This window comes from Misgurnus anguillicaudatus, chromosome 17, assembly GCF_027580225.2.
Source record: "Misgurnus anguillicaudatus chromosome 17, ASM2758022v2, whole genome shotgun sequence".
NCBI lineage: Eukaryota > Metazoa > Chordata > Actinopteri > Cypriniformes > Cobitidae > Misgurnus > Misgurnus anguillicaudatus.
This window is the reverse complement of record NC_073353.2, coordinates 14,185,133-14,257,221: the sequence shown is the minus strand read 5'-3', so window position 1 is coordinate 14,257,221 and position 72,089 is coordinate 14,185,133. Positions and strand designations below refer to the sequence as shown.

General features: G+C 37.3%; 2 protein-coding genes and 1 long non-coding RNA gene across 5 annotated transcripts; 1 reads left to right on the top strand and 2 right to left on the bottom strand.

Moving 5' to 3' along the window:
• Positions 1 to 17,462: 17,462 nt before the first annotated feature.
• cfap65 (cilia and flagella associated protein 65) lies at positions 17,463 to 43,998 on the bottom strand. Of its 3 annotated transcripts, none has more exons than XM_073855001.1 (33): positions 43,934 to 43,998; positions 43,025 to 43,104; positions 40,592 to 40,761; positions 40,377 to 40,479; positions 39,675 to 39,841; positions 38,788 to 38,987; positions 37,333 to 37,457; positions 37,029 to 37,251; positions 36,607 to 36,875; positions 36,314 to 36,511; positions 34,580 to 34,963; positions 34,360 to 34,497; positions 34,030 to 34,269; positions 33,087 to 33,311; positions 31,501 to 31,647; positions 30,843 to 31,008; positions 30,561 to 30,689; positions 28,970 to 29,183; positions 28,693 to 28,821; positions 26,419 to 26,595; positions 25,934 to 26,000; positions 25,709 to 25,819; positions 25,434 to 25,625; positions 25,180 to 25,329; positions 24,962 to 25,096; positions 23,903 to 24,019; positions 23,676 to 23,813; positions 23,535 to 23,579; positions 22,341 to 22,561; positions 22,037 to 22,162; positions 21,630 to 21,929; positions 17,877 to 18,011; positions 17,463 to 17,746 (listed from the first exon to the last, which is right to left on the bottom strand). In XM_073855001.1, the coding sequence occupies exons 2-33, from the start codon at positions 43,097 to 43,099 to the stop codon at positions 17,686 to 17,688; spliced, it is 5,277 nt and encodes a 1,758-aa protein (XP_073711102.1). In that variant the 5' UTR covers positions 43,100 to 43,104; positions 43,934 to 43,998; the 3' UTR covers positions 17,463 to 17,685. The 3 variants fall into 3 exon arrangements, with proteins under 3 accessions (XP_073711102.1, XP_055071936.2, XP_073711101.1); XM_055215961.2 differs by having other exon boundaries at positions 43,852 to 43,996; XM_073855000.1 differs by having other exon boundaries at positions 43,827 to 43,980.
• Positions 43,974 to 46,401, top strand: LOC129452229 (uncharacterized). Its single transcript, XR_008647022.2, has 3 exons — positions 43,974 to 44,085; positions 45,693 to 45,866; positions 46,267 to 46,401. It is a non-coding gene; the product is annotated as an uncharacterized lncRNA (long non-coding RNA).
• Positions 45,853 to 48,389, bottom strand: mnx2a (motor neuron and pancreas homeobox 2a). Its single transcript, XM_055215962.2, has 3 exons — positions 47,632 to 48,389; positions 46,708 to 46,868; positions 45,853 to 46,578 (listed from the first exon to the last, which is right to left on the bottom strand). The coding sequence occupies exons 1-3, from the start codon at positions 48,044 to 48,046 to the stop codon at positions 46,222 to 46,224; spliced, it is 933 nt and encodes a 310-aa protein (XP_055071937.2). The 5' UTR covers positions 48,047 to 48,389; the 3' UTR covers positions 45,853 to 46,221.
• Positions 48,390 to 72,089: the final 23,700 nt, after the last annotated feature.

The following is a 72,089-nucleotide window of genomic DNA, read 5'->3' as shown; positions in this document are numbered from 1 at the left end:
TGCTACAAGCACACTCTGAAAGTGGCGGTGGAGGGTAGAGCACACAGCCCCGCCCCTCCCCCTGCCTGCAGAAGAGTGTCTGAAACCAGGCACTGTTGCACTTTTCAACCACATGAGGGAGCTGTAAGTCATTTTTACATGGAAACTACATAGTGTTGCTTTAAAAGAAAACTGAGTGTAAGTGTTCATAATGTGTGTTTTTAGAAAGGTAGATAATAAGTCGGCTCTTCCTCTTCCCTGTTACGTGGCAGCCTGAATATATGCATGGTGTTATTGTAAAGCCTGCTTGTATTTCAAGGTCACAGAGTCAGTTTAGGTGTGAGCCAGTTTTCCATGGGAACACACATACACGCACAATCAAATGAATCCCAAGGCTAACAGCACAAATATCCACACGTACATTCTCACAGGTTTTTTTCCTGTATAAAGCAGGGAAGACTTATGGATATAAACCTGACAGACAGTATCATGCTGAATCCTATTGCATACTGCGTACTATTACTTATGTAAACAATGAATCAACACAACTTATCTAATAAATATTTTTATATTATAAAACTAACAAGAATAAAGGGTACATTTTGTTAAATTTTACATCAAATCAGCCTATAAAATTAGATTTATTCTATTTCCCATTTGCCTTCTTTCAGCATTCAATGGGATGATAATAAATAATATGGTTGCATTGTCTGACCTTTTGCCAGCTTGTTTACAATTTTGTTGTTGATTTGTCTCATTAAGTGACTTTGACATGTTATGTCATGAAAAGACATGCTGTTTTGATTCTCTTGTTAATGTGATGTCACACTGATAAAAGCCCCACCCACTGCCACTGACTAACAGTCCTGCATTACAATAGTTTGCGCCCTCAGCGAGTTGTATGCTTCCTGCCATATCTCAATTAAGAGGCTGTTTACACCTGGTATTAAGATGCGTTTTCATCATTCGGATCACAAGTGGATGATGCTAAAGACAGATGATTTCATCCACTTTCGACCACTTTCAGAGGTAGTCGAAAACATATTTGACCGGATTGCTTTTGTGGTGTATGTGTTCGAGCAGCCACAAAAGACTGCTTACTCTCCTGCATTTAGGGGTGTGGTCCTGGTCAAGACAATCTTCTGAACTCTAAACTGAATGTCAGAATGGGAATGAAAGGTGATTTAAGCAATTTTGAGCATGGTATGGTTGTTGCTGCCAGACGGGCCGGTCTGAGTATTTCACAATCTGCTCAGTTACTGGGATTTTCACGCACAACCATTTCTAGGGTTTACAAAGAATAGTGTGAAAATGGAAAAACATCCAGTATGCAGCAGTCCTGTGGGAGAAAATGCCTTGTTGATGCTAGAGGTCAGAGGAGAATGGGCCGACTGAATCAAGCTGATAGAAGTGCCACTTTGATAACCACTCGTTACAACCGAGGTATGCAGCAAAGCATTTGTGAAGCCACAACACGCACAACCTTGAGGCGGATGGGCAACAACAGCAGAAGACCCCACCGGGTACCACTCATCTCCACTACAATTAGGAAAAAGAGGCTACAATTTGCACAAGCTCACAAAAATTGGACAGTTGAAGACTGGAAAAATGTTGCGTGGTCTGATGAGTCTTGATTTCTGTTGAGACATTCAGATGGTAGAGTCAGAATTTGGCATAAACAGAATGAGAACATGGATCCATCATGCCTTGTTACCACTGTGCAGGCTGGTGGTGGTTGTGTAATGGTGTGGGGGATGTTTTCTTGGCACACTTTAGGCACCTTAGTGCCAATTGGGCATCGTTTAAATGCCACGGCCTACCTGAGCATTGTTTCTGACCATGGCCATCTTTTTATGAGCACCATGTACCCATCCTCTGATGGCTACTTCCGGCAGGTTTCTTGAACATGACAATGAGTTCACTGTACTAAAATGGCCCCCACACTCACCAGATCTCAACCCAATAGAGCATCTTTGGGATGTGGTGGAACAGGAGCTTCGTGCCCTGGATGTGCATCCCACAAATCTCCATCAACTGCAAGATGCTATCCTATCAATATGGCCCCACTTTTCTAAAAAATGCTTTCAGCACCTTGTTGAATCAATGCCACGGAGAATTAAGGCAGTTCTGAAGGCGAAAGGGGGTCAAACACAGTATTAGTATGGTGTTCCTAATAATCCTTTAGGTGAGTGCAGCATGTTTACTTACAGTACAACACAAAACAGGGGACTCTTACATAATATTAGTTTGCGTCAATTTATATGTAATAATTTACAAAATAATGTTACAACAATGGCAGATTGTAAGTCATGGTACCCTGACATTTTAAGCAAAGACATTAATTTAAGGAACGGATTACACAAAAGCCATGCAAATGGTTGGCCTTTTTTAGTTTCTACAAACAAACACCTCATTTTTAACAGCAGTAAAGCTTTCTCTTGAGTGTTTATCTTCATTCAGATGGCCTCTCTTTTAAACAAACTTCTCCGCTCACCTCTCTCTCCCTTCTTTCTTGTGACATAACTGCATAATTTCCCCCTCCGAGCACATCTGGAGTTCAGCTTTGCTCCAAGAGACCGTGTCACCCCTCAAAGCAGTTTCAACCAAACTGTTTAAATCACTGAATAGCATCAGAAACACTGAGTCAATGCCAGTGTGCTTACGTGCAGATTCAGAATCAATATGGTTCAGTCTCACGAGAACCGATGATAATGGGTTTCGTACTAGGCTACGACAACTGACCCAAATAAATCGAGCGTCTTCGCGAGGGGGTAGAGCGATTGCGCAGACTTGGCTGCAGGGGTCAGTTTAGGTTGTGGTGAGATAAAACAGGACTGTAGATAAGAACACAGCCCAGGAGTCAACTGAATTGATTTAAAGCTGGTTATCCTACCTATGTGACCTGACCTTTGTGTTGTCTAGGAAGGAAACAGCAAAGTAGATTGGAGATAAACTTGATTTATGGCCCCAGACAAAATACTTTTACAATTTGTATATGTGATGTCACTAGATTCAACTATTATAGTGCTGTGACTGCAGTTTATGTTTTGGTGACCTATAAGGCTTGCACAGATTGTAAGTAGGTTTTTTATCACTGTGCCTATTTTATTTTTTGTTGTTGTTGAAAGTAGCGTGCTGAACTTGCAAGCTGAGCTTTGCAAACTTATTTATGAACTATGATCTTTTTGGGATATATGTTTTTTATTTGTTTTGTTATTTAACAGTGGCGGCCGGTGACTTCCTTATTCGAGGGCGCTCAATGCGAAGTTCATCACAACATGTATGTAGCCCGTCATGTGTGTGGTTCCCCTTTCCAAAACATGCGCTCCGCGCCCCAAGAGATCCTGCATGCACCACGCGTCCTGCCAAAACAAGAGCCTGCCGCAGACGCGTCTAAAGGGTTTATGATAAAAGAGATGCTCGCGTTTGCCAGATACTCACATAATCTCATGCATAATCAGAGTTTACTGTTAAGGGAGTGTCTTGCGTGTATTTTGTGAATGTGAGCGTCTCTTTTATAATAAACGGTTTTGACGCATGTGCAGCGGGCATTTATTTTGACAAGGCACGTGATGCACACGGGATCTCTCAAAGCGCAGAACACATAAAAGGAACCACACACATGACACTCCGAACACTTATTTTGAATTAACGCACCTCGGTTGAGCAGTCACGAGCCGCCACTGTTATTTAATAAATAATTATGAAGCAACTTACTGTTTAAAAGGTTGTCTATCATGTAAGTTATATACACATTTACAGTTTACATTTTATGCATTTGGCAGATGCTTTCATTAAAAGAAACTTCCTGTGCAAACTTCAAACTACACATTTTATCAGTATGTGTGTTCCTGGGATTGAACCCATGACCTTTTGCGCTGCTAACGCAGTGCTCTACCAGTTGAGCAAAAGAAAAAAGGCCCACAAACATCACGCTCTATTCAATAAGTTTGACCGATGATTCAGATGATTTATAGCGTACACCAGAGCAATACAGTTTCAGTCTTGCAGAATTTAGTTCCAATAATAATCTAATACAACTGAACAAGTACAGTACAGTACAGGCAGGGGTGTTTGAGAGGGGTTTTAACTAAATTCTTTAGGGCAGTGGCCCTCCAAAACTGAAGCTAAATAAACCTGACCTACAGTTTGGGATTTGGGCACTGTTCCATGTAGGATGTAAATGTGGCCCCTTCAATTCATGACAATTGAGTTTGTTGTAATTCTCAATGGTACATTCCCAGTTTGCATTTTATAATGCATGGCTCTTACTGCAGGAATTGTATTATGCAGAATGCAGTAACCCAGAAATCCCCCTTTCTCCTCCAGGAATTCATATGTAAAGTGAAAAAAATGTACAATTATTAGAAATGAACACCCATAACCCCACCCTTACACCCAACATTACAGTGATAAAAGCAAATCGTGCACTATATAACAGGCTGGGTTACATTCAACCCAAAGTTCGGTCAAAAAGCGACAAACCCAGCAGTACTTCTAAGATGTTCTTAAAGGATTAGTCCATTTTCTTAAAAGAAAAATCCAGATAATTTACTCACCACCATTTTAATGGACTAATTTTAATGGACTTTAATAGAGCCCAACATTTAACTCAACACTTAACAGTTTTTTTCCAACGGAGTTTCGAAGGACTATAAACAATCCCAAACGATGCATAAGGGTCTTATCTAGCGAAACGATTGTCATTTTTGACAAGAAAAATAAAAAATATGTACTTTTAAACCACAACTTTTCGTCTAGGTCCAGTCCAGCGCGACCTAACGTAAATGCGTAGTGACGTAGGGAGGTCACGTGTTACATATATGAAACGCACATTTGCGGACCATTGTAAACAATAAACTGACACAAAGACATTAATTAGTATCAGTTGACATACAACAATGTAGGAACGGTCCTCTTTCAACACACTTGTAAACACTGGGGCGTAGTTTCACGTTCGTCCTCTGTGACCTCTTGACGTCATGACGTATTGCGTGGGGTCAGCTGGCGCATCACGACCGGATCTACATGACGAGAAGTTGTGCTTTAAAAGTGTATATTTGTTATTTTTCTTTTATTTTTATGTCCTAAAAATGTATTTAAAAAATGTACTTAGGTGTAGTAAACTTTGTATGAAAGTTGAGTTCAAGTGTTAACTAAATACATTTTTTAATACAAAGATAGTGGGTCCTATCTTGCACCCAGCGCAATTGACTTTGTCAGTGACGCATGTATCATTTTGTATTTTGCACCGGCGCACAGCGGGTTTTTCCCTCCACAGACGCACGTCGGCAAACTAGGGAATGAACTTGCGCTCCCTGGGCGGTTCAGCGCAAAAAAGGAGGCGTGTTCCGGCGCAAACCATCCCTGATGCTATTTTGCAGTTTCAAAAAACAATTGCGCTACTAACCAGAAAAAACTAGTCTAAAGTCAGTGGCGCGTTGTGCGTAGGTCATCATGCTATTTTAAGGGCGCATGATTGACCATAACGTATAGCGTGCACAACGCGCAATGCTTATCTAATCTACACAGATGCAACAGTTATTTTTGCAAATCATTAATTGTTACAATAAAAAATATTAACACATGAGATAAGGGAAACCATTGTGGTGAGCATTGTGGTGATAGTTTTTATGTATTGTGTGTCTGCGTTAAAAAATTCTCATGCAAATAACGATTAAAATATTTTCATAAGTTTGTTGTGTGGCTGTATTACGTTTATTTTATGTAAATAATAATGAAAATGTTTTCATAAGAAACCTTAATGTATATGAACTTGATTTGTAAGTGTACTTTGGGGTTGGACCTTGCTTGCGTTTCCGATTTCAAAGCCCCCAAACCCTTTCAGCGGTGAGGGTGGAGGCAGCGATGTCCTCTGCTGGCGTCAGGTCCTGTGTAGAGACAGATCCACCTCCCGTTACACGGCGTGCCCGATTTATGCTGGCAAGCTTGGGATTCCCCAACTCCTGACATCATTGTAGCGCTTGGCGCAACGATGGGGAAGCCAGCTGATGAGACAATTGTGGCTATTTCCTCTCACGCCTGTTTAACCTACGCTGATTTGGGCGGGTTTCTCCCATCCCCATACAAAACAACTTCTCTGTCTTTGACTGCTCTTACAAGAACGTACGGTCTCCTCAGCTGTGAAGCGCTCCTGGCGTGCACCTGGTAAATCCGTCATTATAATAGCAACCGCCATGGAACTTGCGCCCTTGCGTTTAAAGGGAATGTTGGATAGCGTTCTGATTGGTTTATTTGACCCTATGCCCAAACCACACCTATGAATAATGAACCTACTTCAGACCAACCCCTTATTGATTTGCGCCTGGCGCAAGACTTATTTCTCCCGTCGGGAAAATAGCAACAGCGCCCAAGATCCGCCCACATTAGTCACTTGCGCTTTGCGCTTCGCACTTGCGTTTCAGATCGTTAAAATAGGGCCCAGTATGTTAAAAGTGCATTTTAGTTCATATTCATGGTGTCTCAAAATAGCACAGTGAAGTACACTTAGATAATCTTAAGAACATCTTAAGAAGTACTAAAGATACATTTTTAGTATTTTAAAGGACACCCAGTGGTCAGGGTTGTTCACTGATATGCTCACACAAGAATCGCTGCAAAGATGCTTTCCAACAGGTGTTTTAGCATTCGTTGTAAACTTGTGGACCTATTTTTCCAAAGGCCTCACACACGTATATTCTTCTGTTGAGAGCTTGAATAATAGACACTCCAGCCCAGTTGGTGGCGATAATCCACCTTTGCCAATTGGAAGAATACAAACAACGTTCCCGGCGCGGAGTAATAACGTACCTCACAGCACATCTAATACAAGTCAATGGAGTTGGACAAAAACCACGATAAAACCTGTTGGAAAGCGTCTTTTGCAGCGATTTTTGTGTGAGCATATCAGTGAACACCCCTGACCACTCGATTAGTTTCACGTCTTTGTAAATGAAAGTTTAATGCATTTTAGGAAGGATTGTTTCTGTGCACCTATACAGCCATTGTAGAGGTGGTGGGGTAATACAACAAACACCTGAAAATTTTCGGGCCAGCATCATATGTCCAAATTTCAGTCAAAACCGTTCTATTCCATTATAAACAATCTGAAAACAGGGCTTTAAGTGTAAAATACCGAACTTGTCCTTTAAGTACAAAAAAAGTATGCGAAAATAAAGCACTTTAAGTACACTATGGAAGTGTACTACTGTTTCATCTGGGAAATTTTTATATTTGATCCAACAATTCGGTTAAAACAACCCAGCAATTTGGATTGAAACAACCCAGCAAAAGTTTAATACAACCCAACCATTTTTGAGGGTTGTTGTCCCTTTTTAACCCAGCAAAACATACACAAAAAATGCTGAGGTATTTTTAACCCAGTGTTGGGTCAAAAAGGGACAAGCCCCTTGGGTTGTAATTTAACCTATGCTAGGTTGTTTCAACCCAAAATGCTGGGTTGTTTTAACCAAGGGACAACCTTCCGATATCTCTGATAAAGCCAATTCGGAAGTGACTTAAACTGCAACTCATCGTATATGTATATAATGTATAAATATACAGTGTATAAACATGCAAACACAAATCTATTGCACTTCACTTCGGCATTGCTTATACAGCATGCTTTTCTCAGTTTTGGAAATTGCATCATATATGAGGTCTGTGTTTAGTCTTGTTAAGATGAAACTTGTTCTGCTTCCACGGTAGAAAGAAATCCTCACAGGATCCCAGTACAATGACGTTTAGAGTTCATTAAAGACAGCAGGACGGGTTAAAATGAGCAGGATTTGGAAAGATTTACACATGGGATAAGCAGCTTTTTTGCTCGCCTACAATGACCTCTAACCTTTTGCCCTCTAAGGTAATAAATCAATGAATGTGATCCAGCATGCTCGAGGCTACAAGCTCCTTTCCTATGCTATGAAACAAAACACAGACTTTTAAATCCGCTGTTGTTTTATGAAGACATATATGGGGGAGTGAGAGAGTATACCGAGAGATTTCTACAACCTTGCAAGGGCCCCATTAGAAGGAGACGCTAAAGAAACCGTGCTTCTCTGCTTCTTCCTAGAAAACCGTATACTTTCTTAGAAATCAAAATGGTGGAAACATAAAATGAGTAAATTTATGGCAGCTTGAGGGATTTCTGTGCGTAAGTCTGTTTGTTCATATGGCAGATGATCTCCTACAGTGTAAGATGGATGACAAGCCGTAATATAAAACATCAGAATTTATGTCTGAATAGTTTATTGCTTCAACATATTCGCATAGAGGACTCATGATAGTTTGATCCTTGAGTTTCATCACTTCGTGTTGTCTGGCAGTGACATCATAATATGTTTATAAATACCAAAACAATGAGAACATAAACATATTGTGTGTGACCAATGGACAGATTTTATTGCACATGGGCAAGTGATAGACGCTTGAATCTTGGTTAATTTTTTTGCAGTGTAAAATAATGATAAAGCAATGGTCATTTGTTTTACTGCATCTGTTCTATATTCTTTTTATTACTAAATTCTTATGTTTCCTATGACCTTTTCAGATATTACTATAGAAGTAAAAAAATTGGTAGCACTTTATTTTACAGTATGTGTACTTACCTTGTACATATATGCTGAATATGTTGTACTTACAGGAAAATGTGTGGTACTTACTTTTGAGTGTCTACATGGTAAATAAAGGCTATCATTACTGTACTTACCAGTGGTACATACTTGGTAGTTATTATGTAACTCTAGGTAAGTACTGGGTAATACCAGATACATATAGTGTAGGTATACTGTAACTAACAAGAAACACTACTGTACTTACAAATGAATGAACAATATAAGTATTTAGTACTTACAGGTGCGGGTTAATGACAGGTACTTATAGTGTACATATATAATAACTAATAACAAACACCAATGTACTTACAAATTGTATGTCTGTCACTAGGGCTGTACCCTTAAGTACCACCTTATGTACTGTACCAAGTCCTAGTATGTAGCATTTAGGTACAGACATGAATACATTTATGTACCTTTGAGGTACTAATATGCACTTTCTGGTACTAATATGTACCTCTGAGGTATTAATATCAACTAGAAAGTTTGTGGTCAGTGTCAATGATATTACAGTTTTTCTGAATTGCTAAAACACTAAACCCCAATCTCTGAACCAAATTCATAGTGGCCTAAACCCATTTGTCAAATCATGCACTTTTTTTGCAAAACACTAAACACAAACTCCTCACTAAAACACACATTTCACACTGCAATGAACTTGTTTTAAATATGCTAAACACAGGCAGGCAAAAGTTGAACACAACTACAACACCGTTATCATCGAGGAAACACAACAACTCAAAATTCTACACACTTTTATTTAATGGTATTTTTTTACCAATTGTGTGGATTGGAAACAGTCTGAGAGGCAGATGAAGAGTATGAGGAAGAAAAGGACACCAGAGACGATGCAATTGGCAAAATTTGCAGTTGGATTGCTGACTTTTTACAAAATACAAGTGCTGCTTACAGTAATATTGAAAACTGACTATTACTTGCAGTACTTACAGTAAAGTATTCACTATATTTACTGAACTAAACTTGTGATTACAGTAATATAGATTTTTAACAGTATTTGTCAAGTGTGTTCTTATGTATAATAAACATGTATTTTTCTGTAAGCAGATCTCCTGGATGTTGTGTTTTCCATTTTTTAAGGTAGTGTCTAATGGATGCTTGTAGTGTTTTATATTATAGACTTATGTGTGTATGATTTAAAAGCTTAGTTTGATTTTGAGAACAAGTGAAATGGTTTTGAAGGAATTGTTTGATTTTGCTAGAAGAGTCAGGGGTTCTGTGAATTTTGTTTAAAATTGGGATTTGTGTTTATGGTTTTGAGAAAATGAGTGATGGTTTCAAAAAATGTGTTTTAGCAATTCAGAAAAACTGTAAAATCTGTAACAGAGATCCAGAAGTGTATGATCATAGACAACAGCAAGTCAATCATTGCTATGGCTTATGCTGTCTCAGTATACTGATAACTAAAACTTTAAACAACTCATGGATCTTGTTCCCTAGCAAACATGACCACAGATGTTAAGCTACATCCATCTGATAAAAACTTCAACCTATTCAGTGGGAGGCCCAAACGCTGTCCCTAGCTGCAGTACCCTTTCAAAAACTACACCTTTGAACCTAAATAGTTAATATTAGTACATCAGAGGTACATATTGGCAACAAAGAGTGCATATTATATATTTCTTTCTATTATCTAAATATAACAAATTAAAAGCTTTTCAAATAAGGGTACTGCCTAAGTGACAGCTTGGCACTATTTTTATGACAGTGTAGGACATACACAAACTATTGTAAATTTGCATGACGTTGCCAGTTAAACATTCAACCTAAACACATTGTGAATTATATTACACACACTTATACCCAATAATGTAGCATATTTTTGCCAGGCTAAAAATATTTATACACTTTTATTATACATTTATTATTAACTTATATAGTGTGAGAGTGCTTGTGCGCTCCTACTGCTTTAAAAACATTTGAAGCTAATAGCATAGCTGTCTATTTAACTCTCTCTGTTATGAACCCAATTTCAAGCTCCTTTTGATTTATATTGTATGAATTTTCAGCTTCTCATGGCATATGACATATAAACAGAAGCCAATATGCCACAGTAGTTGATCTCTTACACACATATTACTGGGAAAAGAGAGAGATGTCTGGCTCCAGGTCTGTTTTACCTCATAGGGCGGCAAAGAAGGCAGACAGAAGTGACCAGAAGTTGCCAACTGCCCTTATGATGAGAAAAACATTCTTGCTTCCCTTCTACATGTGTTAAACATACTAATATATTATCATTTCATATTTCATAAAGGTGTTTGAATCGGAGATTTGACAGTGCCAGTAACCGACTGGATTTCATGTCACACCATAATAATATAATGTGTTGACATTAGGACAAACTGTTAGTAATGGAAGATCTTGGTTTCCTGTAAATAAAGTGCTTTCCCCAAAGTTAGTCAGTGAGCCACAAATGGTTTGGATGTTTGAATATGTGACACGCCTTAGCAAAGTACACCAGTATTCATACCCTGTGGTGAAGTATGTGACATGCCAGATGGTACACTGTATTGGTAGAGTCATTGTGGCTGTCTTGGTTGGGTCTATGACAAGTTTACCTTAAAATGATTAACAATGAAACCTGTTGAAGTCGTTTTCCTGTAATAATTTGGTAATTTAGTGAGTCAGGTCTGTTGCTGTCATCCAGTAAGCACTAAAGAAATAATAAACTTGGTTTTATAAGGCTTAATGTATGCTCATCAAGTAAAATCTGCATCCTAACAGAATTCTGCTATTAACCAGAACTTACTGCTCAGATTTTTTTTTTCAAAAATGGTCCCTAGCTGTCACTGGGGTGGTACCATTTTAAAAAGTACACCATTGCACCTAGTATCTCATATTAGTACATATATGTACCAAATGTGTACATATCTATACCTACATAGTACATATTAAGACCTTTTTAAAAGTATTGCCCAAGTGACAGCTTGGGACCATTTTTTGATCTTTTTAGTTCTGACCGTGTACTATGTACCTGGTTTATTGTAACCTGAAGAAAGATCCCTTAAAGTTATAGTTTACCCAATGGCAATGTTTATGGCAGCCATGTGTTTACCATCATTTATTACATTTTGTTTTTCTTTTGTGTTCATCAAAATCTCGGTAACACTTTACTTGAAAGGATGTTCAAGTGGACATTCATTCAATTATGTCATTTTTAATACAAAGATGACATTGTTTGAGATGTCTTTGTTATGAAAACTTGACATAAACCAATACACCATAACTTGTCATAAATCTGTCATAAACATGACATAGCAGAATAATGATCAAACTTAAAGAGCCACACAGATCCAAAATCGAAAATTACCTGTATTGCAGTGTGTCATGTAGTTGTCCATCAATGTAAACAAGTAGTTGAACTAAAAAGTGCACAATTAATAAAGTTATTGGTTTGTAAAGTAGGGAGTCGACTCTGAATCGCTGAAACGAGTCATCATATGGATTGAATCTTCTGCCTGTCACATCGCATCATGCTGTGTTTTCAGTTTGTGTCGTTTTCACTACCAAAGGATGAAGATTTATGAAGAATCAGTGGTTAAAATTACTTTTTCAAGGATACCCATATGGTTTATTTGGAACAACATGCATCTCCTAACCACAACCTGTAAGTTACATACTTGCTTAAATGAGTGTAAAATATTAGTTTCTGTCGTCATTTTTATTGCTTGGATTAATGATGAATGATGTTGTTGTTTAAACTCTTAATATACTGTCAGAGAGTCACATTAGCAAGTGGCTAACGCATGTGCACTTGTGTTTACATTTTTGCTATGGTTCGGTTAGCTTACATACTTGCTTAAATGAGTGTAAAATGTTAGTGTCTGTCGTCGTTTTTATTGCTTGGATTAATTATGAATTTTGTGTATCAATGTCGATAATGTGTTATCAGTAAAAAATTTTAGCACTAGGTCAATACATGTTGCACTATTGTTGGTCTGTGCCACTGATCAGTGGTCTGTGCAGAGACTGTGTCAGTTGACCAATTAGAGCATAGTAGGCTACTGAAAGGTGGGGTTTAGGCAGGCTGAGTCGTTGAATGGCTTCACATGAATCGTTTGGTGATCTCTGAGAAATGGGGTAAATTAATTTTACATTTATATTTTGAGAAAATTACAGTGTTTTTTTGACCTTGCATGCATTTAAACCTGTTGTCCGGGACTTATAAACAGTGAGAGGATGCTTAACATTTGCATCTTACTGGCTCTTTAAGAACGTACCTAGCTTTATGGGTTAACATTACATTAAACTGTCATTAAAATGTCATTACTCTGTCAAATAGTTTTATAACAGCATCATAAATATTTTTCTCGACCTCAACTACAGTGGCACAAATGGAACTTAGCGTTAAAATGTAAATGAGTGTTAATACTATGTAAAATAATTTTAAATGCCTTAACAAAATGCAACAGACACATCAAAAGATTATACTCAACTTTACATACTGCATGTGCACAATACATAAAAAACCCGAGAAGTAACAGAACTTGTTCTTCCTGACACAGAGAGTTCTGACATTTTCTAACATAGAAGAAAACCTAACAAAACATTTCATTAATTTAATGTAATTAAATTTTTTTTCCAGCACTATGGACCCAACGCTGCATGGATTAAGCCATTATTGTACTGTTTTCATTTAACTTTAGGTGAATCGGTCTGCAAATGCAATAAAATATTTTAAAATTTCTATTTTAATTATTACCTTCTGATTTTTTTCTTAAACACGTGGAGGAAACTAAAAAAAAACATTATAAACAGAAGAATATTCATGACGTTGTTATACAGTTGTGTTCAAAATTATTCAACCCCCCAATGCTGTTAAGGGTTTTAGGGAATTTAGTGTACATTTGTAATTGTATTCAGAATGAAATCCTACAATGACTTCTTAAAGAACCATATGCAACTAAAATGACATCAATTGGTTTTGTAATATAGTAGTAAATGTTTCTTTTGTGAATTCTTCATTGACACAATTATTCAACCCCTTAAAGAACTACCACTCTGAAGAACAGAGGTTCATTGAAGTGTTTTCAATCAGATATTGAAAACACCTGTGGATGTCAGGGAACAGCAATAAAGCCTAATAAGCACCAATTAGGCAGCTTTAAAATGACTGTGATACTCAACTCCTTCTAAACATTTACTTGTGTGGTTACAAACATGGTGAAGTCAAAAGAATGGTCCAGGAAGACAAGAGAAGAGGTGATTAATCTTCACAGGAAGGGCAATGGCTATAAAAAGATTGCAAAGATGTTAAACATACCAAGAGACACCATAGGAAGCATCATTCACTAATTCAAGGCAAAGGGCACTGTTGAAACGCTTCCTGGTCGTGGCAGAAAAAAGATGCTAACTGCGACTGCTGTGCGCTATCTGAAGCGTAGAGTGGCAAAAAGTCCCCGTGTGACTGCTGAGGAACTGAGAAAAGATTTGTCAGATGTGGGTACTGAAGTTTCTGCTCAAACAATACGGCGCACCCTGCGTACTGAAGGCCTCCATGCCAGAACTCCCAGGCGCACCCCCTTGCTGTCTCCAAAGAATAAGAAGAGTCGACTGCAGTATGCCAAAAGTCATGTGGACAAACCACAGAAGTTTTAAGATAGTGTTCTGTGGACTGATGAAACAAAATTAGAACTGTTTGGGCCCATGGATCAACGCTATGTTTGGAGGAGGAAAAACAAGGCCTATGAAGAAAAGAACACCTTGCCTACTGTGAAGCATGGTGGGGGGTCAATCATGCTTTGGGGCTGTTTTGCTTCTGCCAACCCAGTCTCACCCCATGTCGTCAATATTTGACGACACTTGACCATTCGTCAATATGTGACGCGGAGGGTATACATTTTTTGACGAACTGGGGACTTCAATACTATTACGTCCGTTGCATTCTCTTCTCCTATTTTCTTACCATTTTCGCGTCGGTTTAGGGTTAGATTTACATAATGACATCCCTACCCAAACCTAACTCTAACCCCAACGCCAGGTGACAACTGTTTCTAACCCCAACGCCAGGTGACAACTGTTAAATTTCGCGTACACTGTTTAATTTCACGTACACTGTTTAATTTTGTGTAATCTAACCCTAAACCGACGCGAAAATGGTAAGAAAATAGGAGAAGAGAATGCAACGGACGTAATAGTATTGAAGTCCCCAGTTCGTCAAAAAATGACGCGAAAGGTATACCCTCCGCGCCACACACCGACGAATGGTCAAGTGTCGCCAAACACCGACGACATGGGGTGAGACTGTGCTACTTCTGAAGGTACAGGGAAACTTCAGCGTGTGCAAGGTACCATGAATTCTCTTCAGTACCAGGAGATATTGGATGACAATGTGTTGCAGTCCGTCACAAACCTGAGGCTTGGGAGACGTTGGACCTTTCAACAGGACAATGATCCCAAGCATACCTCCAAATCCACTAGAGCATGGTTGCAGAAAAAAGGCTGGAACATTTTGAAGTGGCCATCGCAGTCACCAGACTTAAAGGGATACTTCACCAATTTACCATTCAGCTTTGTATCTGTAGAAACCCGGCAGTATTACTGAATGACCATGTTTCCCTCCATCATTTCCCCCTGAGAGGAGAGATATCTGCATTTTGGTTCTGCAAAAAAGTCCTCCGATGATGCAAAAATCGTCATATTACATCATCGGAGGACTTTTTTGCAGAACCAAAATGCAGATATCTCTCCTCTCAGGGGGAAATGAGGGAGGGAAACATGGTCATTCAGTAATACTGCCGGGTTTCTACAGATACAAAGCTGAATGCTAAATCGGTGAAGTATCCCTTTAAATCCGATTGAGAACCTCTGGTGGGACTTAAAGAAAGCAGTTGCAGTGCGCAAGCCTAAGAATGTGACTGAACTGGAGGCTTTTGCCCATGATGAATGGGCGAAGATACCCATAGATCGCTGCAAGAAACTTGTGTCAAGCTATGCTTCACGTTTAAAAGCTGTTTTAACTGTAAAAGGATGTTGTACTAAGTACTAAGATTGAATGTCACTTGGGGGTTGAATAAAACTGATAATGATGTGAGCACAGAAAAGACATTTGTGGTTATTTCATTATAAATGTTATGTTATATTTGTCTGACCTACACATGCCTCTTTGATGTAATTGTAAGCAGGATGACTGAATGATCAAAATCAATGTCAAACCGGCCAAAACAATCAATTTCAGTTGGGGTTGAATAATTTTGAACACAACTGTACAACTATTTAACAGAGTATAAACACTTATTGACATTTTAATGACAAATTATATTTGTACCACTGTAGTTGAGGTCAAGAAAAATATTCATGACGCTGTTATAAAACTATATGACAGAGTATTAATGACATTTTAATGACACAAATGTAGCTTGTATCACTGGTAAAAAGTGGTCAGTTATGTTGTCTTGTTAATGTCAAGTTGTCATGACAAGTTATGATGTATTGGTTTAATGTCAAGTTGTCATAACAAAGACATCTCAAACAATGTCAACTTTGCATTAAAAATGACATAATTGAAGAAATGACACTTAATGACAGTTTTCATAAATGTTTCATAAACATGAAGAAGATTTACTTTTTATAACAGCTTTATAACAGCGTCATGAATAAAGTGTTACCAATAACAGATTCAGGTTTAGAACAACATGAGGATAAGTAAATGATGACAAAATTTTCTTTTTTGGATGAACTATCCCTTTAAGGATATGAAGCTAGACAATAAGTTTTTCTACTAAAAAAGGACTTCTATTTCAACCAATTGATGCATCAGCAGCAATGCAGCTGAAGACTATTGAGGAAAAATAAGGCCAGATAATCTTACAAATAAAAGAAGCAAAAAAAAAAATGTCTTGCAGCGCCATATTTGGTTTCCAGAGAACCTTTTAAATCAAAGGTCCTTAAAAGAACTTATTGAGGACCTCAGATGCAATTTTGTTTTTAAGACTGAAGTCAAAATAACATTTTAAAAGAATAAAAAAAAAAAACAGGTGCTCTAATACTTACTAGTGTCCTGACCCAGTTGTAGAGCTAACTTGAAGCTGGACTCATTACAGTAATTATGGTCATTATGAAATACAATCACATACTTGGGAATAAAATGCTCTTATTTTTCTTCTGTCTGTGAGGAGCTGAATGGGGGCGGATCATCTTTCATAGACAGACCCTGAGATGATGTAAGCTTTAGAGAGTTGGACTTTGTCTTTTCTTTGGTCATGGATGAACATTTCCAGCAACTGCTAGAGGGACGTGACAACAAAGCCAGCACTGTCACACACACAGAGGGAGAAAGAGAGACACACATATACACACATAATCAGAACAACGTGTTGCTGCTGGCCTTTGACAATGCAAGAGCCAAGCTTGGAGAAGATTTATAATAAAGCCGCCCCCCTCACCCCTCCTGCGCTCGCAGCTTTCTCAATCTCTCTGCTCCACATCTGTTTCTGGCCCCTCTGCGTTGGCCCAGGAGAGACCAATATATAGGTCAATGTTCGCAGCTGAATATATGATCACACTTACTTAGTATCTGATAGGACATTCAATAGAAATGCATTGCATCATGTGCACCATCATGCGGGATTATAAAACACACTGTCAATCATCATCATAGATATCTTCTAGTTATCTGAAGTGTTAAGTGAGCTCATACTGGAATTGGTAAGGGGAAAAGTATTTTTTTGAAATGGGTTAGTCTGACCTCTGGTGGTATATTTCATGAAGTACAGAACATACCAGAAGAGGGGAAATTTATCCACATTTGCGAAAAGCTTTTTTATGTACACAATATTTATACAATTACATAGATAAAAAATATAAAATCAAAAAAGGTAAATATAGTAGGATTTATAATCTAATTCAAAAATAAACAAAGTTTAAAAGAAATAGGTAGGATATGACTTCCATGTAAAGGGACCCACGTGTATGTAGATAAAAACGTCTCATTCTTAGTTTGTGATTTAGAAAAAAAGTTTAATACGAATCATACATGTTAAACAGTGATACTGAGTATTAAGTGAAGCTCATTGCTACTGTGGTTTAAGAGTACGGCCAAAGGTGCAATGTTGGGGCTGGTCAATAGTTGGTGCCATTACTCCCTGTTCCTCTTATATTCAGCACTGGACTCTCTGTTGGGGCCAAGGCTGTTTCTCCTAAACATAAACCCGAACTAGTCTTAGCTTATACCTCTTCAACTATCAAAATGATTGAATACTCTTGGTGGTAAAAAAAATTAAACCAAAAGATATTATGTGGTTTATGGTCATAAAATATAAATGTCACCTAGAAGTGGAAGGTGGTAGAGCAATTATTCGGGGTCGCGCTGTCAGCACCAGCTCACCCAAGAAAGCCTCCATCATTAGATTCTGCAAAGTGTTGAGCAAAACATCTTCCACCAGGTCACAAAACTCAGGCAGCCTACAGAAAAGAAAACAAAGGGAGAAAAAGATTACAAAACTAATAAATATTATACCTGGGCCCTGCCTCAAACTCACATTTTTTTGAGTTGTCACCCAGCCACAGTGTTTTTACTTGAAGAATTAAACCTATAAATTGCCTTTATGTAGTTGTTTCTTATGCTGAAACATGTAAAATAGGTAATCTTTGGCTGGATTTACACTGCAACTCTTACGACAGACGGGGTAGAGACAGCAAAAACGTGCTATTCGCGCTTAGTTGGATGCTTGAACATTTTGAGTTTACTGGCTTCATTCGTGCCTGAAAGCCACGGGTGAAATTCTAGTCATTCGAGACATTCACGCGGAAATTCGCATCATGTGACTCCGCTCGCTTCCTGTAATCACGTCACTACTAGAGCAAGCTCCTGATTGGTTAACCCAGCGCAATTTTTTCCAAAGTTCAAATTTTTCAATTTGCACATTTCCCGCGGAAACACTCAATTCACGTCATTTGTGCAAACTAGACATGCAAATCAAGTGGATTCACATCTCCACGCCGCACTAACCGCCTCATTCTCGCCGCGAGACCTCCAGACGGGCCTAAACGCGTCTTTACATTGACTTAACATTGAAATCAATCACGCTTGACCCTCTAACGTGGCTGGTGTGAACGCAGCATTAATGTCCAATTCCAATTTGTTGCCTGTATCCGATTATATTGACGACCCACTTGCATCATCTTTTTAAACCGACTCGTATTCGATATACACTAAACACTTTAAAGTAGACATACTCACCCAAACAGCTTAAACCACAGAGGAAGTAAAATGACGCAATATGCAATGGACACAAAATGATAACAACATAAACAAACAGCTTTCATGGAACAAACGTAACTTCCGGTAAACTTCATAAAGAATCAATAACAACAGATTCCTTTTAGAGTAGTAGTTTATTTCTGATAACAAGCAAAATAAACAAGTATATTACCATAGTTTATATATCATAGCTAAAGCGAATCAAAAACGACACTGAGTTATCGGTTGTGCCGAAAGACGATACTATCATGCATCAACGATCATCAGACATATGGCCAATAGCGGGCTTTTATGACAATAGTTATTATTTTTAGTATCATATTTTCATATTATCATGCGCATTGCGTGCTTTTCCTCACATGAGAGGGTTTGTGGACTTCACTTTGCACAAGAGAGCTTGTAACGTGCGCGCATCCACTTGAACTTGAAATGTACGCGTCTTGGCCTCTTGCTTGGACCTGCCATGGACTCATTCTAGCACTCGGATTAATAGCATCAGTTTTAAGAAGTTTGCGGTCATGATAGTGTTGCCTTCTAAATCAACTTCTTTTTTGTCCACCAATCGTTGGATTTTAATGACGCACAACACACAATGGGAATATCCGATCTGTCCGCTAACGTTGCGGACACAAATGCATGAATCCGATTCATATCAGATTTATTTCAACATATGAATGAGGCCTGAAATTGATCAGAGAATATCAGAATTTATGATATTTTTTCCTGCTTACATGCTCGTGGGTCATATCCGATATATGCCACATAGGCTTGGGCGGTATCCAAATTTTGATACCATCAAACCGCCTCCCTATTTTACCCCGGTGTACGGTATTACCGTGAATAATTATAAAATTATGACGTAATCAGACAGCGTCACTATAATGGTTGGCTAAACCCTTCAGAAACTGAATACCAAACACTAATACTGAAATAACAAAATAACATGCACAACAATATTAACAACTTTTATTAGCAACAACTAGCAGTTTATAAAAAAAATAAATACAAAAGGTCAAACAGAATTAACCAGTTGTCGGTTAAAAAAATTCTCTAAATTAGGCTATTATAGACAGTGGACTAAACGCGACTACAGTTAGCCATCTCATTCCAATTTCCAGGATATTTTTGTGCGAAGTGAACAAATCCCTCACACTCAATAATTCGTAACTCGCCTGTTTGTACTTATAAACCAATAAAAACATTTGGCGCAAGGTCACGGCATTTGGGTTCTGGCGCGAGGTCACGGCGTTTGGTTTTGTGCACTCACATTGCATCAAGCTAAAATTTTATCAAAGCAACAGTCTCAGACTTGAAGAAAATTGCTGAACATTTAAACCTATTTTCTGCACATTCCGCCATATTTTAATGAAATAAAGAAAGTCCTCCTTCTGTTAACTTATATTTCTGCATATTCCAGCATATAAAATAAAAATATTTTTTGTAAAATTCAGCAATTAAATAATTAAAACGAAAGGCTTTTACTGGTTGTATTCCAAATTATTAACATTCACGTCTGTTAACAGTAAAGTGCAGATTAAGTTTTGTTTTTGTAAATCATTAGACATTTTTACCACTTAATTAGGTTTTGCTTTGTAGAAAGCCTTTCTTTAAAGTGAATTTCGTTTTGTATAAATTGTGTCTTAATTTTAATAAATGTTTTATCAACCAATTGCATGTATTTAATATATTAAAAGCAAATATAGACAATATAATAACCATGACATGGAGGCGCCGGCACGGCGCGTTCGCTTGCATTGCATTGTTAACTAGAACGCACGGACCTCATCATAAATAAATGAAACTCATACATTAGCATTAAATATCTTTGCTGCATTCTTTCTAAAACAGACAAGGGCTTTCTCGCGGCTCGCATCAGCAAAGCATTGCATCGTGTTGCACTTAACAGAAGTTGACACTTGTCTTTTTGAAAAATGAAAAAGTAATAATAATTATACAAAAGAGTTGTTCTAGTCGTTACTAGAAGGCACAGAGTGGAGTTAGACCTGCCTTGCCTGTGCGTCTTTTATGCATTCTGAAGGTGCCTGTTTTATCGTGTTGCAGTCTATTAGGCAACATTCCGCACAAGTTGGGTTTAGATTTGGAAATACATGACATCTACATTTCAGTGCTAACTGATAAGGTGATGATGATCATCATCTTTCTTTATTATTTTTAGCACTACCTCAAACTTAAGCGGCGTCTGTCATTTTCTTAAATAAGCCGCGGCAGTGTTTCAAATGAGCTTCTAATAAGACAAACGCATTTATTTTCCACGCGATCACCTTACCCAAACCATTTTGAAACTAAGGAGTCATTTGTCCTCCGATTACAGCATACAAGCTCCGCGGCGACGCGTTTGCGGTAATGATGTTTCGGATGAGCCGGAGGCAGAGCAGCAGAGAGATGCGACAGAGTTGTGAAATTGCAGGCGCAGCTCGAAATGGTTGTTATTATAAACAGCGTACTTGTTTTAAACTAATCAGTTAATGGCTCGGTGGTCGGTTAAGAAAATGTTTAGTTTTCGCCATCCCTAATTTAATATTTAATCCTTGTCTGCTATATAAGTTTATTGTTTTTTTTTTTAATGCCGGTATAGCGGTATAGAAACTGATACCTTTGCTATTTTTAGATCCCGCGGTATACCATATTACCGTATTACCGCCCAAGCCTAACATAAGGGAAAAAACGGAACTGAGTCACTTCAAACATCCAATGTAAATGCGGCCTTAGATATTCATGAATCTGCCTATTGTACCTAATAAGGCATAATAACTATTTTTTTAACTATTTGTTAAAAAAGGCTCTTTAATCCAGTGTACCTGCGAATGGACTCCTGAACTTTCATCCTTAACTCTTCTTCAAACTCCTGCAGAAAATCCTGCTGGTCACATTCACTTTTCTCCATTGTGTCTGCAGTGCTGGAAATTTCTGTGTTAGTGTCTGCTACAATAGCATTGGACACATCAGACATTTTTCCAGGGTCCTGGCGGCCTGCAGCAGAGGTGGGTGATGTTTGTGCGGTGAGAGCAGGGGCAGGCCGCAGCTGTGTGAAGTATGGCACCTGCTCAGTATCGCCCTCTACCAGAGCCTCCTGGAACTGACGATCATCTAGAAGACTTCTGCAGAAGCCGCCAAAATGACAAATGAGTTCCCATTAAGACTTTTTGGGAAAAACACATTTTTATTTTATAAAAAATAAGAGATGTATAATAAAATGGCAAGATACCGAAGTGCAGACGTGAGCACATGTGTGATGATGTCTTTCTCAGGACCATGGATGAGAGGGGGCAGGTCTACAGGACAATGGAAGCACAGATCGTTGCTGGATTGGGAATGCTTTGGGTCCGTTGACCTAAATAAGTATTCATAAGAAATATAAGAAAAGAGAAATATCATGTCAATGTGTAATTGACTTCAAATTGACTTGATAAATGATAAATGATAAATAGTAGCATTAGTAACTACTTTTTTATTTTAAACTAAAATTTCAGATTTTTCCATGTACATTTCAGGTTAGGAAACCACTGTACCTATGTATGTAATGAGTATTGAACTGAGTTGGGAAATGTGCCTGATACTCCATTAGGGTGTGTGAACGGGCAGTAACTCCTAGGTGGAGTATTGTAGGACGGGGCGGCTCAGGACATCTCTTCCTTTGCAGTCCTGTCTGCTGCTGGGCTCGTCTTTCAGCCCGACTGGGTCTCAAGGAAGGACCCACCACTTGATCACTGCTGCAGATGGGCGGAAGAGTCTACCACATGGAAAAAAGAATATTAAAGTGGCAGTGAATCAAAAAATCAATTTTAACTTGATATTCCGTTATATAAGAGGTCATCATATTTAAATGAACATCCCGCAAGCTTCAGAACTGAAAACATCCTCTTTACTGAAATATAACAGTTTTTGGCACCAAGCCAAGAAAACGGTTGATTCAGGAATGTGCCAAAATGTGATGTCAGATTAGAATTTAAACACCTCCTCCTTACAACTACCACTTTTGAAGCCCCGCCCACAGCTTCACATGAAACTTGTGTGGGCCAGGGGCAAAGCAAACCATGCAGTGTCTCAACAATCAGTAAACATGTCTTTAAAGATTGCCAAATGTAACCAAAAAGACTTTTAAATACATTTTTCCTGAGAGACTTTTACTTTGGCGCGGTGATCTGTTATGAGTACCCATGGAAACGGAGTGTTCGGTTGTAAAAGAACACAGACGCTGTATAACCTTAACTCGGAGGCTCGGAACATAACATAAGGAATGAGTGGTTATAGTTTGTTTTTGAAGAAGTTCCACCTCGCTTTTACTTTATTTAAGTTACTGCGTTTCACTATTGCTTTAAAGATCACTTGATAAGTCCTGTTGTAACATCTGTGTTTAAACACGTATGTTTGACTGTTTTAATTTACTAAAAACATTAAACGATTAATAACGGTGCAGCACATAACAATATGATTGTAATATAACGATAAAAATATACACAGTTAGTGATAAGAAAGGACTTACCATCCGCAATTTAGATTCTGAGGCCCGCTTACTGTGTTGTATACGGTAATTTAGGCAAGTTGTGTTTGAAAGGTCCAACACTCAACAAAGCGTTTTTTATCATAACTGTGGTATGTAATGTTACGTGTATGTAAGAGCAACCTCACAAGCACAATAGAAATATACAAAGTACATTTTTTGTGCACTAAATATATAAGTCTCTTTTCTTTCTGTTGTTTACCTTGTATTTTTTGGTACCCGTTTTCTGTTCAAACACTCCACTTTCCTAATTCAAGAGAGGTCAATAAAAAAGAAGTTTAATAACAGTTGATGGGATGTGAAATGGTATTAAGTGAACCACTTAAACGTGATACGTCCTAACCAGAGTGCATTTATCCAGTTTATTTGCCTGCATCAGATCTCTCTCAGTAAGAGTAAACTCGTATTTCTGTCTCTCCGTTTCTTCCTCCCACTGTTGAAGATCTTTGTGATACTGTGTTAGCTTCTCTTCAAGAGTTATCTGTTAAAGAGAGCACCAAACATTTAGATATAAAGTCCGAAACGATAGTGTTATATGTGCATGGGTGTGTATAAGGTCACATGGGTTACCTCACAGATGAGGTCTTGCTGGTAGAAAGTGGGGGTGCCTGAAGTCTGTATTGTAAGTATGCTGAGAACGCTTTCCCCTGGTGCTAGACGACCACTGTCAGGACTTATGTTTATAGTCTACAGTCAATATTGCAAACAAATATGGATACATGCAGTCAGTCAATAGTTCATATTTATATTTGATCAAATATAAAGTACATGGTATCTCTCATATGGGTCCGGTCACAATGATTAAAGGTGCAATGTGGGACTTTTAGAAGGATCTCTTGACAGAAATGCAATGTAATATACATAACTATATTATTAGTGGTGTATAAAGACCTAACATAATGAACAGTATTGTTTTTATTACCTTAGAATGAGACGTTTTTATCTTAATACACCACGGGTCACCTTAAAAGTCGCCATTATGTTTCTACAGTAGCCCTAAACGGACAAACTTCTCTACAGAGCAGCTACCGTAGCTTCACTATGCGTTTCGAAATTGAGGGGTGAGCTGTGGAATGAGCTGTTGGTTGCTCACTGCTAAATGTCGCTAAAAACCCCACACTGAACCTTTAAAGGCATCATTTACAAAAATGTTCAAAAACTGTAATTTTACTAAACATCAACACAAAATCAAAACTCAAAAATTCTTAAGATTCTTAGAAAACTCCCTTTTTGTGTTAAAAGAAAACACCACCATTTTTCAATATTTTCAATAAAATACTAATTTAAAGACGTGAGGGGGAGTAGTCTTAAAATAGGGGAAAACATGGAAGTATTTAGTGGCTTCTAAATTCATCCCTGTTTGGATCCTAAGGAATGAATGGGGCTAGGCTAAATCCTAACACATTCACAACGCGCTGTACAAAGATTAAGGGCACGCATTGAAAAAAAATAGGTATGTATTAATTTTTAAGTTGAGATAAGAACATAGTAAAATATTGAAAAATGGTGGTGTTTTCCTTTAAACAAAACAAATACAGCTATAGTTACTGAATGTCATGCCAGTATATATTAAATATAGTAAATAATGAGTTTTTTTTTCAGGTGAAGTACTTCTTTAAATGTGCTCACCTGTTGGCAGTCTACAATCCATTTATACAAGACTTGGTCTGTATGTGAGACGTTGGTCAAAAATAGGATGCGGGTACCTCGAGAGCACACCGGGATATCACCGAAACACACCCTCTCTTCTGACAGAAACACCACCTACACACACATACAGCGTTTCTATTTTCTGTTGTAGACTTCTTGTGTGTATCTTGTATCATCAATCACTTGTCTTTTCGTACCTGTCCGGGCATTGGAATTTTTTGCGTGCAAGGTACAGTAATACATCCATCTTTCATCTGAAGGGGTTCAGAGTCTCTTTCATCAAAGCCATGCCCCTCAAAGGTAACAAACATGCTGTCTCCCTCCACCACATGAATTGGAATGTCTACCTGTAAATTTACAAGACCCACATTTACCAGCCTGGACCAAAATGGAAGCTTGTCTTTTCAGCAGGAAAATAATCATTTTAAGAGGATGTTATGGAGAAACTAACACTGTATGTTTTAGCCTCCAGTGGGGAGAAGATCCACTCCACCAGAGCTGTGCGTCCTGGCTCCAGCTCTCCGTCAGGGTTCAGACACTGTAAGACTGGATGACTGAAGTTCTCCTCCATCAGTTGCTCCAGTGGAGTGGTGTCAATGTGGTATCTCAGAGGAAGAGCACCTGCATTATACAGCTCATACACCTGTACAGATTAAACATGCATATCTGTCATTAAGCGTCATTAGGCATTGTACATCTTGGTCACAATGTCAAAGGTACAATGACCTGTTTAGGGGGACTGAATCCTCCAATGGCCACAGGGGCAAATGTGTGTCTGTTGGAAGGAAGATGAATGTACCGTCTATCTCTTTCCACGGTTACTCCTGTAAAATTTAGCTAAAGAACAGTTGAACATAATGCATAATTTTTTGAAATACATTTTTTCAGCATGTTTGTATGTGTTTAGAAATGGATGCATGTGCTGCAAAAAAAAAAAAAAAATTTACTCACCAGTATCTCTCTTCCATGTGAAAGTTTCAGCAGGACAGGAAGACGATTTGTTCCTACAAAGTCATGTCTGGAAGAAAATCAAACTTTTGTTTTGAGGTTCTCAACTTTGGCCCTTGAGATTCACTTTCCTGCAGAGTTATCTCCAACCCTGATCAAACCCACCTGAACGAGCTAATCAAGGTATACCTGAAAGTTCAGGAATAGCCTTCATCACAATTCGCCTACTATGCCCTATGCCTTAAAACTATGTACAGTTTTTGTTATGGGAAACTATGGACATGAGTCCTTTTAAAGAGATGGGACATACTAAATCTGACTTTAACTACTATTTAGTACCAATAGTGTTCAAATTGGGATGCAGGGAAAGAAAGTTACAGGCAGGTGAGTTTGATCAGGGTTGGAGCTAAACTCTCCAGGAAAGTGGATCTGGGTGGCCAGAGTTGAGAACCTCTTGAATTGAGCGACTGCTGTGCTTTTTGCCTGACCTGTATGTGAACTGCACGGCCCTCTGGTGGGTGGGCTGGAGTTTACCAGAGCGTGGAGAGATGGAGAAGAGTCTGTGTTCTTGAACCATCATCAGATGGTGCTCAGAAGGGTTGAATTCTCCACTTTCAGCCCAGTGTTCAAGCTCAATCTGTTGGTCCTCGGGAAACAAAAATGACCTAAAAGACAGTTTTTTATCATATTGCGAGTACAGTACATATGTATCAATTGACTTGCAAAAGGACATGTAAGGCGCAGGCAGAGTTAAGTTTTTTCTTCAAACACTTATCGCCCAGGGTTGATTTTTTGATATATAAAAGTCACATAATTATTGTCACATAAATAGTCTCTGGAAACCTGAAACGTTTTAACCATGCCTTCATCATTTACTTTTGTTGCTTTTCAAAAAGCTTTTATGTATACTTATGTTTAAAGGTATGTTTAGTGTACAATAAAACTGACAAAATAAAGAAATCATAACAAACAAACATAAACCATTTTAATATATACTAGGTATATATTATTTATATAAATGTTTATACAAATTACCATTATTTTTGCCATTATATAATGTGCTATTTTTGGGTGTGTCCTTTTAAATGCAAATGAGCTGATCTATGCACTAAATGGCAGTGCCGTGGTTGGATAAAACGGATTAAGGGGCGGTACTTTCCCCTTCTGACATCACAAGGGGAACCAAATTTCAATTACCTATTTTTTTACATGCTTGCAGAGACTGGTTTACCAAAACTAAGTTACTGAGTTGTTCTTTTTTACATTTTATAGATTTATAGAAGCACTGGGGACCCAATTATAGCACTTAAAGGTGTAGTGTGTAAATTTTAGCGTCATCTAGTGGTGAGGTTGCAAACAGCAACCATCGGCTCTGTCCACTGCTCACCCCTCGCTTTTGAAACACATAAACCCAATTCACACAGACCTTTGGTCCCAGAAAATATCCGTAAAATTGCCAGACAAGCGCCTGTGTGAACACAAACTTGTCCCGTTAATCTTCTGGGATCGTTGCCGGAAAGAGGACCTAGTCAGATACACGGATAACCCTCTGTGTGAACAAGAAGCCGAAAGAATGCCGTAATGGGTTTGTCGTAGTGAGGACGCGTGCATCATCACAACAAAAGTTATGGTTCAGCTCCTTAAAACGAGAGATAACATGCATATAAACATTCAGAAATGTTGCAAACTAGATTGACTCAGTTATCAGGAAATGATAAATGAGACGCATAAACAATGACACATGTGCCGTAGTGAGGACGCGCGTGTCATGGCAACATGAAATTGGTTCAACTCTTTAAAATAAGGGATTTACAACATTCACGACGAGAAATGTCAGCAAACTGGACTGAAGCAGATATCAGGTAAGTTAGCTCGTCACTTACTGAGTTGAAACGGAGATCATTCAACAGCATAAAAGAATATCGCGTCACGTGCTCATTTGAGCTTTTAATAAACGAAAATGCCCGCGCGTCATCCCAACAAGATATATCGTTCAGCTCCTCAAAATGTGGGTTTTAAATACATATAAACAATCACGATAAGAAATGTCTGAAAACTGTATTAAAGCAGAGATCAGGGAGCTCGTCAAATATCCACTCTGAAGCTGAGATCATTCACCAGAATTAGAACGACGCGTCACGCGCTCCTTTATAATCTTATCATAAACAAACATGCACCCGAGTGGTTCTTGGAGAGAGAAATAATATATAATAGGCAAACTTCAGACGCTGCGTAGAAGAGAGGGCAGGACTTGAAATAGGTCACGTGTCTTTCCTGGACCATCAGAAGCCGGGTAATCATGGCAGTGTGAATGAATAAAAAATCAAAGGATCCCGGAAAAATCCCGGATGCCTTTCCCGTGTATTTTACGGAATGTCTGTGTGAAAAGGGCTATAGAGAAGCTACGGCAGCCACCACCGGACAAACATGTCATCGTCGGAGACAACTTCATAAAAAAATTGTCCATTTAGTGCTTCTGTAGAAAAATGGCGGCACAAAATGGCGACTTCCATGTAAGGGGACCCTCGGTGTATGTAGATAAAAAGGTCTCGTTCCAAGGTAATAAACACATAATGGTTCATCATTAAAGTTCTTTATACATCCCTGATAATATAGTTTTGTATATTATTTTGCATTTCGATCAAGAGATCCTTCTAAAAATTACACACTGCACCTTTAAACATGGAAAAAGTCAGATTTTCATGACATATCCCCTTTAAGACAATTTAAAAAGTTGCCATATTTATATTAAGGTTACTCACCACTCTACAGGAATACTGCCTGTGTTCTTAAACATGATCAAAATACTGGAGGGCTCTGAGCTCAAGGGTGCAGCACTGAAGTTAAAATCCAACACAGCTGAGGTAAAGATGGTAGGACAGCGTTGAAGACTGCAGGAGGTTTTTATATTCAAAAGACAGCATTAAGAGAGAGACTGTTTTAATGACAACAAAGCTACAATTACACAGTCCATAACAGCATATGCTAAAACTGCAGAAATGAGGGTGTGTGGCTTGTGTTCTGATTGTAAAATATTACCTGTGTCTAGTGGGCACTCTGAAGGTGAGCTCAGATGGACTGGGATCTCTGCGCAGGTAAGTATTGAGTACGTCCAGATTGAAGAGGTGCCACAGCTGAAATTTGCTCAGTCTCTCCACACTGCCACAGCTCCGGACATCTGTCACCTCTAGTGTGGGAAACACACATTCTGCCTGGATCTGACACACTGAGTGTGGCTCTTCCCAAACAGAGCCTGACCATTCCACAACAAGATGGATAGAGAATAAAGAACAGAAAAAAAATTGTTTTATCTTGTAGAATAAGGAAGGACATACTGATTAAAAAATAATGATACTATTCTCAGGCAAAATGACAGAGCTTACACTGAAAAAAATGACTTTCTTACTTAGTATTTTTGTCTTCTTTTCAGTAAAAATATCTAAATATTCTTAAATCAAGATGTACTTCTTTGATGAGCAAAATGACCTAAGAAAATAAGTTTAGTTTTTAGACAAAAAACATCAAATTGAAGTGAATTTGTGCCTAAAACAAGCAAAAAAAAAATCTGCCAGTGCGGTAAGAAGATTTTTCTTGATATGTTCTGAACTGAGTGTTTCCTAAAGTAGTTTAAGATTTTTTTTCTTACCCTACTTACATTTTTTTGCTTGTTTTAAACACAAATTCACTTAAATGTTATGTTTTTTGTCTAGAAACCACACATATTTTCTTAGGTCATTTTCTTCATCAAGAAAATGCATCTTACTTTAAGAATTTTTAGATATTTGTACTGAAAACAAGACAAAAATACTAAGTTTTTTTGCAGAGTAGCGATTAGTATTAAATGTTGTGATAGATTTGTTAAAGAGCAAGTATTATGCGATTCACGATTTTACATTTTCCTTGATGTGTAAGGGCCTGACTTACAGCCTGTGAGTAGTCTATGTTTTGATCTTTGTTAATGTTAGTTAATAAAAAATAAAGCTCTTAATTGTTTGTTCATGTTAGTTCACAGTGCATTAACTAAGGTTAACAAGATTTTAATAAAGTATTACTAATTGTTGAAATTAAATTAACAAAGATTAATAAATGCTGTATAAGTGCAGTTCATTATTAGTTTATGCTAACTTATGTAGTTAACTAATGTTTACTAATGAACCTTATTGTAAAGTGTTACCGATGATATTAACTCCTGTTGCATTGCGAGCTGATCTTCCAAATATGGTAAGGAGGGTCACATTTCCGTCTGACGTCAGAGATATTCAGGCCAATCATAACGTACTGGTTAGCTGGCCAATCGGAGGCACAGTGCTTTTCCGAACGATGAGCTTTGTTTAGAATCCATGCGTTACGGGCATGGCTTAGAGGAGCAACAATAATGTAATGTATGTGGAAAATAATGTGGTTTTTGAACCATAAACCTTGCAAACACATTGTATTATACCAAATACACAAATTAATATTGTTTTTTAGCAACAAAATAGGTGACATGCTTAGACTAGCACAAATTTTCATACTGATCCAGGCGAGATTAATTTGTTTTCATGCCTGTTGACCAACATAACTTTGTTTCTCACTATAAAAAGTTCAGCTAGATTTAAACAACAATCTTTTTGAATATTTTGTACACTACCAGATGCATTGAGGATGTAGTAACTGATGGTCCAACAGTAATGGGCCCTGCGAGCCGGTCTCACTGTGCAGTGGACCTGTAGCTTGCAATGAGCAGGTATGACTCCCTTTACGTTCTCCATCTCTAGAACTGAAAAAAAAAAACGCTTTCATCAGGGTCAAGGATGAACGCCATTTCAACTCTCCTTTGCTGAGAAGTATATACACTAAGTGTCCATCAATAAAAACTATTTGCACCTATAAACCGAGGCAAATCAGTGTATACATTTCATGTGTCTTTTACCCAAAGGATCTTGATTGACGTCTTCAGGAAAGTCTGTAACTGTGACACTCTGCTGAGCAGTCAGATAGTAGCTGAAGGCACAGGAGCTGTCATTTAGTAGAGGAACATCAAATGACTTACAGCTTCCGAAAAGCACCTCACCCAGATCTATAACAGGATGTTCGGCCTGGGATAAATCATTTTAGAACATTAAGATATATCACACAGACATATCACAAATCTGTGCAGAACACAATACAATAAAAGAGCAAATGTCCTTTTTGGCACTAAATCTTATGAAAGCGTGAGGAAAAGTCAGAGAAGACAGATTGAAAGTCTGAAATTTTTCAGGTGAACCTATAGATACAGTAAAGAGAAAGTTTACGGCTATAAAAATTGAAACAATAAATAATAAAAAGTAAATGTATTGAGGATTTTGTGAAATAAAGGCCGATCCATTGAACAAAAGCGTCTGCTAAATGACTAAATGTCAATGTAAATCCCTCCTTTAATAAGATGCTGGATGATCAAGATGGACTTACAGTTGTCTATTAAAATTTGAAGCAATAACAATATTTATTTTTTTATCTTACACACTTTTTACAGTCCATTGTTTGCATACTTGCAATCTGAGCAATGAGATTACAAATCTGGTGTAGTGGTAATTGAAATAACACACCTGTAGAGAGCCTTTAGAGGCCAATCCAACTGCTTTAATTGTAAGGCGGGACTTCGTACACTCTGGTGTTTGGAGAGGCCAGAACATAAGACTAGGCTTCATGTTGTACATTGTCTCTTCTGTAGGAGCAAAGGACCATTTCTGTACCTGAAAAAACAAACTCTTTCATTAATATGTCTGAAACCATTGCGCCACAAAACACTAACCCTGCGCCCCAATTTGCATACTATCCATTCTAAATAGTATTCGAAATTAGAATTAGCATGTCCAAAATCATAGTATGTTAAAATGAGTATCCATAAAGTTCCCGGATGGTCTACTGTTAGGTGCAAATTTGAAGTGTAGATCCATGGACGCTAAAACGGCTGATATATCCCACAACTCACCGCGAGAGGGCGGGGTTTAGTTGTGCAACACAGAATTAATAAATGAAATAAATGATGCATCACCGAATCAATAACTTAAACTACAGAGTAAACATTATGGGGTGGTTTCCAGGACAGGGATTAGCTTAAGCCAGGACTAGACCTTAGTTTAATTAGGAAATATAACTAATTTTAACAAACATGCCTTACTAAAAACATTAATTGTGTGCATTTTGAGGCAAAACAAAGGGCACTGATGTATTTTAAGATATCTGAGTGCAAGGTGTTTTCGGTTTGGACAGCTCTTACATTTATTTTAGTCTAGGTCTAGTCTAATCCCTGTCCGGGAAACCATCCCTACATGACAAAAAATTAAATAAAAAATGCTCGATTGCAAAGATGAGTCATCCAGGCAATTCAAAAGTAGGTACTTTTCCAACACAAAAACAGTACTATGAGGGCATAGTATAAGTAGGCAAATTGGCTGCTTCCAAACTTAGGCTGCTGACTCGTTGCCTCGCTGCCTCATGAGGCAATGACTTCGGAGGCATGAAGGCAGCCCAGAGAAACGCTTTCAGACACACTTCAAAGGCAGCTTTTTTGAAATATAAACGGAGAGCACCTTTGTGATAACTAATCACATATTTGAAAACTACAATACAAATTTTTTGCTAGAAATGCAATTAAAAGGTGTGAAAAGTGAAAATATACATTTATTTACACTGAATTTGTGCTCCAGCCGCTTCATTGGCCGCCATTTTATTTTTTCGAACTCGACCAGGCTCGACCAATTACATTCCCCATACGCGCACACGCATAGAATTGTGGGACAAGATCTCAGGAGTCAGGAAGTAAACCTAACACTGAATTCGGACATGCCTTGATGCCTTACTGCCTTGGAAAGCTGCTGCAGAAGGCAGCAATTTAGAGTTTTCGGACGCAGCCCTATTCTCACGTAACTAGAAGTCATGGCCGCCAAACTAATTGCATCAAGCAAAACTTTTTACCTTCCATACTTGTATGTTGTTTTTAGGCAGACCATTAAATAATGCGACACACACACCTCCCGGAACCCTTTATAATTCAACCAATCAGAGGACGATTTCGAAGCTGCTAAAGTGTTTTCAGCTAAGTGTGCCATATGCATCAGATGTTCAGCCAATGGTCCGTAGCAATGACATCTGAGACTACAAAAACACCACACAAACGCTGTGGCCTCACCTTAGATTCATTGGGCTGAAGCATGCCTGTTCCCGGCAGTACAGACAAAACTCTTCGGTCCGATCCACAGAGCCTCCACAGGAACTCCACCGGCACCCTGCTCAAGTTCTTCACCCACAGCGTTCGCTCAGAGCAGGAGCCCACTGCTGTAGGCCTAAAGGACAGACTTCCACCCCCCTCCACGGTCATGGAAAGTTTCTCTGCAACAGCAACAACATTCAGCACCTACGATACAAAAAGATTCATTTGTATGAATACGCTAAGATGGTCCAGAAAACTCACAAATTCTCGAAAATGTTACTTAATGTCTTAAAGGAATAGTTCAACAAACTATGAAAATTGTTGGTGTTTGAACTTATAGCTTTGGCATGTTGACCCCCCAAAAAAGAAAGTAACATGACAAAATAAAACTAAAGAAAGGATGTCATTTGCATCTGGGATGGTATGAGGCAGTGGCAGCCAGTGACTTCTTTTTTCGAGGACGCTCGATGCGAAGTTCGTCACAACATGTATGTAGCACGTCATGTGTGTGGTTCCATTTTTCAAAATATGTGTTCTGCGCATCGAGAGATCCTGTGTGCATCACCTGTCTTGTCAAAATAAGAGCCTGCTGCAGATGTGTCTAAAGGGTATATGATAAAAGAGACGCTCGCATTTGCCAGATACTCGCATAATCTCATGCGTAATCAGAGTTTAGTGTTAAGGGAGTGTCTTTGTGAATGTCAGCATCTCTTTTATTAGAAACGGTTTTGACGCATGTTATTTGACAAAACACGTGATGCACATGGTTTACATGACGCAACAAACACATATTTTGAAAACACAAGCAACACATATGACACTCCAAACACTTATTTTGAATTTGCACCTCCTCAGATGAGCAGTCACGAGCCGCTACTGGTATGAGGGTAAGTAAATGATGAGACATGCAGATTGTATTAACCTGTTTGTGTTTAGGGCTGGCATTTAGCTGTAATGTCAAAGGCATACTGGCAGGGTGATCCTGAGATGGAGTAGCTCTGAATGTGAGAATCTGGTGCTGACCAGGTGGCACCAGACCACTAGGTGGCAGCACACACACTGAGGGACACTCTTCTGGGTCTAGTCTGAAAATCAGTGGCAGGTCTCCAGTGTTCTGCAGTAGAATATTGCGGTATGACACCTTATTTAGAGGAGGAAATACCTACACACAAGAAAATGGATGATGTTTAAACTTACAGTAAACTTTAATTACAGTATATTCTCATAATGACATCAGCATGGTCCAACTCACTATTTCAGAGTGCTGAAGAGAAAAGCTGGGGGTAAAGTGCTCTTTTCCAGGCTGGAATGAGTGACCGCTCACCCTGACTGTAAGGCACCATGGTGGGCACAAAGTCTGATCATCCACATATCTATGGTCCCTCAGAACCTTGAAATAAGATTTATATTTTTAAGTACAGATAAATGCATCACTTATACTCTTTACATTGACAAATCACATCTCACGTTACCTTATAAAAAGCAAAACACTCAAGCTGTTCTGCATGGAAGTTGTTCTGCTGGTTGGGATTATATGTCACCATAAAGGCCGTGGACTTTAGAGGGCCCAAATCACAGCAGAGAGGAGAAATGGAGAAAGAGGAGTTGGTTCCATGGGTCCACGCCAAACAGATCTTGCCCTTGGTGTGGTTGGTGATGGTAACTGATTTAGATGCTTTGCATTCATAAAAAAGGAGCTCAGGAGGTTCAACTGTAACATGAAGGTTGGAGAACTTAGATGAGTTGTTTTCAATGTCTAGTTCTGCTTCAGGTGCTGAATTTTTGTGGAAATACTCCTCCAGAGGATTGCGTGGGATGACGAGGGGTGAGGAGTTGTCAGTGTTTTCTGCTGGAATCTAAAGGTGAGATCCACACGATATATTACACTACATGGCATAAGGTTTTCTAATTCTCTTTTAATAAATAGATTTGACTCTTTCAGCTACATCTAATACTATTAACAGGTGCAAAAAAAAAACTTTACTACTACAAAAATGTAAATACAATTGGATGGAGCAAAAAGTCACTTTCAGGGTGAAAGACCTTGACTGGCCCACCATGCACCCAGACCTAAACCTTAAAGGGACACTCCACTTTTTTTGAAAATGTGCTAATTTTCCAGCTCCGATAACATTTTGGAAAAAACATTTGATTTTACCATTTTGAAATCCATTCAGCCAATCTCCGGGATTGGCGTTAGCACTTTTAGCATAGCTTAGCATAATCCATTGAATCTGATTAGACCATTTAGCATCGCGCTCAAAAGTAAGGAAAGAGTTTCAATATTTTTCCTATTTAAAAGTTGACTGCTCTTTAGTTACATTGTGTACTAAGACCGACGGAAAATTAAAAGTTGCGATGCCGATATGGCTAGGAAATATTCTCTAATTCTGGCGTAATAATCAAGGACTTTGCTGTTGTGGCATGGCTGCAGGAGGCGCAGTGATATTACGCAGCGCCTGAAAATAGTCCCCTTGGTAACTTTCAATAGCAGTGGACTATTTTCTGGCACTGCATAATATCATTGCGCCTTCTGCAGCCATGTAACGGCAGTAAAGTCCTTGATCATTACGCCAGAATGAGAGTATAGTTACTAGGGCATAAAAAAAGTTTTGTTCTGGTTGGTTGTCAGTTTAGGTCATGGGTCGGTAGGGAATTTATTTATTTATTTATTTTTTCCAGTGGCACCAAGTGATAGGTAGGAAATTGTTAAATATTTAAATTAAATAGTGGATATATTTGAGGTGACTTTGGCTATATTGCGTGTTTGTCTAACGCAGCGCAGAGCCACGTCTCCACGGATTATCTCTTTTTAATGGAGTGTGTGTGTGTGTACCTGGTAATTATCACGTTGTGGGGACCAATTGTCCCCACAAAGATAGGAATACCAGTGTTTTTGTGACCTTGTGGGGACATTTTGATGTCCCCATGAGGAAACAAGCTTATAAATCAAACAGAATTATGTTTCTTGAAAATGTGAAATAGCAGAAGAGTTTCTGTGATGGTTGGGGTTAGGGTTTGGGGGGGGGTAAGGGGAATAGAATATACAGTTTGTACAGTTTAAAATGCATTACGTCTATGGAATGTCCCCACAAAACATGGAAACCAGAATGTGTGTGTGTGTGTGTGGCCATAAATACAAACGAAATTAAAATTAATGATGAGTAGAAAGAAAAAAATTATCAAAAAGACAAACACACACATACCTGCCTGATGAGCAATGCTCCGCTATCATCTACTTTTAATTTTTGTTCTTCCAACATGGCACTCAGTAAGTCTGGAGGGTAAAATGTAAGTCCTCTTAACAGATTTAACCTGTACACACTGAGATGTCTCGGGTATAATATGGCTGGCTTAAGCTCCTCTGAATGACAGGTGCCAATCAAATCCAAAAACAGTGGCTCCTTTAAAGAGAACAGCAATACAACATCAGAACATGTGACCGACAGAAGACAAAGAGGGTTGATGGATGGATAAAAGTATGTATTGACCAACCCACCCGGTGCAGCAGTAAACAGGTCAGAGTCTTGTGATGAGCAATAGGGTGGTGCGGTCGAAACTTCACACGAAGGGTGAGTTTGCTGTTGCCTGGCAGGGTGCCGCAAGGTTGGTCAACACTGAACACACTATGGCTGCCATTGTCCACATCAAACTGGTAATATGCCAACACTGCAGAAGAGTTGATGATCTGTAGCGTGCGCGTGACCTCTGTGCCCTCCTCGACACAACCAAAATCCAGCACAGAGGCACTTAGAGACACTATTGGTCCTACAGAACAAGATTATTAAACATGACACTTTTAACCAATCTGATGATTCATAACATTCATTATCAGTGCCAACGGGGTATATGATATTTACATCCTCACAGTTTATATAAAAACTATGTGCAACATTTGAAAAGGTATACTATATACTATACCTATGGAAGATCCAGACACTTTAAGCAAATCTTTGCTTACAGCCCCCAGGCAGGTAAGCCAGAGATAGTCCACACTTCTGCTGTCCACCGTGAGTGGGGAGAACCAGACAGGGACTTTTAAGACTGAATGTGGCTCAATCTGTCCCTCACGCACCTCACAACGGAACACCACATCCATAAGAGCAGGTCGTCTCAACCAGGACAGTTTGAATGTAGTGCTAACCTAACAGAGAAATACGTTGACTATGAGATCAAAAAAGACACATCTGAATAATAAGTAATTTATGGGTGAAAGAAAACATACAGTGGATGGGTTGTAGATCTCAAAATGCCTTTCAAGAGAGTCTCCCACCGCCACACTGCCAAACTCAAGCACCTTACAGCCTTCCTCCTGCTCAGCGGAGATGATCTGAAGATGAGGGTACTTGGCTGTTGAAATTAATTTGGTTTAACATTTTTAATGTCATTTTCATATACACTCTCCTAAAGGATTATTGGGAACACTTGTTCAATGCATTTAAGGGTGTGGTCCTGGTCAAGACAATCTCCTGAACTCCAAACTGAATGTCAGAATGGGAAAGAAAGGTGATTTAAGCAATTTTGAGCGTGGCATGGTTGTTGGTGCCAGATGGGCCGGTCTGAGTATTTCACAATCTACTCAGTTATTGGGATTTTCATGCACAGCCATTTCTAGGATTTACAAAGAATGGTGTGAAATTAGAAAAACATCCAGTATGCAGTCCTGTGGGTGAAAATGCCTTGTTGATGCTAGAGGTCAGAGGAGAATGGGCCGACTGATTTAAGCTGATGGAAGAGCAACTTTAATTGAAATAAGCACTCGTTACAACCGAGGTATGCAGCAAAGAATTTGTGAAGCCACAACATGCACAACCTTGAGGCGGATGTGCTACAACAGCAGAAGACCCCACCGGGTACCACTCATCTCCACTACAAATAGGAAAAAAGAGGCTACAATTTACACAAGCTCACCAAAATTGGACAGTTGAAGACTGGAAGACTGGTCTGATGATTCTCGATTTCGGTTGAGACATTCAGATGGTAGAGTCAGAATTTGGCGTAAACTGAATGAGAACATGGATCCATCATGCCTTGTTACCACTGTGCAGGCTGGTGGTGGTGGTGTAATGGTGTGGGGGATGTTTTCTTGGCACACCTTAGGCCCAATTGGGCATCGTTTAAATGCCACGGCCAACCTGAGCATTGTTTCTGACAATGTCCATCTCTTTATGACCACCATCTACCCATCCTCTGATGGCTACTTCCAGCAGGATAATGCACCATGTCACAAAGCTCGGATCATTTCAAATTGGTTTCTTGAACACGACAATGAGTTCACTGTACTAAAATGGCCCCCACAGTCACCAGATCTCAACCCAATAGAGAATCTTTGGGATGTGGTGGACCGGGAGCTTCGTGCCCTGGATGTGCATCCCACAAATCTCCATCAACTGCAAGATGCTATCCTATCAATATGGGCCAACATTTCTAAAGAATGCTTTCAGCACCTTGTTGAATCAATGCCACATAGAATTAAGGCAGCTCTGAAGACGAAAGGGGGTCAAACACAGTATTAGTATGGTGTTCCTAATAATCCTTTAGGTGAGTGTATTCCAGTTTAAAGTAATACTCCTTACTCATGCACTGCTCTATTGTTAGAGCACACATTTTGTTACATTAGTGGTGCAGAAAATACAGTATATACTTTTCATTTAAATGGTACTGCATATAGTTTACTCACACAGCCCATACAGAAGTACGGTACAGCTGCTTTCCCCATAATCACCGAAAGCACAGCGGGCCTCCGTCTGGTGCACAATAACCTCCTTAGGTTTAAAATGTACTGTAACCTTGCACTCTTCTTCAGGTTTCAATCGTCCAGTTTCAGGGGACAGCTGGAATGGAGGATCCACAGACCACTTGAATCCTGTCTGTAGCTTACTGAAAGGAAAACATACAGTATTTTGCATTTTATTAACCAATCTCTTGATATCTCACCCTGAGATGCTTTTTAAACAGTATTTAAGGAGTTCACTAATGCTGGGCTTTTTTTCTGGGTCAATCTAGTCAGTCTTAAAGGAACACACCCAGATTTGGGGAATTTAGCTTATTCACGTATCCCCCAGAGTTAGATAAGTCCATACATACCTTTCTCATCTCTGTGCGTGCTGTAACTATATTCTCAGAAGGCGAAGCACTGCTACTTGGGCGGAGTGATTTGCTCGCAGCACCCGAGAAGCCCCTGGCGAGGAGCACAGAGTTCGGGCAGAGTTGTGCAAATCACTCCACCTAAGTAGCAGTGCTTCGCCTTTTGAAAATATAGTTCCCAGTATGTATACTGTTAAAAGATGGCTGTCTCATATCACCTTGTTATTTGTATACGGTGTGACTATACAAATCACAACACATAAATAGGAAAATGTTTGCATTATTTTGTCACTTATTGGGAGCAGCATGCTAGCTGGAGCCATTCACTTCCATGTGCTAAGCTAAGCTACAGGGGGCTCCGTCAGACAGAGTTACAGCACGCACAGAGATGAGAAAGGTATGTATGGACTTATCTAACTCTGGGGGATACGGTGAATAAGCTAAATTCCCAAAATCCGGGCATGTTCCTTTAATGCTTACCTAGTGTTACGAAAGAGAAAGCTGGTTTGGGAGCTGTGCTGGACAGCACAGGGTGGGAGCATAACAGTGTCCGGTACTTCCAAAGCATGATGAGGAATCACAGCACGCAGAGACACCTGAAATTTGCCTTCCTTACCCTCAAACTCTATAGTGTCCACGTATTCACACTAGAAGGGGAAGCCAGTAGGATGAAAATACATTAAAGACATATTGAAGCAACACTTAGTAGTTTTTCGACCTTAAAATAATGTCTCTAAAATTATTTCAGTGGTAGAACAACTCTTAACTGAATAAATACTGCTGCTGCAACCTGAGCAGCCTCCTAGTGGCTAGTAGTAGCACACAGTGCCGCTACTTACAGCCCACTGGTTACTTTACCTGCTCCGTACATGGTTTCCAAAGGATTTTTTGCATTCAGCGGTTCTGTCAACCAATTTACGTGTATTGCCCTGCCCACAGCGAGGCTATACAAAAACTGTATGTACAACACTGATAACAGACATTTGCGCTTTTCAACCACACAGGGGAGACAAAAGCCAGTCTTACATAGTTGCACTTTAATTAATGCAGTAAGTTACAGGTCTCCAAGTCTTGAACATTGAGGTACCTATCTACCTACCTGCTGTGAATTTTATGACATGAAATTATTTTATGATAGGATTAATGCTATTCCATATTAAATGCAGATGAATGAAACTTTACTTTCTCAAGGGGACGAAAAGTGACTGGGAGGGAAAAAGATGTTCCTGGGCTCAAAAGAATGGTCTGAGGAAACAGTGTGCTGAAGAACTTGGACACAGGAGGTCTGAAATTGACAAAAAATCTAGTTTGTCAGTACATTCAGGCAGCTTATACACAATGTAAGTATAAACGTTTCAGCTTTTTGATATCATTGTTCTAAGACATCATTGACTGACCTAAAGCTGAGTTTCTGGAGTTTTCCACGTATGCTTTTAAGATACAGACATTTGGTATACTCTAGACCTGGTTCCCAGCCTTTCCAAACCAGCTCAGCACACGTCTCAACCCCAAAAAAGCAGCTTTGGGTTTTCTTCCGAAGACTCCCTGACCTGAAGCTTGAGGCCCGCTGAAATAAATGATAAAACAAACCATAATTAACAACAGATAAAAATGCTTATAAATATATATTTTTTCATTATATCAGTGAACTTCGATTGTTTGGAATAGATTGTCCCCCTTTGACTGCACCTTGCCAAAATCATGAAACATTTTACACCACCAGAAGGCAGTATAAGTCAGGAAAGCATATCAGCGGACTGACTGCAAAAGCCAAGAGGCCAAAGTAAAAAAACTACTAACTATAACACAAGAAATTAGATATGATTAAGTAACCAGAATGATAAAAATAAAAGTTCTTGTAGCAAACAGATGTAGTTTTGTATGTTAGTTTTGCACATTTATTTCAAAACTTTAGATTAGTCTTACATTAAAGTATTAATTTCTATAAACCAATCATTTTAAACAGGGGGTCCAGGGACCTTTTGGGGTCCGTGGTGGTGGTATATATATATATATATATATATATATATATATATATATATATATATATATATATATATATATATATATATATATATATATATATATATATATATATATATATATATATATATATATATGAAGAGTTTGGTTCCAAAACGCAATAAATCCATTTTGACAAATTTTGGTAAAAACATGTTTTCTATACCAAGAAAGTGACAAGATGAAAACAACTATTTTCTGTTACAAACTTTCACACAGCATCTTTAGGTTATAAAAACATAAAAAATTCAAATCCATAAGTTGATTTTCAAAGATTTATTATAAAAACAGATTATTTTTTCCACAAAATGCAATACATCCATGACAAGTTTTTATTCAAAATGCTATAAATCTATTGAATCAATAGCCTATATAAATGTGCATTCATCTTTGCCATGCTATATTCATTTAGTTGACTAGTTGTACACACTAATTAAAAATATAAACATTAATGTTATTAATCAAAACACTTACTTTGTCATATTAAGAACCCTGTCATTGCGGTTATACTTGACGTCTTCGCTTAACGTTTTTCACAGCGATCATCTGTAAAATGTTTTTGGTCCTGCTCGATTTTCGTTGACTTTGAGTAAAATTATGGAAAGTTTTTCATAAGATCCTCTGGGGTCAATGTGTTAGCATGAGAAGCTTGATGCTGTCGGGAGAACAAGCACCCGTCTCCCGAGTGCCTCTCAGGGAAATTATTAGATGTTGATGGCTTACGTTTCTTTCCCATCACAGAAAACCATCACAGGTTTATCAATGCCATTAAAGTATTATTTTGTTTTGTTTGTCGATCACAAAGTACAAAGTAGATGAGGAAAACTAGGACTCCATGTACTCAGCGCGCCGCCATGTTTGTTTACAATGCGTGAATGGTGCGCTGTGGGTTTTTTTGCGTTCTGTAAAAAAGGGGGAGTGGCGTTTATCGCATTTTGGGAAAAAAGGGAGAAAAGATGACAGAATAACACGGCGGATATTGGATTTTGCGTAAAATTAAGAATTTACTTTTAACTACTGACCTGATATAATGCTGATTTTGGCAGTAACTAATTTTTTTCAAAAATGGCGTTTATCGCGTTTTGGAACCAAACTCTTCATATATATATATATATATATATATATATATATATATATATATATATATATATATATATATATATATATATATATATATATATATATATATATATATATATGAAGAGTTTTGTTGCAAAACGAGATATCCATTTTTTAACATTTTTCTCAAAACATGTTTATTATTACGTTATCATGTTATTATTTTGTTTTATGGTGCTATTTAGCTGTATTTTTTAAGTTATGAAGGTTTAAATCAAAACAAACCAACTGCAGTTCATTGAAATTAATTGGAATGCACAACCAAAAAACGAGATTTCTGAACAATTAAGAAAATGGTGGTTATCTCGTTTTGCAATGAAACTCTTCATATATATATCCTAATTGATACATGCAATGAAGGGTCCCTGCTGGCCTGAAAACCATTGAAGACTTCTGATCTAAACTAATATCTTCATGTTGTTTATATAATTTGTTGGGTAAACAGGACATACAATAAAACCACACTGGAAAAATTTAAAGAATGGTCAATTAAATAATAAACGTAGAGTTTAATCAAAGGATTAAACCTTATCTGTCTTGTCCTATTTTTTTATTAAAGTCAGGTGGGGTGTAGCAGATATTCACTGGAGTAAAATGTGAAAACAGCACCCATCTGTCCTATATGCTGATAATTCAATTAGTGTTAACAATTTTTTTGTCTATTTTCAAAAGCACCCTACACTTCTTACCTTTCTTTGTGGGCTATGTGTGATTCCAAAGGAAACACGAGAGTTCAGAGGATTCACTGGATAATCTGCCAACATTGCAACTGAAACAAATGACCAAACCAACTGAAGTTAAATAGTGCTGAGTTTTTAAGCTTCAATGTTTCATATAATAAGTCAGACATGGTTGAATAAATTAAGTGTAAATCGTGAATTTCCAAATCAGAATTGTATATTCTAATAATTTAATCATCTAAAGACTTCTAATAATTTAAACATATGAAGATTGTGTTGTCTATGTTTTTCTATAATATCCCTGATACAGATGCTGCTTACACTTTACTGTCCTCCTTTCTACTTAATGCAAAAGCAGGATCTGTTATGTGCCTGTCTGAGGTTAAAGCAGGTGTAAATTTATGACCCTGCCACTCAAATTTTTACCTCACTATTTACGTAAGTAATTTGCCTAAAGGAAATCACTGACAGCAAAGGTGATTGCTAAGAGGACACTACAAGTAAATGTTATTGATAAAATGATGCAGTGGGTGTTCTGGTGTAACCATTTTCTGTTTAGACGTCTGAAAATGATTGACATTAAGACAAAGCATTAATAACTGAATGTAATTTCGTTTCCTAAGTCGCTTAAAATATTTTATCAACACAACTATTGTATTTAATAAAATATTCGCCTACATTTCATTTGGCTACAGAATTAAATCAACTAACGTTAACGTTAGAATGAAGTTTCACAGGTAAGAGCTACCTCTCTCTAAACGTTGTTCGTCACACCAAAAGAAAAAACGCAAACCTCTTACATTTTACCTACCGGGTGTAGTGAAAATGTATCTTACCACAGTAGTTCTATCTCAAGTCTTGTAGTTTTATTTTTGTTTTAATCGTAAAAAAGGAAAGGAAAATGTCTGTAAGTTTTACCGATAACGTTAGTTCAGTTGTGTGTGTCTGATCTCCATGACAACGACGGACACAGGCGAGGGACAAACTACACTTCAATAAAATACCGTTAGCGCTCAGGTGAGAGAGCTCCATGGGCCTGTACAATGAAGCTAGTTTAGTTGGCTAGACAGGTACGTTTAGTGTTGGCTTGCGCCAAAGTAGCTCAACATAAGCATCTGCTCCGGGGCAGGTTGTTCTGAATCAGAGATCATGCACCGAAATTAAGCTTTGAGCAAAGTCTCGTGATGCGACTACTTGAAAGTTCGCGTCGCGATGTTTTTTTTTTATTATTATTTCTAATTCTGTGAACATTTACGCGCAAAATCTTAGATAAATTAACCATAGTTTTATTGTTGTAAACGTGTAGTAAGTTACCATTTGTGTATCATATGTATACTGTAGTGTCATTAGTAAATCTGTCGTTATTACAAATAAAACCAAAGCACAGTTTTCTTTCTTTTTTACCAAATAACTACTAGCCTATATATAGGCCTATTACATTTTGTTTAACTTGCACATCAGCAAACTTTCTCCAACAGTTCTCGCTTTGACAGCAGCAGAAAAACATTATATAATTCCCTGATTGCAATACATTTTTGTATACTTTAAGCATGATTATTGAGTAATAATAGCTGGGAAATATATGACTTGCTCTGTCCGTGTTTAACGCGATTGTTTGTTTGGTGCCGACGTCACTCTTTCATGTGCACGCGCTCGCGGATAAATCTTAAATTTGAGATCAAAGCCAAAATTGACAGAGAAAATTGAGGAGCTGCTTCGTGGAACTAACAAAGCCTGATCGTATTGGTTTGGTTTTGTCAACTCAAAACTAATCCTGTAACTCTGAGTTAGTTTAACCATCTTCCTGGTACAGGCCAGATGTCATTTGCTAAATGCATGATTAATGTTTACAATTTGCCTGCTTGAGTGCTGAGTTTTTTTTGTCAAGGTATTTATTCATCACTTCACTGCACTGCATTTAATCAACATATAAATATGTCCTGTTGTAGCTTGGCTAAGATAGACCACTGCGCCTCATCTGCTTTAATATTAATTGTTGGCCTTACACCACACCCCTGTAAAAATACTCTTTTGGTCACTGAGGTAATTCATCTTTCCGCAAATTAAATGGCCCGGTGACATCAGCATAAGGAGTAGATTATTTTTTCTTCTCCTTCATTAACTTAATTATTTGCCTATCAGTAAACCCCTGTAAGTAATTCATATTTGAAAGCCTGTGGTCATAAATATCAGGGCCTGTGCTGTTTATAATGAGCTGTAGATTCATCTGATCTTTAATCACCATCTATGTCAGCTAGAGGTTGAATAGAGAGATGAGGGGATGGATATTCATTTGCAATTTTAAAGCGCACAAACTCTTAACAGATTTGTCTCCACCACACAGACACATTTCTATATACAGCATTTACACAAAAAGATGAAGGTGAGAAAAATGTCAACACACGATTTTGGTCTTTTTAATGTTGACCTTTGTGTTTATTTCCCTTTTTCTCTGTGTACATATTTTATTAGCAATGTCTGAAGTTCACACAATTCTTCAAACTTCTGATCTCTTTCATAGCTGAATAAATTAGATATAATCTGTAACTGTTAAATAACATTAAAAACACCAACAGCAACAACATGACATAAACTAATGGACTAAGTAATGCACTGTTCACAGTTTGCCCTTGTTTAATATTTGCTGAGGATTTATCAGTTCCTCTGTGTTCCTCAGTCAATGGTTACTGAAAGAAAAGCTGACCTCTGGACAGTCCTCTGTTCATCAGCATCCACGCTTGCTTACATACTGAACAAAATATGATCAAGAGTTCAATGTGTTTCATATGTACAGCAAGAGTGTCAGCTTGTGACTTGCGAAGACTTCCTCATTCGGTTCAACAGCTCACAGGTAGTGTCAATCAAAATGTCCATGAAACATTTGATCACATAAAAAACTTGTTAGTGTGTGAAACAGTTTACACTTGCAGTTTACAAGCAGCCTTCAAGAAAAAATATTAAGTGCAAATAGACTGGAAGACCATTTTCATTCATTATTTTAAAATGCCAGTACTGTTTATATGACTATAAATGTTCTGTCCGTATCCATTAATTAATGTGAACGTGAGCATACAAGGTTTAAATAATAGTTTGGACATCAACAGTTTCAGTCATGAGGTGATGTTGTTTCAAGAGTAGCGGAACCTAAATGCTATTAGCTGTCCAATTAATGAAAGAACACATAGACGACAGATGTCATCAGTTCCTCATAACCCCAATGTGATCTTTCGGTCTCCTCCGATCTCTTCCAGGTCATCATCAGAGTAAGAGCCATGGGAGCTGTAACTCAGCTCTGAGCTGTGCTGCAGGAAGTCTGAGGGATGAGAAAGACTCACACCTACGTTAATAGATTTTCGAAAATCTTCTTCTTCTTCATCATCATCATCTTCTTCATCTGCATCCAGATCCTCATCATCATCTTGCCCGCTGCAGCGATCGAGATCTTTGGACTTCTTTGCTCTATTGCCTGACTTACAGCTGTCTGTATCCAGCTGCGCAGCTTGTTCTTTAGCTTTGCGACTGCGCTTCCACTTCATCCGTCGGTTCTGGAACCAAATCTTGACCTGTAAAATACATTCATACATATATGAATGATGATGATGTTGTTTGTATTGTTTATTTTCCAGGCATTGCAGAAGATAGCGGATCTTTTCCCAGTGTTCACATACAGTAAGTTTTCCATTTCCACTCACCTGTGTCTCAGTCAGCATGAGAGATGTGGCCACCTCAAAGCGTTTGGGTCGGGACAGGTACTTGTTGAGTTTAAACTGGTTTTCCAGCTCCAGTAGTTGCTGACTGGTAAAAGCTGTCCGTGGTCTGCGGCACTTTCCAATCAGACCAGGCTGAGGTGCTCCTGAAAAAAAGAGAGGCATGCATTTGTGAAACTTGTGCAGAAGCACCAGGCATGAGCAGCCACAAATACGTATTCACCCCCCAGATCCTCTAAAAGAGAAACAAATAATAACAGTAGTATATACTTCAGTTTATGGTTGATGACAGTACTGCTTTAGCGGGACAATAAAACACCAGAGAGCACCATTAACTTAATGAAAATTCAATAAGTGCTACCAGAAAGCTTTATTGATGAAGCTTAGGCTGTTTAAAGTGTTTCTTTATGGTTTTCCTTTGGACGAAGGCAGTTTTAATGGACGTATCATTTATGAAAAGACTTAAAATAAAAAAGCTTACATTATAGTTGCGTTAGCAGTAAATACTGAATATTTATGGTGGATGAGTTCACTTTATTATGTTTTTCCTGAGAGATACAATAGAATGCATGAGTGATTTATTGAACTGTTGAATAAGTTAGAATTTTTTTTATAGGCAACAATATTGTTTGTGTTTCCAGTAAATTAACATTTTGGATTGATTAATAGATACACAGTGTCTATATAATTAAATTTATATATTTATTTATTATCACAGTTAGAACTACATTACATCTCTGCATAACGTTATTTACTATTTAAATGTTATATTTTTAGAAATATTTTAGATTGAGATTACATGGTGGGATTGTTCAAATATGTTTTAATAAGCGTAATAAGAAGTCACCTATATTCATAGCAATGCATGTTAGAATGCATATAAATAATATTTTTAGTAAGTGCACATACCGCTGTAGTCGGCGAGTCGTGGCATTATGAGGCCGGCCCGTAGCCAGTGCTCCAGCGGTAATGAACCGGCCACGGCTGCTGCTTTCAGGTGCTCCGGGTACTGATGCCCAAAACCAGAATAAGCAAAGCTGGGGTGCTGAGCACCAAGTGCCGAAATAGAGTACATATGTGTTGGATACATTCCTGGCATAGACCCTTGAGAAAATGGCGTTAATCCTGGGTGAGAAATGTTCAGCATACCCGGTTTGGGTATGACCCCTGACTGAAGCTGAAAAGCTCGAGTGGGTGAATTTTCTGTCCGTTTGCAGATAATGGTCTCGTTGTCATTACACAGTCCCGGTGAATCCTCCCGAACCATCCGCTGAGAGCTCTCTGACAACAGGGCATCAATACGAAAATTCTTCGACTTATCCATATGGGCAAATGTTCAGGCTCAAATATGCTGCTTGTTATAAATACTGTTGGTTTTGTTAATCTTTTTTCTTTTGTTCACTTAAGTTAACAAACAAACAATTTAACAAATTCCTCTGACGTTAAAGTCTGCAACATTGTCTGACAATTCTTTAAAAGAATTGTTGTATAATTTGTTACTCTGTAACTGCGGTCTAATGTATTTGTGTTTTCATAATGACTCTCTATTGCCGTGACGCAACGTTATGCCAGGTGCGCGTGCGGACGTCAGTTTTTGACTGTCTCAGTATGCTCCTCCTAATGCACTGTGATTGGTTCATTTGTACGCCCTTTAGAAACTTTCAGTAATTTATTCATTACGCATTCATTTTTTACCTAAACACACAGCACGCAGAGTGCCCTTTATATCTTATTAGACTAATTGCCATTATATAAACATACAAATATTTATAAATTAACCAAACATTGAGCTGCCTACACCACAATTAATCTTCTGAAATTAATTTAGGTGCTTTTTTAAAACGAATAAACTACAATTTACAATAAGGCTACAATAATGAACTAAAACGTCGATTAGAAACAATATATCTTTATTTAATCAAAACGTGTCATTGTTTTTTTTTTTTTTTTTTTTTTTTGAAGACTGATCATAACTATTTTAAGTAGCCTATGTTACATATAAATGTAGATTGGTCTAATTTAAATCAAAATATTAAGACTGATGAGCATATAACTAATTGCTAGTTGGTCAGACTAGTTCTCACGACAAAGTCTTAACTTCACGGCTCTCGACAGTCTTAACTTGCAGAATGCAACCGGCCAGGTTCTTGAACCCCTTCTGTTAGCACACTGGAAACGCAATCACACGCGAGGATTACTAGACTATATAAACTACTAAACTGGTGAATTATTATTATATAAGAATCGGACAAATAGCCTATACATGTAAGTTATTAATGGCATTTAAAAAACGGAAAGGTTCACCAATTCATAGAAAAATATTATTAGAATAGTTTTTTTTATTGCATTTTTATTATTTGATTAGACAAAAAAAATAGAAGTTATGCTGGACAAATAAAATATATGACAGTATGAATAAGGAAAATTTAAAATATTTAAAAATAGCAAAAAATTATAACAAAATTGACTATAGCCTATTATATTCTATTTTAGATGATCTATTATTGTGAAATGTTTTATATAAATGCAAAAATCCTACAAAAAATAAACAGCCATTAAACAGTTTTGTTCTGAAATTTAACCATTTTGAATAGAATATAGAAACTTTGTTACAGTATGCCCTGTCAATTCAAACTCCAATCTCACTGCTTGAGGCTGAAACTCAAAATACCTCGAAAATAGATTTCAGGTTGCTCTTGATGAACGAAACATATTTATATATGGTTCAAATGCATTGTTAACTCACAATAACCTTGACTAAGAGAGAATGACTGACAGGTTGACCTTTTCCACTCAGCGCGGGCTCGCAGGTGCGATGACGCTCTGCTTTCTCACACCGAGTAAAGCGGAATGTATACATGACCAGCCGCTCACCTCACTTCCTTATCAAATGCAAACATACACTAATGCACAAATAAATCAACATCCTTGAAACACTTCGTGCTTACAGGTGTGTGAAATATAATCTGTTGTATTTGTAATTCCGTCATTATCTGCTGCTTTAGATTTTGTAAAGCTTGTTCGTCAACGCCGTGGAAACATCTAAACATTTACGTGGGAGCGGGTGTGAAGGTTGGCAGGGGATGAAAGCATCTGACACTGTCCTGGCTTCCCCGCCAAAACTGAAGAACACGCAGAACAAATTCAAACACTTTGTAAAAATGATATTAAAAAACATCTGATTAAACATATTTAAAGAAGCAAATAATGCCTACAGTATGTTGGTCAGTCATTTTAAACAGGCACATGAGGTGTCCTGTTAGAGCTGCTCTGCTGTTACAGATCTGAAAACATTTGTGTTCATTTTGTTCAAGGTGTGTCTTGTGAATATTTTTTTTCTCATGGGAAGCTTGTTAATGCACTTAGTGGTGTTTATTATGTTTTAGCTGGTAGACAAATATGTGTTTGAGACAGGACCTTGAAGTCATAATTAATCTCAGTTCATTAGGAAGATAAAGGTCAATTATTAGGCAGCTACCTGCCAAACATTAACTGGTGGCAGAGTTTATACACAGCTGTACAAAAAAACTGGAAAGATAAAATGGCATGTATAAAACAGCCAAATATAAAGCTAACACAAATTTGAAAAAAAAAAAAACACTGTAACACTTTTTAAATCAGTATTTGTAAACACAAGTACTAAGAATATTTTTGTACTAAATGAATTATACTTGATTGTACAGTTGGTAAAGTTGATCAATTTTGCTGTAGTTGAGGCTATATGCTATTATTTGTTGTCTTTTATAGCATTAACATTTTCATCTAGATTATCATTTAGAGTTAAATTCATTTCATCATTTTAAAATTAAAGTAAAAAATAATGGTAATGCTTTACAATAAGATTGTTTTTGTCATTAGTAAATAAGCTAGCATGTACAAATGCAAATTACAAATGCAAATACAATTGTTCATGTTAGTTCAGCGTGCATTAAATAATGTTAACAGTCACAACTTTTGTTTTTAAAAATTAAGTAAATGCTGAAATTAACATGAATTAAGATTAATAAATAATGTAAAAGTATTGTTTATGTTAACATTAATGTTAATAAAACAACCTCATAATAAATTGTTTAAAAAATATAATCAATTTGTTTTATTATTATTTTATTACTGATAATTTGTTTCATATTAATCAAACTAAGTGTAAATAAACTTAAAATTTAAAATAACTGGATTAAAACCCTCTAATAATTATTTAGGTTGCAATTACGGACAGCTGTGAAAATTAAGACTAAAACGCAATAAAATAAATTTAGTTTAAAATGCAAATTTTTTTTACAAACCATGGTTTGAGAAGGCCCTAATAGTCACCAATATTTTAAATTTCAGGCTTTAACATATCCATCAAAAGTGCCTATAAAATGCTGGTACCTTTAAAATATAATGCTGGCCTTCACATTAAAACAGCTGTGTGAAATCTCTCTAGTTATGCAAATTTCACAATAATAAGCATTTGAAGTGCTGATTCAAACTATATTCAAAATCTACACCATTATATGACAAATGTTTATGGAGAAAATGTTTAAACTTATAAACAACCTAAAGCAAATATGCCTGAAAGAATAGAATTATGCCTGAATAGAAAATATATAAAAGGTTAATTAAAATAAGCAATGATAATTAATAATCTGATTTGAATAATTGAAGTCTTTACTGTTACTAAATATATATAATAGCCTGCAGAGAACAAAATGTGAATGTTTGATTTCAATGTTAGACTCCAAATAAATCAAGAATAAGTGAAGTATACTTTTATGCAATGCACAAATACAAATAGCCGAAATATCTTCTTTCAAAAAAAAAAAGACTGCAGATGTCTAACAAGCCTGCCAAAGTGCATGCACTCTGAATTCTGACTGTCCAGAAGGGAGCCAACACTTGTATTCAAGAGACTGTAAAAGAGCCATTGAATGGACAGCTATTCATACACAAATGCAACATGATGACATGGGCTGCCCCTTTAGTAACTGTCTGACCTCTTGCTCTGGGTCAGATTTAAAAAAAACATGTGCGGTGCTCATTGTTAAAGTTAAGAAAATAACATTTTTGCTGTCTATTTTCTAATTCCAGCCTCCAGCGAATTTCAGACCTTCGCAATCTAAATGTTGCATTCCTGGAATCCATCAAATAGTTTGTTTAGTATGCTTATTATAATTTCCATGCATAATCACATCATTGTTGCACTCTTGTGTCCTTGTGATTGACCAGAGGGAATTGAAAACTTCCTCAGTAACCAGGGCTGGGCGTTGCAGGTTAACTAGTTCAGACCTGCGTTGAATCGTTTGATTAATGATGGCTATGTTGCCGGGACATCCACACAATGGTGGAGGCAAGAGGGGTGTGTTACAGGATAATTACTGGTAAATCCTCCCGTTGTTGAGTTAAAGCAAAGCTGAGAGTTCAACACACACACGTGCACGGACTATACAAAGAACATAGCAGAGATGGATAATTACTTGCAGAGCCGCTACAAACATCTGTTGCTCCAGCAAAAAATTGCGGCAACATCAGGAGCTGGTGGTGCATCGTGGGTGGTTCTCTTGCTCAGACACTACAAGACGCCAAAACTGACTTTTCTCAATTTCTATGCATTCAAATATCTATAGTCTTTAAAATAAAGGTGATTAAAAGGTTCTTCACAGCGATGCCATAGAAGAACCATTTTTGGATCCTCAAAGAACCATTCAGTAAAAGGTTCTTCAAAGAACCATTTCTTTTTTACAATCAAACCTTTTTTACTACAAAAAACTTTTTTTTAAACAAAAAGGTTTGTCGAATGTTAAAGGTTCTGTATGTCATCATTCACACCTATTAAGATAAATGTGCTTAAAAGGTTCTTCACAGTGATGCCATAATGGTTCTACAAATAAGTCAACGGTTCTTTCAAGAAATATTTCCTTCTTACATTTTTATAACCTAAAGAACTTTTATTTTCAACAAAGAAACTTTTTTATGACACAGAACGATTCTTCGGATGTTAAAGGTTTTTTATGGAACCATCTTCTAATCTATAGCATCACCTTTATTTTTAACCCTTTCGGGTTGTTTGTGTACAAAAACGGCCACTAAATTAAACAGCTGTAAAAATTAATTAACAGTTAATCAACCTCAGAACTGATCAAAGCTACCAAATGTTTACAAAATTTCCATGATTTTAACTCTTTAATTGCTAAGTTCACAAGTGGTGTCACTGATTTGGGGGGAAAAACACAAATTGACCGATTTTCAATATAAAAAGTGATTGTGGACTGGATTTTTTTCACAGTCTTGGGCATGACAAAAAGTGGTAAAAACATTGGCTTTGATTCATGTTTAGTTTTTGTGCAGCATCAGATAAAAAAAATGTTCTTCCCTTATTTACTGTTTTTGCCCCATTGACTTCCATTATAACAACATTTCTTGATAGCAAAGCCATGACACCATGCATTTTTTATTGTTGGCTCTTTATCCTTTTGCTAAGAGGTAAAAAGCATCATTTTTACTGTTGATCACCATGTGGCACCATTAACCCTTTAGTAGGCCTGTGCAAAAAACAGAGCTTAATTTCTGGCTTGTACATTGAGTTATAATTTTGTAAGCATTTGGTAGTTTTGATCAGTTCTGAGGGTGATTAACAGATTTATGAAAAAAATTAATTAATCTGATAAATTTTTACAGCCAATTTAGTGACTTTCTTTGTACACGAACAACCCAAAAGGGTAGTAAATTTATATCGTTGAGTTTTTGCAAAATTTCAAAGCATATTCTCAAAATATGTGTCAATATAAGATTTGTCACCAAAAATCATTCCATTTGCTGAAACACAGAGAAACTTGTAAAAAAAACAAAAATTGCCTCAAAAACCTTAAATAGTTAAAATGCTAATGCAATGAATAATGCAATTGTCAGGTGGTCGTGTCAAATAGTGAGAAAGTTTAATCAGAACATCGGTGTTGTTGCTCCTAAGCCATGTTTTACAATAATTTATGGCCGTATCATTCCATCTGAAACCCAATGTAATAACTTACAATTTTTAAAAAATATAGCCTTTTTTTATTCGTCTGGTGGAATTTAATTAACAAAGCAAAAATAAAACAGCATGCACAGAAGACAGGGCTGAATTGCCATGCCCTTTTGTATATGGGGGTGTGTGTGTTGGGTCAGGCTGAAGATATATAACAACTACCACATCTAATCAGGGTCTGTGTTTATCTTCCTGGACCATCCTAGTCACAGACTCATCCAGGTTTGTGTGTGTACGACTGTCAGAGGTGAACACATTAAACATGACAGTTCAATTAGACCCGCTTGTCCAACTGGTTGCACCTAATCCTGTTGTAGGATACAACAGCCCCACCCACCAACACACACACTATATGTTTTTTAATCAGACGGTCCTCGCTGTGGCACGAATGAATGGACCCTGTAGCCATAATTCAAAACCATCAAACCATTTATTTTTAATCCTGCACCTGCTTCTTATGCAAAGACTAGCATGAGATTTTAAACAAAATAGAAAAGAAGAAACTGTAAAAAACTGAAATCTTTTAGCAGCTGTATACACAAACCCTAGAGATCCAATAGGCTAAACTGTTTTGTAACATTGCATGTGCATACAGCCGTGATCCATTTATGTCCTTATTACGTCTATGCTTTTATATCATAAACCTGTCATTCATAAATTACAGCATCTGATTTCCATCAGGAATTCATTAAAATATTCTGTAAGATAACGACATGCACACATTAAATCTCTGTGTTTGTCTGGAAGGTTGTCGTTAAAATTTAATATTTGCTTTGCAAATCTATGCCAATTTGCAGAGTGACTGCATAGGTTGTTAGGTGTATTTAAATGAGCGATGATCTATGGGGTTTAAGTCAAGGGCACAAAAAAATCCACATCAAAAAATCTCATCCACATACAAATTTCTCCTGTGAATAACTTCTTGCTCCCAGCCTTATATTGACCCTATAATATAAGTCCTTGAAAAGCAATGTAAATCTCTTGTTAAACAAGGCAACTATGTGTAAAACTATTATGCAAACAATTACTTAGACTGTACAGTAGCATCACAATAAGGGCGACCGGGCGGGGTTGTAACGTGGGCTGAGTTGTAACACCATCCGTTTTTCCCATTACAAATTACCTACAGGAGTGATGTCACCATCATACATAACCAGCACCCTACAGAGTTGACAGTAGAAGTTGTAAGTCTTTTGACGTTAGAAAGTATAATTTCACGTCTGGTTTGTAATTTGATTTGCGGTCATGTAAATGAATATTAAACGACGGATCTTGTTACTGAATCAGCAGGTTTTCATGTTTAATTTGATATATAACACGTATATTTCATTTACTTGTTAAAAAAGTGGTACGGTGTTGTGAAAGCCTACACTTGCCACAATTGAGAGAGTGACTAAAAACACATGCAATATTTGCAAAAATTATGGTGAGTGCGGTGCAACTGGTTTTGGTTAAAACAATTTACATTTAAGCGACTTATAGCACATCTATTTCCTTTACAGTATCAGTATGTGTGTTTCCGGGAATCAAACATTTGTTTTAGGGCTCTACCAGCTTAATTGGTAGAATAAATAAATAAATCTTTCTTGGAGTTACTTCCCACCTTAAATCAACGAAAAAAAGTATGTTTCCGCATCTTCTGAGCAATGCATAGTCCTTGTTTACTTTAGATACAAGTGCATCTTTGTAAAGTGGCATCTTGCCACCCCCAAAATTGCAGCAGCTTATTTAGAAAATGGTCTTAGTTGTGTACAGCGGTCCGGACCGGCGGGAGCTCAAAGAGGAATTAGCAATCCGTTAACTGGCCATTCTGTCAGAGGTTCTGACAAGCTGAAAGGAAAGACCTGTCAAAAGTCAATTTATCTCCTATGGAGCCCAACATGAAATTTCATTCGCTAATTAGAAAACCCCCACCCGTTCTGTTCGAGCACTTCGTCACCTCTCCTCGATCCCTCCGCCTCTCTGTCACTGTTCAGAGGCCACAACATCACGGTGACAATGCGGCATTATGGAAATAAATAGTTCCATTATGCTGCATTGTGTGGTGGAGTTGGACGCTGGCACGCTGCTTTAGTGATGGAGGGGGGTACTTTGATTAAGACGGATGATTTATTGAGGAACGGTTGCAACACTTTTGAAGCATGTAGGAGACAAATCCGGGAAGGTCATGTGCGTTCGGTGTTTCCCACATTTGTAGGCATATTCAGTCGAAAATATTACCATAATAATGTTGAAGCGCACAGTTCCCCTGTAATATAAATGAGAAGAATGAAATTCAGTGGTGAGTCACAAAAAAGAAGATTAATGTTTGTGTTTCACTTAAACTTTTTCCAAGTTCATTTTTTTATTTACCCAAACTGTCACTGGGGCAGTACCCTTAAAAAAAAGTTCCTAATATGTAGGTACAGATATGTATACATTTGGTACTTATATGTACTTTTGAGGTACTAATGTGCACTCTTTTGTACCAATAGGTACCTCTGTGGTACTATAAAATGACCTCTAGGTGTACTTATTGACATTATTCAACTTAGTTGACTTATTTTTTGACAGGGTACTGATAAGTTGATCTAATTTGTGTTTCAGCCACTCAATTGGTTGAGCATTGCATTGTCTAATCAACCAATCACATGGTAGTTGCTTCAATGCATTTAGGGGTGTGATCCTGGTCAAGATAATCTCCTGAACTCCAAACTGAACACATCTGCTAAGTTACTGGGATTTTCACACACAACCATTTCTAGGGTTTACAAAGAATAGTGGAAAAAGGGAAAACATCCAGTATGCGGCAGTCCTGTGGGCGAAAATGCCTTGTTGATGCTAGAGGTCAGAGGAGAATGAGCCAACAGATTCAAGCTGATAGAAGAGCAACTTTGACTGAAATAAACACTCGTTACAACCGAGGTATGCAGCAAAGCATTTGTGAAGCCACAACACGCACAACCTTGAGGCGGATGGGCTACAACAGCAGAAGACCCCACTGGGTACTTCTACAAATAGGAAAAAGAGGCTACAATTTGCACGAGCTCACCGAAATTGGACAGTTGAAGACTGGAAAAATGTTGCCTGGTCTGATGAATCTCGATTTCTGTTTGGACATTCAGATGGTAGAGTCAGAATTTGCCGTAAACAGAATGAAAACATGGATCCATCGTTCCTTGTTACCACTGTGCAGGCTGGTGGTGGTGTAATGGTGTAGCGGATGTTTTCTTGGCACACCTTAGGCCCCTTAGTGCCAATTGGGCATTGTTTTAATGCCACGGCCTACCTGAGCATTGTTTCTGACCATGTCCATCCCTTTATGACCACCATGTAGCCATCCTCTGATGGCTACTTCCAGCAGGATAATGCACCATGTCACAAAGCTCGAATAATTTCAAATTGGTTTCTTGAACATGACAATGAGTTCGCTGTACTAAAATGGCCCCCACAGTCACCAGATCTCAACCCAATAGAGCATCTTTGGGATGTGGTAGAACGGGAGCGTCATGCCCTGGATGTGCATCCTACAAATCTCCATCAACTGCAAGATGTTATCTCATCAATATGGGCCAACATTTCTAAAAAAATGCTTTCAGCACCTTGTTGAATCAATGCCACATAGAATTAAGGCAGCTCTGAAGGCGAAAGGGGGTCAAACACAATATTAGTATGGTGTTTCTAATAATCCTTTAGGTGAGTGTGTGTACCATTAGATACACCGTTGGTACCAATATGTACCCTTTAAGGTACTATTATGAACTCTTTAGGTACGCAGGTGTACTTTTTGAAAGGGTATTGCCCCAGTGACAGCTAGGGTACATATTTTGACCATTTTTTTCAGACAAGAAAACCTTGAATGAAAGTCACTTTGGATAAAAAGTATCCACCAAATGCATAATAACTCTAAATATAATAGAAAAAAATCACATTAAGTTGAAAGTACCAAAAAAAGAAAACATAAAAAACTTTTCAAGTTTATGTCACACTTCTATCTTAAACAAATTCATTTACAACAGTTTGTCCATCTCCTGCTTTGTCCAAGTAAGATTTCCCACTATAATATCATTACTAAATGCACAAACATTAAAGACAACTAATATCTTTAAGTTCCTTAAGGTCTGCTTGCCTGCATAAATGTATTTTCATTGAATGATGTGGCGTGATTATAGCTCACCTATTGTAGATTGCCCACTTAACAACAAAGTATTCAATGCCACCTCTGAAAATACAAGCAAGTGTTTAATAGCTCATCATTTTTATGGACGCAGGGGACACACCAATAACAAAGGGCGTACAGCCACTTAAACAAATGTAGCCCGAGACGTCCTTTTCAAGAAGAGCCAACAGATGTCACTCGGTGGCTTTCTACTGAATAGGACGCGAGGTCAGTCAGGCAGATTCGAGATTTCTGTTTGGGAATCTTTCAATTATCGTCTGACTGACTGACCCTGGAGAGACTTAAGGAGGGGGGAAAAATGAGCACCCACCAGCCGAAAGCCCGTATTCAATGGACACGGCCATTTATCAAGCTGTTTAACCCCTAAATGCTCCAGTGTATAGAGGGTTGGACACTCGCCGCAATTGGACTAATTAAAACACTGCAGCAGAGCTAAATTGTACATCTGGTCATGCATTAGTTAAATGTCCTGCTGTTCTTGCACGGCACATAAGGAACAATTTAGCGATGAATATGTCCTTTGCAAACACTGATTGCCTTTTCTTACCATAGTTTAGGACTTCCCAGAAGCACTTTACGTAATGTAAAATATCTACAATGCAAATACAAGTTAATTAGAGTTTATATCAAATGTGATTCACTACAATATAATATATAAATATGATGTAATGTAAAATACCTCCATCAAAAATGAGATAATAATATTAATCGAATGGTTTTAAAAATGCACTTAGATGGTTTTGCTGAGATAGACAAACAAATTTTGTTACAGTAAATATCAATGAAATGACAAATGTGACATTTGTGAAAATAAGGCGTTTCAACTACTGACTAATAACATTTAATTGACATTAAAGTGAAATTACTGAACCTAAACGTGAGCCTGAAAATTTCATTTACAAGAAAACATGTCAGTCAGACTTTGCATTAGTTCTTCATAATATAATAAAGGTAGTGTTAGAATAATAGTAGTGTCTGTAAATATACAAATGTCCTTTTTGTTCATTATTGTAAGCATTGTAAACTGTTTCTTCCTTTTCACCTTGCACACAAAGACACTTTTGAACACACTTGAATGAGGGATTAATTGCTATTCATTAGTTGAAGTTTATATAGCAACCGTCATATAAATGAAAAAGGTCTGCTGAATAAAGAATAAAACTATAATGAATGGTCTATGAAATAATACAGCCTCACCCACAAATATAACCTTGAGCACTCACGTCTGTACGCTTGTTTGTTTATGCTGTTTGCATTGGTAAAGAGCCATTCTGCTCTGTGACTTCTCAATGGGTTTTGTGTATATACTCAAGTGTTCAATGAATGAGCATTAAACGGCTGAGTGTCATTAGACGTTTGAAATGGTTGACATTTCAGCACCTGCATTGTTTACAGGTCAATTGAAACAAATCACAGGGAACCTTATGCCAGTACAGGAAGTTGTTTAAGCTTAAGGCTTTCAGCATTGCTAATGTTACAAAATATTACTTATATATATATATATTATATAAATATAATGTTGTAAAGATTAAGATTTTTTTGCTGTTATATTTGTTTTAAAAAGCTAAACATTATTTATGGAGATGTATTTTAGTAAATCAGACAAGTTTTTGGAAACTAGTAACTATCCTAAATTGTTCAGCTGTGCCAAACTCAGTAGTTGCCATTCCTGCAGTCATGATCAACTTCTGTACAGTCTGACCTTGAAGTATGAGAATGGACTAAATGTAGCAACAAGGGTTTTAATATATTCAGATAAATATTACATAACATTACAGATTCCTTCATTTAAACTGATAAATAAATCTGAATGATGATAAATGTTAATTGATGGGGTGTCACGAGATCTCGTGCGACACGATATGTCGATATTTAGTCGTGAATAAAACCTTTCACACTGCTTGATCTACGTCAGGCATATCTCCCCTTGGGTTTTAAGTTTCGGGAAGGGAAAAAATTTCACCACCCCATCCAAACTTTTAAGATACCGGATATCAGATTTACACAATCCATATGCACAACGCTACGGCATGTTTCCGTCGCTCGTAAGCTTGTCAGACCTCCCGCGCCTAGTTATGGTTGCTAAACCACGATTGGCCTGTGGCAGTTTTCGGTGTGGCTTAGCGAAGGGTCAATTGGACAAATATTAAAGATTTGAATGGATTTAAATGTTTGGCCAAAAGTAAGCGTGTACTCAATCTAAAGTAAAAGTAAAAACAACAATCGCAAGTCCGCTGGTGCCCTCTGCAGGCCTTTGTACATAAGGCTGGTTGTTATTACATATAGAAACAGTTTCCCAGACAGGACTTTTGCTAGTTCCAGACAAAATGCATGTTTGAACGCAATCTCGTTTCTTATCTTGTCTTGTGAAGTAAGTGTCTCATCACACCCCTTTTAAATTATAAAAGCTGAATGATAATAAATGTGTTTACATCAAGGGGCAACTTTCCAGTCTTAAGGGGGTCACACAGCGGACGACCTGCTCAGCGCCACGCAGCGCCGTTCTAAAAAAATCAAACACATTGTTTTCTATGAGTATACGCACACCAGCGCCGACAGGTGGTGCCTGTCCGCGGCGCCCAGCTACGACTCAAGAAGTTGCTCAAATCCCTGTCGCGCCACAGAGTGCCAATCACATAGTTTAACATTAAAGGCGGAGTCCATGATGTTTGAAAGCCAATGTTGATATTTGAAATCACCTAAACAAACACGCCCCTATCCCAATAGAATCTGGACCTTCTGTTGATAGACCCGCCCCACACATACGCAACCCGGCATTTGATTTGATTTGATTGGGTATAAGTGTGTTTTGGTAAACGGCCCGTCTATTTTTCCAAAGCGTTTTTCAAACATCGTGGACTCCGCCTTTAAATAACATCATATTTGTCCCAAATCATAACGATGAACATTGGCTGCTAACGTATATTTTGCATTTTGAAGTAGACGCTATCTGACTAAGTTCGCGCTATTTAATGTGCACTTCCGGTGTACGATACCTCCGCGTTGCCAGCACTGAGCTGCGTGTCCAGGGTGCAACCATCACGGAAGTGACTTAAACTGCAATTCATCGACTGGCCACTAGAGACTGGCTCCCCATAGACCCCCATGTTAAAATTCCCAACTTTACAGCAGAAATAAATGTTTTTATAGCCTGGTACAACATTTTTATTGGTCTATATAGCTAATTTTGCCCTTCTTAATAACTGTGTAGGGGGTGAATGTTTTTGTAACTGTGTTTAAATTATACTAAGCCCATAGACTGTAAAAATATGGATGTTGTGTCCGTGACGTCACCCATAGGATTGTGAAAAGCTTTTTTGAAGACAATAGTTTGGCAGGGCTTGGTGTTGCCATCTTGACATTGCGGATAACCGAAAATGGGTAAAGAGGCGGGACGCAGGTGAAGCTGAGGTGGCTGGTTGCTGAAACCACACCCGGCTAGCTCAACACAGCAGTAGCAGTTCACCAGTCCCTCAAGTGGCCACGCCCTTAATTATGGAGAACTTTAAGGCTTAATATAATTGAAAGGATGAGTTATAAATAAAAAAATTTGCCTCTAGCTGCCCGTTGATGTATGTTTAAGTCATTTACGTGCTGGCTTCATCAGAGAGATCGTAACGTTGCCCCTCGATTAAGCCTTAAAGTTGTACATAATTAAGGGTGTGACCGCTGGAGTGACAGGTGAATTGCTTCTGCTGTCACTCTGGTCAAGCTAGGTGGGCATGGGTCAGCAACCAGTCACCATAGGTCCCCCAACTCTTCTTAGTTCCGGCCGATTTTTTGTTATCCAGAAGTGACTTGCTGCCAAGATGGCGATGGCATGCTCAGCCTACTTTGGCAAGGCTTTGAACCTGTTCACGGAACGAAAACGAAAACCAGAAACTTTTGATGTTTTGCAAGGAACCGAAACGAAACCAGAAACTTTCAAAAAATATATGTTCCGGAACAGCAATGTTTATTTAAAATAATGGTAACCGGTTAATACCATTATTTTTTTCTTTCTTTGACAAGATTTCTGTCTAATATGCCATGGTGAAATTCACTTTTGGTCGTCGTTGACTTATCAGAGAAATGAGAAGCTTTCCACCAGGAAGTAACCTACTCAAGCCCAAGTCTCTAATGCTCAATCATAAGAGGTAAATAGTGTAGGCTACCAAGTATCTCAAGATGTTTGTTTTTTTAATACTAATTAGTGGTGTAACGGATCGCAGTTGATCTGTGATCACCACCCACGATTCGGCTCGCATCCCATTCATGGATTAATACGCAAATTTAAATACGATGAAAGTTGATCATTTGCATGTATTTCAAAGGCTTGCAAATGTTAACACGCAAGTGATTTTAAACAATTTAACCACAAAAAGATGCCAAAGTGAGCAGCTTTCTGTATGCACAGACGCACATGCGGTTGCATGTGTCCAGTCCAACTCCAATCAAACGTGATTATCCCTATGCACTTCAAAGATCAGAACTCTTGATGTGTAAACTTGAGAGAGAGTTGCACTACTGTGTCTCATACTGTAGTCCATTCAAATACATTTGGTGAATAAAGCACTGAAAAACAACATAATTTTCACTTTATGTGGAGCAACTATTTATGCCGCTTCATCTTTCCTTCATTATTTAAGTTTAATGTTCTAATGATCAGCCTACTTATTTGTTTGTCCCACATCTGACATGGAACGTTATTAACTGGTTCGGCAACTTTATTTTTTTGTTCTTACCCATTCAGGAACGTAAATTTTAGGGTAATTTTAAAATACTGTTTCTGTTCAGAACAAACCAATTGGGGAAAAAAATCTGGTTTAAAGCCCTGTACTTTGGGCTTCAAAAATGCTTATTACAAACCAGTGACGTCACGGACACTACGTGCATATTTTTTACAGTCTTACACCGTTTATGCTTAATAAGTTAATATAAGGTCATGTAAATGTGTAAAACTGTGTTTTCTGTAATAGGGGTAAAGCTCAGAAACATCTTTTCCAAAATATGATCAGTACAGTAGATTGGCCCCGAATTAGCTTTCTCACAGCTATATTTCTGCATATAAAAGATAAACGCCACAAATGAAAGTAACATAAAGTATCCCATAAAAGTCTGCTCTCAACATGCAGTTGATTTTCCGTCGACTTTTTAAATGTCTAAAAACCTGCAGATTTTTAAATTCCATGTAAATGCAGTTTTCGTAGCCGGTTTACTTATCTGCATGTAAACGCATGACAACAGGTTCCTATAATAAGCTGACTTTTAATAGATATCCGCTTAGGGCCTGTCACAGTTTCAGGAAAATGAATAAGGTTTACGGTAAAAGAACTAGTGTGTATGTGATAGAGAGAGAGGGAGGGGGAGAGAAAGAGAGAGAGGGCATACAAGATACAATGTCGGTAAAATGCCATCTTTGACTGAATTATTTTAAAACTCCCACAGATGGAGTGTGTGAGCGTGTGTGTTTATGCTCAACCCCTCTTTGTCTATTGACATGATAATGGCTACAAATTGATGAAGAAATTTCACTCACTCTGACAACAGTGTGGCAGAATACACAAATGCATCACCACGCACTAACAGGAATAAATCACAGCCCTACACCTCCTCCTGTTTTAATCAACTTATTCCCCCTGCCACTGACACCACTAACTAGCACTATGTCTCTCCTGTTTGCCTTATCTCTTCTGGTGCTATAATCCTATCAGCCTTAATCTGTTTTAGCAGGGACCTGATCCACAAATTACACACTATCAAACCTTACATTAAGCTATAGGATGTAAATTACTGCTGCGAATCCCTTCCAAATGCCCCATTTAACAAACCACAGACACTGTGAAGCCCATAACCATATAAAATAAACCAAATAAACATATAAAAACTCAAATTTAAGAACAGATGTCTTGGGACTTAATCACTAATTCCTCACCAATACCCCAAACCAAGATCAGAAGATATCATGAAACCAGACAGGTATATAATAAATGACTGACACCAGATCAAGAAGTCTGAAATAAAAACACTATTCTGTAGATCTGACTTTCTGTCAACCATGAGCCATCAACAATAAAATGGCAGCATGCATAGTGTAACTTAATATTTAAAATGTAACAAAATATTTAGTAAACTAGCTGTGTCAAAGAATCTGAAGCCAATACTGAGTGTCTGTTTGTACTGCTGGTGAATTAAAGATCAATACTACAAAAGCTGTCACTGGGGAAGTACCCTTTCAAAAAAAGTATACCTTTGTACCTAAACAGAACATATTAGTACATCAATATTTGTACCAAATGTATACATATCTCTACCTAAATGGTACAAATTAGGACCTTTTTAAAGGGTATCATCCCAGGGATGCTTTTGTACCCATGTGACAGCTTTTTCTTGTGTAAAATATGCAGCCCTCAGGTATAGTATAAAATGTGTACTATAGGGTAATTCTTCCTTTAGGGTGGGAAAAGGGTTTTCTTCTACTTTGCAACAATTATAATAAATATAAAAAAACAATTACTAAATACATATTGTTTGTATTCTGTGAAGAGTTTTTTGTTTTAAAATACATATTTAGTTGAGATTTAATTTGTTACTAAATCTGCATGTACCCACTATCACCATGAGGTATATAGTGATCTAACTGCATCAATTTAACTTTTTCCATTTTGGACTAGTGTAGTTTATTGCAAGTGGTTGATCTGAAGGGTGGTTTCATTTTTATTAGTTTTCATAAACTTGAATTGTTTTGACAATTTTATGCACACGTTATAAGAGTTTGGATGCTTATACAGTAACCAGCCGACAAATTCTGACAAATTTTATTCAAAAATTTTAATCAATCGTTTTTTTAATATAATCATTATTGGGGCAGTCTACATTTTATTTACACCAATTTGTCTGTGCATGGTGTCACACTTTTTGTGGTGATTTCACGGGAACTTTACTAGTTGAAAAATTCACTTTTGTACAAAGTAAATTATACAAAATGGATATGATTATTTAAAAAATAATAATTACACACGCCTCTTACCCCGCCACTACCTGCCACTACACCCAACATAAAAAAACTACTTTAGTAGTACGACTTCATACAAATGAGCCACCTCATAAAATATGTATGAATAAGATTGTTGTTGTCATTGTCTTTGTAGGTAACACCACTTACAAAAGCAGATCTGTCATCAGTATTTTAAAATTAAAATGACTTAAAATTTAATATTTTTAAAAATAAGCTTTTTTATAAGCTTTTTTATAGTATATAGCATTTAATTTTTTATTCAATCGTTTTTTTTTTTTAAATATAATCATTATTGGGGCAGTCTACATTTTAGAAAAGTCTGAATTTACACCAATTTGTCTGTGCATGGTGTCACACTTTTTGTGGTGATTTCACGGGAAATTTACTAGTTGAAAAATTCATTTTTGTACAAAGTAAATTATACAAAATGTATATGATTATTTAAAAAATAATAATTACACACACCCCGCCAATACACCCAACATCAAAAAAACTACTTTGGTAGTACGACTTCATACAAATGAGCCACCTCGTAAAATATGTATGAATAAGACTGTTGTTGTCATTGTCTTTGTAGGTAACACCACTTACAAAAGCAGATCTGTCATCAGTATTTTAAAATTAAAATGACTTAAAATGTAATATTTTTAAAAATAAGCTTTTTATGTAGTATATAGCATTTAATTGTTTTTATTCATAGCAATAAATGTTATTTTTTGAATGCATTTTTACAAAATCTGCCTCTTGTTTGTCACTCCAGTTAAAAATGGCTGACAAATATATATATTCTATTAAAAATGATGATATGAACACTTCATATATCTTATTTCATAACTTGAAGTGGATAAAGTACACAGTGCTAATGAATTAAATCAATAATTATCTGCATTGATCCATGTCAGTATTGATTATCCTTAAATTCTTTGCATTTTCCAATCAACCCCCCTCCCCACCCAGCGAGACAGAGCGTACAGACGGCTTCGGAGCTGAAAGTGTTTATATGGAGATGAAATACTCACCTTCAGGAGTGAAGTGACTGGAAAACTGTCACAAATAAATGGAATCAATGTAATCAGCTAACAGCTGAATGCCACTGCCAGTTTCACACCATTTGTGTTTTAGTTGCTCCCAGGGGCTCCATCCCAATTCAGTATTGAAAATATCCTTAATTAGATTACTTAGCAAGTATAATTCACACACCATGTTTCATATTGTAAAATAGTTAGAGTTTTTCCTCACTCTCTAAATTTTCCATCTACGCTACATCATTCATGTTTTTATACCTATTATACTGCTGAGCAAATCACAATATTGCCAAGAGAGGATTAATGCTCAAAGGAATACAGAATGTGTATTTTTTCCAGAAAAAATGATATGTCGTCTTTCATATCATCGATCTGAAAACAAAGCAAAAAGTAAAACACTAATACAACAAGGTTGTTGATGAGGACACAAGTTTGGCAAACCTTTAATCAATGTGTAATTCATTGCACTGTGTGTATGAGCTACAGGGTTAAGGTCACCACAGTGATGAATTAGGACACCTTAGTCTTGCTGACCTTGATGGTTGTAAATCTGCAGGCTAGCATATTTCTTTGTGATGGTCTGAGACCTGTTGGCCACTGCTTAGTGGATACTAATTTAATCAGTGGCATATTGCATCTGGAAATCGAATTATTGTGTATTTGCAGAATAAATGTAAAAACAAAAAAGTGTGCACTATTATACATTGCATTTATGCTTTTTGCATACACTTTTATCCAAAGTGACTTATAGTTCATTTCTATGTGTACATTTTTATCATTATGTGTGTCTCGAGTTTAAACCAATGACCCTTTGCGCTGCCTTCGCAGTGCTTTACCACTGAGCTATACAGTGCATGTGCACTATTATTAAAAAGATAGAAAGATCGATCTGAAAATAATTATCAAACCACTTGTAAACACTGCAAAAAATGACTTTCTTACTTAGTGTTTTTTTAGTCTTGTTTTCAGTAAAAATATCTAAAATTTCTTAAATTAAGATAGATTTTCTTGATGAGCCAAATGACCTAGGAAAATAAGTCTAGTTTTAGACTTATAAACTTTAAGTAAATTAGTGCTTAAAACAAGCAAAAAATCCGCCAATGGAATAAGAAAAACTTTACTTTTTTTATAAACACTTAATTCAAGAAAAAAATCTTATTCCATTTTTTGCTTGTTTTGAGCACAAATTCACTTAAATTTTAAATATTTTTGGTCTAAAAACTAGACTTATTTTCCTAGGCAATTTTGCTCATCAAGAAGATTAATTTACGAATTTTTAGATTTTTAGAAGACAAAAATACTAAGTAAGAAAGTCATGTTTTGCAGTGAAGTCAGTTAGTGATGTAGGGTAGGGGTTTTACCATGAGGTCTCCAGAACATTTCAGAGAATTTTTTTTTTCTATTTATTTTGTGTTTATCTCTCATTTACATGCATATCAGAATCATATATTTTTTGTGTCTTTCTGTTTTTCTTATTACAATCCCCCTCAGCCTTGTAAAGCTTCTGTGTCAAAGTTGCTGCAGTACAAATACATTTTAATCGAAAATTCAATGTATCACTTCATGTTTATACATCCAGCATTACTCTTTAAATCTGGGAAATTATATATTCGTAATAGGCCTACATAAAAATATATAAATTGCTATATATTTTAGGGTCCCTCACAAAAGGTTAATTATATTTGGGGTCCTTGGCATAAAGTTTGAAAACCCTTTCTGTTGGGTAAACATTTTATAACTTATTCACTATGCAATGCATGTTCTTTTATATAACACATATTTTAAAGTGCAACAAATTTAACTTCTGAATAAGATGCGTGCAGCCTTTTGCGAGGGAACTTTAACTTATTTCAGGAATTTAATTTCCTTCTTGTCCCCTAATAATGGAATAAGTTGTACTTTTATTTATAAAATGAACACTGCTTTAAACTCAGTGTAACACTGTCCCCTAGTGGTGTTTGTGTCACAAAACAATTTCAGTTAGGTACCTTATTCACACGACATTCACTCTATTTAAGAATTCTGTGAATGATGAATAATGTGTTATTTCTGCTTGAACAACTTTTGTATCAAATATCTCTGGTTGAGCAGTTTAAAATGTCACAAAACAGAAATGACATTTTAATTAAAAAAATAATAATGTTCATAATTCTTATTACAAGTTGCCATACTGTATGTGGCCTCTGCGAACTTACCTCTATGCCCTGGCGTACATCAGATCAAACTTGTGATTTGAACTTTAGCCAGATCTTCACCAGGAACCACAGTTGGAGGCTGATAGTTGCTCACTTTAAAGGAAAACACCATCGTTTTTCAATATTTTACTATGTTATTACCTCAATTTAGACGAATTAATACATAGGCCTACCTATCTTTTTTCAATGCGTGCACTTAATCTTTGTTCAGTGCGTCGTGAATTTGTTAACATTTAGCCTAGCCCCATTCCTTCCTTAGGATCCAAACAGGGATAAATTTAAAAGCCATCAAACACTTGTCCAGCATATGGGGATGATTAGTAGGCCAATGGGCATGTTTGGCCAGAATACACCCCTACTCTTTTTCGAAATTACTTCTGGGATTTTTAGTGACCACAGAGAGTCAGGACCTCGGTTTAACGTCTTATCCAAAGTACGGTGCTTTTGGGGTGTGTTAGGACCCACACAGTCCCAGACCACAGGGTGAGCAGCACCCCCTGCTGGTTTCACTAACACTCACTAACACCTCTACTAACAGCAACCTGTTTTTTCCAGGAGGCCTCCCATCCCAAATGAAAAAATACTATAGTATATTATAGTAAAAGTACCATAGAAAAATGTAGTAAAATTACTCTAGTAAATACTATAGTGTTTTTAAACCATACCACAATAAAGATACTACAGTATAAACTGTATTAAAATACTATAGCAATTTATGGTAAACTTACTATAGGAAATGTAAAATATCTCTAGTAAATACTATAATATCCTATAGTATACTACAATAGACTATAGTTTACTGTATTAAGAACTAAAGTATACTATGGTACTTACTACAGTTTATCAGTTTACTATAGTTAATACTATGGTATGTGTAGTTAATCCTATAATATACTATAATTTACTACAGTTTACTATAGTAAATATTAAAGTATACTACAGTATTTTTCATGTAGGCATCCAAGTAATGACCAGGCTCAACTCTTAGCTTCAGTGGGCAAGCTGTCTTGGGCTACAGGGGGATATGGCTGCATTCATGTTTCTTTTTGCAAGATTTTTCTGCCATCTGCTGGTCAAATTGCTAAATTAACTCCTCCGGAGCAGGGAACAAGAATTTAATTTATATTTGAAAACAAATTCAACATCTGTAAATAAGAAAGCTATAAAAATTATTAACATTTGTAACATATTTAATCTTTTACTTTAATTTAACTTTTTGGCCGGCTTCTGGGGCTCAAGCCCGGAATGTTTTTTTTTTTCAAAAGCCCCGAATCTTTTCAGATTTGTAAAATGAATTCATCCGGTACGCTAGGTGGCAGCATTCACCTTTGAACGCTGCAGTGTGTGCAAAATTAATATGCTGAATCTCACATATGGAACGTTTTTGCATACAATGGCTGTTTCTCAATTCCAAGAACGCAAAGAACGGACTTGCGTCCTCGTGGAGATCGGTCTTGCCAGGCGACCTTGGAAGAACGAACTCGGAAGTTTTGCCGCAATGACTTGTGGGGCGTAAAGCGATTTCAGCAAGTCTGCACTCGATGCATCCTTGATATCAAGAACACATCCGGGTATTTTCATGCGTCCTCTGTCCTTGCGTTCTTGAGAATTGGAATGAACTTCGACCGTTAATGATGACGTAGAGCGAGGACACGAGGACGCAAGATCGCTGAAGAACGCATATTGAGAAACAGCCAATGTTAAAAATGAATTGCTGATTGAAATGAAATGCATGACCCTGCCATATTTTAATCTCAATTGCAATTTACCATTTGCTACTCGCGTCGTGTACGGATCCTGACAACACTGAATAGGTATGTGACAAAAAATATAAATACTAGAAAATTCTAATATAATTATAACCACGTGATAGATAATAAAAAGAACTTTAACATGGTTTTTAAATTATTAAAATCGGATAATTCTTAAGAAAGTTATGCCATTTTTTAACTCGAAAATTAGGGGGCATTTTTGTACCCAATTAAAACGGTAAAACTATGAAAAACTGTGACCTCTTCCTAAGGCCGCCTTAATGCACGGGCTTACCTGGGCTGAAGCCCAGGGGCCTCCCAAGTTCAAGGGCCTCCCAAGTTTGCGTTCATGACGAGCTGAAAATGTCATATTGTTTTGTAACTTGTCGGGTTTTCTGTCAATCACTCTAATTGCACGTTACATTGCTGCTGATTGGTCCGTTGTAACTTAACGTGAAATAAAATGTCAGCGGGACGCACCTATAGCCGACAGCTTAGGGCTGGCGGCAAAAAGAAGTCCTGCGGATATTTTTTGCTATCTGGGACGTAACATATTTTTTATTCCGCGTAATGTAATTAAGTGCGCGTTGTCAACTTGACATTCCTGCACGTTAGACTGAGTGTGACAGAGAAACGGGAAATAATCCACCAACAAATGAAAGAGTAATTTCTGAAATTTCATAAAAAGCACTATAGTGAGGTGCATCTCTCTCTCTCTTTCGTGCGCGCGCTCGCTCGTTCGCTGTGCTCGTTCAGCTGAGTTTCTGGCATGCAGAAGTCTCTGACCCGTGCACAAGAAACTGTGCCGCTAAATTAAGAAAGGAGTTCCCGCACATAATGCTGTAGTTGTTATAAAGTTTAAGTTTACTCGCGTTTATATCGGTGACGCGTGCGCAGCTGGAGCGATGTAGTTTGACACGACGTCAGCTCACAGTACACACATCTGTTGGTAGAAAAACGAGAAAGAGACGCAACGGTAAAGGTGCAAGTCTTAGAAAGTAAAGAGCGACAAAACCATCTCAAATGATCATTCCCTGATAGCACCATTATAATCTCATTATCTAAAGATCTTATATACAGGTAATTCCCTGTCTGTGTTGTGCATATTCATACTTGGTCGTTTTACATGCTTATTTATGCATAAATACTAAATACAATTCATACTATATCTTCAATAGCCTACAAAATAAATAACTGATTAAAAAACAAAATTCTGTCTATAAAGACTTAGCTTTTGTTATCATTAATGCATTTTCACTTTAAAACTAACTTTAACTTATTATATTTTTAAAACAAGTTGCTGTGTGTGGTTGTTAAATAAAGTGTCTTGTGTTTATGCTCAAGTGGACTCAGTGATATGTTAATAACAATATTATGGTGTTTTCTGGTTCAAAGAGGGAAAACTCACTGTTGTATGTCTCGAAAGAAACTAATGCATTTTGTGATGTAGATTACCTAGATATTACACTTAAAAAAAGACTATAAATCGAGGGGAAGGGGGGCCTACAAAACCTCTTAGCCCCGGGGCCTCACATTAGGTTAAGGCGGCCCTGCCTCTTCCGTTTGACCAAACACTTTAAAATATCATAACTTTCTCATTTCTTGGTCTATTTGCATAATTCAAACGCCACATTGTAGGTAATTAAAAGCCCAACAAGATTAAGATGACATCTTTTTAAAACATATGTTATTATTTTTGATTAACCACTAATGAATGAAACCGAGAGCATCAATCCACGCATATCCATATGAAATGAAAGCCCTCTCAAATAAAAGCTATATTTTATATATTAAAGAAACATTTCATTGTTTCTTTAATATTTCTTAATTGACTAATAATGCTGGCGAGCAATTTAAATGGTCAGATATTATGAATACATTAATTGATGATTATGTTATTTATCATTAATAAATCAATAAATGCATGCACGTTGCATGCATGTATTTATTTATATGTTTGACAAAATTATGCCAATAATGTAATCTAGAGATTCTATATGATTACTTTGAAAAATAATGCACGGATTGATGAAAACGGAGAAGTTTTGGAAGCCAATATGATTGAATGGGCGATTCTGCTTTTGACAACGTCACTTGCGGATCTTAAAAAAGCACATGCGAATGTTCCAATCAATCCCAAACTTCACCTAATTCAAGTTAAATGTATATTCTATCAAAAGTATTTGGTTTGAAACAAAAAAATACTCGCCTTCATAGAGGATTTCAATGCCAAACAC

Bases quoted from the DNA above. Each gene is read 5' to 3' on its own strand.
- mnx2a (XM_055215962.2), bottom strand. From the start codon at position 48,046: ATGGATAAGTCGAAGAATTTTCGTATTGATGCCCTGTTGTCAGAGAGC. The intron at 46,869-47,631 runs GTATGTGCACTT...TCTTTTTTTCAG, and splicing joins ACGACTCGCCGACTACAGCG to GAGCACCTCAGCCTGGTCTG. The intron at 46,579-46,707 runs GTGAGTGGAAAT...TGTATTTTACAG, and splicing joins TCATGCTGACTGAGACACAG to GTCAAGATTTGGTTCCAGAA.
- cfap65 (XM_073855001.1), bottom strand. From the start codon at position 43,099: ATGTTGGCAGATTATCCAGTGAATCCTCTGAACTCTCGTGTTTCCTTT. The intron at 21,930-22,036 runs GTATCTTGCCAT...CGGCTTCTGCAG, and splicing joins GTGCTCACGTCTGCACTTCG to AAGTCTTCTAGATGATCGTC. The intron at 18,012-21,629 runs GTACACTGGATT...TCTTTTCTGTAG, and splicing joins GTTCAGGAGTCCATTCGCAG to GCTGCCTGAGTTTTGTGACC.